We start from the raw sequence: 72,089 nt of genomic DNA, 5'->3' as shown, positions 1-72,089 counted from the left end.
TTCCCCTTTTATCTCTTACTCTTTCTCATCTCTTTTCCCCTTTTTCTCCAGAAGCAGAGTTTGATATTTTATGTATAAGTTTATAACTATAATAGGTGGTCAACTGGTCTTAAATGACTTGAAGCTGGGGAGTGGGGGTGATGCAGCAGGGTGCAGTTTCATTTTGATGTAGGGTCTTCCTTAAACTTCCATTCTGGCTATTTTATACATCTTCGCTGGCACTTAACTTCATTTGCTTTTAATAATCTACTGTTCCATGGTTCTGACTTTCCATTGCCTCCTACACATCTGTTTGGATTGATATTCTGCTGTTCGTCATGCAAGCATGATTTCACTTTGAAAATGATTTCCTCTTGATGAATGCTCTGGTTGCTCAGGCAAGCATGGTCTTGCGTTCCTAACGTTTGCTCTTAGCTGGTCTCAGCACTCCAACAGTCATCCCTCAGGGTCTCAGGCATTCACTCATGCTAGCTACAGACTTCTTTGTAATTAAATGCCAAAAACGTTGTATTCCTTGGATTAATCTATAGCAGAGCTTGGCAAACTATAGCTGGTGGGCCAAATCTAGTCTTAGCTTGTTTTTGTATGGCTTGTGAGCTTAGACTAGATTTTACATTTTTTAAGTATTATAAATGCAAACAAAAAAGCAAAGAAGAATATGTGATAGAGACTGTATATAGCCCCTCAGAGCTTAAATATTTACTATTTGGCTCTTTATTGAAAAAGCTTATTAACACAATTCAGTTTCTATGGGACACCCACCCCATCATGCAAAACAGCAAGTCACATGTGTTCCCAAGGATCTTTTTGGTTTGTTTTAAGTAAAAGCTATGTAGACTATATAAAATATACTTTATAGAGATCCCAGGGAAGGTATGAGGAGATAGGTAGTGATCTCCCAAGGCAGCTAAAACTGAGATTCAATAAGAGGTTGTTTATGATTGAGACATACCAGGCAAACAATGATTGCAAATATGAGCCCTAAATTGAAAATAACAAGGACCGATGCTCCAAATTACATGAAGACTCAGCTGCTTCTCTATAGAAAGCGGCATGATGAGGAGCAGCACCAAGGATTTATTTATCTGATGACGAGCAATAATTTGTCCAAGAAAACTTAGGGAGAGGTTAGCCAGTATTAAATAATCCTTTCACTCACTCATATCATTCATTATTCATACTGCTCAGTATACAGCAGTAAGAAACAAGCCATGGTTACCTACCTTATACATTATGACATTTGCAATCAACTTGAACACAATGCTATTTTTATGATGAAAAACTTTGACCATATTGTCTCTCTAATCTGTCCCCATTCCGCCTGTTTTCTCACTCTCCCCGCTTCACAGACCCCCTTCCCTGATGCCACATACTCCCTTCTGTGACTTTGCCCAGCTAGGTCTCCACCAGGAATACCCCTTCCCTAATTGTGTCTGTTGAAAATCTGTTTATCCTCCGAGCTCTGACATAAATAGCACTAGAGACCGTCCCAGATCCTCTCAGTGGGAATTCCTTCCTCTGGGTCCTAGAGTGTCAATAGCCCTGGGACAATTTTAAGGCTTGTTTCTTGGCCTGGGGCTTCCCTACAATGCAGGTTGTATAAGTTCAAGTTGTCCACCCAAGTGTCACAGAATTTGGGTTTTGATTTCTAGTGACTGTTTTCCAACCCAACGCCCCAGAAGAGCAGCAACCTTCTTCAATTTTTGTCCAAACTGGTGGGGGAGTTTTTCTCCCTCTTTTCCCTAGAACAGGCAGTGCTTCACAGCTCTGACCTTCGTTCCCAGGGCCCAGTTAGGCTCCCAGCCTCACGGCTGAACTGCTTGTCCTTGGGTTAGCCTAGGGCTTCCATCCCTTCCAGTCCCTTTAGGCTCCTGCTACAGCACACTGCTTGGGCTTTGGCTTCTTGGTATCTGCTTCCTACATTTTTACCTTTCTTTTGTGCTAGGCTTGAATTGTGATGTTGTCCTGTTTTATTCAGTATGTCTATGTTTTGAGAGCTATGCATAGGAATGATGATGCAGCAAGGGAGCCTGCTCATACCAGCCCATTCATTGCCTGATGTCGACAGAATAGTATAAAGCTCTGTTTAATTATGAAAGTCACAGGGCACCTGGGTGCTTCAGTTGGTTAGGCGTCCGACTTCGGCTTGGGTCATGATCTCACAGTTTGTGGGTTCGAGCCCCGTGTTAGGCTCTGTGCTGACAGCTCAGAGCCTGGAGCCTGCTTCAGAATCTGTGTCTCCCCCTCTCTCTCTGCCCCTCCCCTGCTCATGCTCTCTCTCTGTCTCAAAAATAAATAAAACATTAAAAAATTTTTTTTAAATTATGAAAATCACAATCATTTATTCCATATAATTTGAGAGAGATCCTGAATATGCTTCTTATTTATATCACTACTTCTCTAACATCTAGATATCTAGGGGTCCCACACAATATTGTTTCTGAATTTTTTCCAACTAAAGAAATAGATACTTGTAAGGAAAGGTTTAGTGGCTAGAGATGACTGGGAGGAAAGGAGCAAACTAAGGGAAATTTTGGACTAATGGAAAATACAGTCAATTTTCAATTAACTGGGCAGATGGCACTTTGCCACAATGCACGTAACCAGGAACTCACTTAGTGGCACAACCTTATACCAAATAATGTTTAAATTATAATTTAGCCTTCTGAGCGCCACACTTTGAGCATTTTTCATATAACTGAAATGGCTGTTACAACCAAACAAAGGATAATTTATATTGACGATTGCTTGCATTTTAAAGGCTGAATATTATTTTACAAACCAATGGACTAACTTCACATAGTTTCAATCAAGTCCACAACAGAGAATAACATGGGACTAATGGTTAGAAGCCATACAGGGCATTATTTTCTTTCTAAGTTTGGATCTACAGAAAATTAAGGCAACTTGATCAATTACTCGATAATGCTTCCTTTTTAGTTTTCATATATATATTTATTTATTTTATTTTTTAATGTTTATTTATTTTTCAGAGACAGAGAGAGAGAGAGAGCAGGAGAGGGAAAGAAAGAGAAGGGGACACAGAATCCAAAGCAGGCTCCAGGCTCTGAGCTGTCAGCACAGAGCCCGACGTGGGGCTTGAACCCACAAACTGTGAGATCATGACCTGAGCCGGTCAGCCGCTTAACTGACTGAGCCACCCAGGCGCCCCTCATATATATATTTTAAAGTTTGAAATAACAAGTATCCTCTCCAGAGTTATAGCTCCCAGACTGAATCCTTGAATTTATTTCCATACTACGCATGACTTGGAAAACCCTGATAAATCTTTTTGACAGACAGGTTGTGTTTACTGCCAAGTCTCCATGAGAACAGATACTTAGTTCTACACCATGTCAGCAAGGAATATAAAAGTGGAGCAAAAAACCAGAATGGTGAAGGGATCCCATATTTTCCTGTTCATGGAGCCATAGGTTTTTACGGTCAGAAGAGTACTCAGATTGTGAGGAACATCTTCATCTTGTTTACACGCACGAAACCAGGCTCAGGAAAGGTAAAATGACTTGCTCAGGGTCACATGGCTAGGAGCAGGGCTGCAGCTGGGCCCCAGGCTTCTTCCTACTCAGCTTCTCAGAGGCACGTTCACTATTGGGATAATTTGAGGAGCTTTGTGTAACCGCACTTGAAGAGAATGGCTCTTTTGGAATAAACGTCTACATTTGGCATAATAAGCACTGCTTGTGTATGTGCAGCTTTGTTGCAGAAGGAAGTAGGCACATAATTGGTATATTTTTTTTTTCCTTCTAGCTCTTGATTCTAAACCATCTGAATGTTTCTAAACATTGTGTAATATAAGGAATTGGAACTTGTTTCTCATATTTGGTGCAGGGTGTGTGTGGTACTATGTGGTATTTATGTGGACAAGTTGGGAATTGAGATGGGAAGCTAACGATGAATACACAGTGAAAAAAGAAAGAGATTTAATTTGCTTAGGTGAACTCTAATAAAATGGCAAAAATCACAGTGTGCGTTTTAAGGAACAGCTGGGATCCTGGCCCCCTGATGCATACAGCAATGTACTTTTTTCCAGATTGGTGGCTCCACAGGCTCCGCATTTGACATTGTTGTTGTTTAGCTGCTCACGTAGTCCTTTGCTTGGGAAGCATTCACAGGACACTTGTTAGTTAGATGACTAATTCTTAACATCATAAAACTGACCAGTCATGAGGAGTTGGTCAAATCTTTATTCCACAGTTGAGCAAATAAACAAGAGTGAGGGTATAGTTTGAGACGCACAAATTGCTTAGCATATCTAAGATACTTTTCTGCAGTTCTAATATTGATCTAGGAGTGTTTTTAAAAATTACTATGGCAACAATCCCTATTCAGTGGGGGAAAGCAATGCATTATCTATGCAAAGAAAAGTGAGAAGAGTATTTCAGATGCTGCCTTTTTACACCCTGCAGATGTGCCCTGACCTCTCAGCATTATTTTTGCTGAGGACAGTGTCTGGAAAAAAGAAATCCATGAGAGTTACTCACCGACTCTGGAAGATATTAGCAATTCAAGCACTATGTCATAGAAAACAGCATCTCATGGATTTAAGATGTTCCACAAAATGAATATTTCCATTATACTTGAAGTCTATCAGGTTATCATTTGAGAACACATGAAAAAAAGATAATGTTTTCAGCCAGTAGCTGAAAATTGCTGCATAGATGCATTACAAAGATATAGATGTAGGTGATCATGTGGCATTCACTGAACAAATATTTATTGAGCATAGTCTATCGAGCATTTCTATGAGAAAGAAGAATGCTAAGTGTCAACCCCATCAGCAAGAGTCATAAGAGTCTACTGATGCTTTTTGAACATTTAAAACCAAATTCTACTTTCATTATTGAACGAGTCAAACCTCTGCCAAGAATGATCTAACTCAAGAACATTTCATTTCTTTCTTTTCCACAGAATTTAGGAATAATAGGTAACCCACTGTTTATTACCTTTGTTTCAAAAATAAGAAAACTAAGAAACTAGGTTGTCTAGATAGCATAAATTGCAGTGTAAATTGGGCAGTTTCCAAAATTTGCTTGATGCTGATGGCCAAACCTGACAGAACACTTAAAATATATGTGTATACGTAGGTATGCGCGCGCACACACACACACACACACACACACACACACACACATGCAAGCACATCCATTATCTGGATTAACTAGGTAAGTAAATTACTCAAATGTTTATGATTTGTTACTCAAGAATGGTCCTGGGGCCCCTGGGTGGCTCAGTCAGTTACGTGTCTGAATTCGGCTCAGGTTATCATCTCCAGGCTCATGAGTTGGAGCCTTGCCTTGTGTTCTGTGCTGACAGCTCAGAGCCTGGAGCCTCCCTCTCTCTCTGCCTATCTCTCTCCCTCTCTCTCTGTGTGCGCTCTCTCTCTCTCTCTCAAAAATAAATAACATTAAAAACAAACAAAGACATAAAGAATGGGCTTTAGACCAGCAGCATCACCTGGGAACTTGTTAGAAAGGAAGACTCTCAGGACCCTCCCTAAATCTACCAAATCAAAGTACCATTTAACAAGATCCCCAGGTGATTCATATGAAATTAAACTTTGAGAAGCATTGCTTTAACATATTTCAAGGAACAAAGTGAGATGAGAGTTGAGACAGTTATCTAAGGGGGAAAAAGTCTGTTTCAATTATCTATAATTTTTAAAAAGTGATTTTGGTGGTGGTGAGGGTAGATGAGGGGATGGTCAGGATGTCAAATTATCTGGATTAATACCACAATTTTTATATATTTTTGGCCAGTGTATGTACTGTCATGATGACTGTTCAAAGGTGATCATTCGAGTACCTTTAATCCCTAATGGATTGAGAGAGGGCTGTGCTATATAGCACTGCTCATCATTTAAAGAAAAATTATTTATTATACAAGCCATGATAAAAATTTAAAAATTAAAAATAAAACCTAATGTTATGTGGCCTTTTAAAGATTTGTTGGTATTTTCATTTTCACATATGATGTTTACATAGTTGTACACTGATTTGTTTATTCCAAGCTAAGGAGTGAGTGTGGACAAACTTGTGGAGGTTCAATGAAAAGAATCTAATTTTTAAAGCTTTTGTATTCATACTTTTTCATATACTGCTATGTTGAGCTAATTGTAATCATGATTATTAACAATTCCAACTATAATCAAACTTCCTAATCATGATTTGTAATGGCTCTGTCACATTCCACTGAGTTGATGCACAAAGATTATTTAATCACTCTCCTATTATATGGATATTCAGGTAGTTTCCATGTTTTATTATAAATAATGTGGTAACAAACATCTTCGTACAATAGTTTAAGTCATTAAATATATTTTCATAGCATAAATTGCCAATAATAGAATTATTGGATTCAAGCACATATAATATTATAGGGTTTTGAAGACATGTGGATTTTAGAAAAGGTCTGTAACAGTTTATTTTGAAACCTGCATTATCAGAGCATTCCAGCTTCACCACATCTGGCCAGTAAGAGAAATAATTATTTCCAAATTTGCTAACCAATTAGTATACATCTCATAAATTTTCAAAATAATTAAAACTACCACTAAAATTCACTTTTTCTCTCTTATTTTCTTAGAACAAAATTTCCCTACAAATGTTCTGCAGCCTAAGCCATAAATGCACTGCAGGTGTGTTGACATATTGTGTTCAGTGATCTTCTGAGTAAGGCAGGAGGTAGCTAAAGCCTCCTGGATAATCACCCCCTCCCAAACAGGTTGAGAAGTTTGGTAAGTGCAGCCTTATGCTCTTTCTTTCCCCTACTTTGGCTCTCTTTCTCACTCTTTTTTTTTTTTTAATAAAAAATTAATATACTTATTTTTTGAGCAATTTTAGGTTCACAGAAAAATTGAGTAAAAAGTATAGGAAGTTCCCATATGGTATAAGGGAAACTCCACCCTTCCCCTCAACTCCCTACCTCCCCTTTCCCTTATGAGTACTGCCTGCATTAGTGTGACACATTAGTTACACTGATGAGCCAATATTGATACACTGTATTGATTAAAAGTCCATAGTTTACATTAGGGTTTACTGTGTTGTACATTCTGTGAGTTTTGACAAATAATGACACATATCCACCATTACAGTAGCATACAGAATAGTTTCCCTGCCCTAAAAATCACCTATTCTCCTTTTTATCTCTCCCTTCCCCTCAGCCTCTGGCATGATTAATCTTTTTATTGTCTCCATAGTTTTGCTTTTACAGAATGTAATATAGTTGGAATTATACAGTATGTAGCATTTTCAAATTGACTTTCATTTAGCCTTATGCATTTAAGTTTCCTCCATGCTTTTTGGTGGCTTCGTAGCTCATTTCTTTTAATTGCTGAATAATGCATCGAATGGATGTACCACAATTTGTTTATCCATTCACCTCTTGGTTGCTTCTAAGTTTTAGCAATTATGAATAAAGCTGCCATAAATATTTGTGAAGGTATTTGTGTGGATGTAGGTTTTCAACTCATTCTGAGTAAATACCAATGAGCTCAATTATTGTATAATACAGTAAGAGTATGTTTAGTTTTGTAAATACTGCCAAACTGTCTTCCAAAGTGACCATACCATTTTGCTTGTCCACCAGCCATGAATAAGAATTTCTACTGCTCCACATCCTTGCCAGTATTTGGTGTTTCAGTGTTTTGGATTTTAGGTATGTAGTGATATATTATCTCTGTTTTAATTCACAATTCCCTAATGACATATAGTGTTGAGCATCTTTTCACATATATTTACCAACTGTATGTCTTCTATGATGAGATGTCTATTCAGATACTTTTAAATCAAATGGCTTGTTTTACTGTTGAGTTTTTAAGAGTTCTTTGTATAATGTGGATTATGAGTCCTTTACCAGCTTGTGCTTTGGAAATATTTTCTCTCAGTCTGTGGCTTGTCTTTCCATTCTTTCAACAGTGTCTTTCACAGAGCAGAGTATTAAAAATTTTAATGAAGATCAACTAATCAATTTTATCTTTTTGGTGTTGTATCTAAGAAATTATTTCCAAATCCAAGGTTCCCTAGATTTTCTCTTCTAGTGGTTTTATATTTTGCATTTTACATTAAAGGCTAAGATCCATTTTGACTTAATTTTTTTGCATGTGGATAACCAGTTGTTCTAGCACCATTTGTTAAAAAGGTGATCATTTCTCTATTGGCCTGCCTTTGCTCATTTGTCAGTTTGTCTGGGTCTATTTCTGGGCTCTCTGCTGTTCCACTGAACTATTTATCCATTTTTGCTCCCAGTATCACATTGTCTTGATTACTATACCTTGACATTAACTCTTAAAGACAGGTAGTGTCCCCATCCTCTTTGTTCTCTTTTAAATATTGTGCTGGTTATTCTGGTTCTTTTACATTTCCATGTAAACTTTAGACTTAATTTGTTGATATCTACAACCTGAGATTTTGATTGGGGTTACACTGAATTTACAGATCAATTTGGAAAGAACTGACAACTTGAGAATATTGAGCCTTCCCTTCTGTATATATTGAATATCATTCCATATATTTAAATCTTCCTTGATTTATTTCATCACAGTTTTACAGTTTATCTCGTAGAGATACTGTATATATCATGTGAGGTTTGTACTTCAGTATTTTTTTTTTTGGTGCTAATATAAATGATATTGTGTTTTTATTTCAAATTCCAATTTTTAATTGCCAGTATGTAAGAAAGCAATTGACTTTTATATATTAATCTTGTATCCTGCAACCATGCTACAATTGCTTCTTAGTTCCAGAAGATGTTTTTTTATATAGACAATTATGTCATCTATAAACAAAGATTTTTATTTTTTCTTTCCCATTCTGTATACCTTTTATTTCCTTTTCTTGTCTTACTGCATTAGCTAGGACTTCCAATACAATCTTAAATAGAAGTGGTGACAGTAGACATCCTTGCCTTCCTCCTATTTTATGGAGAACTCATCTAGTTTCTCACCATTAAGTATGATGTTAGCTGTAGCATTTTTGTAAATGTTATATTTCAAGTTGGTGAAGTTTCCCTTCTATTCCTAGTTTTCTCAGTTTTTATCATGAAAGGGTGTTGGATTTTGGCAAATGCTTTTCCTATAGCTATTGATATAATCATTTGAATTATCTTTTTTTTAGCCTGTTGATATGATGGATTACATTAATTGATTCTTAAATGTTGAAATAGCCTTAAAAATCCCACTTGGTCATGGTGTATAATTCTTTTTATACATTGTTCTATTCAACTTACTAATATTTTGTTGAAAACATTTGCATCTATGTTTATAAGTTATATTGGCCTGTAGTTTCCCTTTTCTAGTAATGTCTTTGGTTTCAGTATTAGGGGTACTGTTGGTCTTATAGAATGAGTTAGAAAGTATTCATTCTGTTTCTATTTTCTGGAAAAGCTTGTAAAGAATTGGCAGAATTTTTTCTTTAAATGCTTGGCAAAATTCACTAATTACTCAATCTAGACCTGATACTTTCTGTTTTGGTAGGTTATTATTAATTGAATTTCTTTAATAGACATAGGCTTATTTAGATTGTCTATTTCTCCTTATATTAGTTCTGATAGATTGTGTATTTTAAGGAATCGGTCCATTTCACCTAGGTTGTCAAATTTGTGGGCATAAAGTTGTTCAGAATATTCCTTTATTACCCTTTTAATATCCATGGGATCAATAGTGATGGTTCCTCTTTCTTTTCTGATATTAGTAATTTGTGTCTTCTCTCTTTTTTCCTTAGCCTAGCTAGAGGTTTATTAATTTTACCAGTCTTCACAAAGCACCAGCTTTTGGTTTTGTTGATTTTCTCTACTATCTTCCTATTTTCAATTTCATTGATTTCTGTTCTAGTTTTTACTATGTATTCTCTTCTGCTTACTTTGGGTTTAATTTTTTTTCTTTTTTTACTGTCTTAAGATAGAATCTTAGATTATTGATTTTTGGATTTTTTTCTCTTCCAATACATGCATTCAATGCCATAAACTCCCCCTAAGCACTGTTTTTGCTGTATCCCACAAATCTTGATAAGTTGTACTTTCATCTTCATTTAGTTCAAGATGCTTCTTTTTCAAACCCTTGAGATTTATTGACTCATGTAATTTGGAAGTGTGTTGTTTAATAACCAAATATTTGGAATGATTTTCTAGCTATGTTTTATTGATTTTAACTTAATTTGATTATTGTCTAAAAATATCCTTTGTATAATTTCATTTTAAAATATCTGTTAAGGCATGTCTTGTGCTTCAGAATTGTATATCTTGGTGAATGTTTCAGGTGAGCTTGAGAAGAATATGCATTCTGTTGTTGTTAGGTGGAGTATTTTATAAATGTCAATTAGATACAGTTGATTTATCATGCTATTCAGGTCAACTATATCTTTACTTATCTTCTGCTTGCTTAGTGTCTTAATTACGTAAAAGATAGGTGTTAAAGTCTCCAAATATAATAGGAGATTTGTCTATTTGTCCTTTTAGCTCCAACATTTTTTTTCTTCACATATTTTGATACACTGTTGCTAGGTATACATACATTTAGGATGGTTATGACTTGTTGGACATAAATATATTCTATCTAGCAAGTAAAGAGTAATTGTGTAAGATTAATCCAAGATTCAAAAAATCAAATATAAGAAGATCTTTCAGCTGCAACCTCTGAACAGTATTCACAATTCCATCAACTGTATCCTGTAGATTTAAAAAGGAAGAAGAGGAGAGGGAGCAGGAAGATGACAGCAGAGTAGGAGGACCCTAGGCCTGCCTTGTTCCACAAGGGACACAAAATTTTTTTCAATGAAAACTTGGCAAGCAAGAAGGAAGTGGCATGATACATTTAAAGTTCTGAATGGGAAAAATCTGCAGCCAAGAATACTCTATCTAGCAAGGCTATCATTCAGAATAGAAGGAGAGATAAAGAGTTTCCTGGGAAAACAAACTAAAGGATTTTGTGACCACTAAACCAGCCCAGTGCAAAATTTTAAAGGGGACTCTTTGAGTGAAAAGGAGAGACCAAAAGTGATAGTATAAAGGCAGAAAACACAAAGCAATACAAATGAATATTTCTGTAAAAATCAGTCAAGGAACTCTCTCTCTCTCTCTCTCTCTCTCTCTCTCTCTCTCTCTCTCACACACACACACACACACACACACAAGGATATGACATGTAATAACACATACCTAAAATGTGGGGAGGAGAGGAGAAATGAATAGGTTCAAACTCGAATGACCATCAACTTAATATAGACTGCTATTTGCAGAAGAGGTTATATACAAACCTAATGATAACCATATATCAAAAGCCATTAATAAACATGCAAAGAATAAAGAAAAATAAATCCAAATATATCACTAAAGAAAATCAGCAAAACATGAAAGAGAGAAAGACAAGAAAGGATCAGAGAAAATCTCCAGAAACAACCACAAAGACAGGTAATAAAATGGCAGTAAATACATATCTATCAATAATCACTTTGACTGTAAATGGACTAAATACTCCAATCAAAAGACATAGGGTGTCAGAATGGATAAAAAAAAAATAAGACTCATCTATATGCCTAAAAGAGACTCATTTTAGAACTAAAGATACCTGTAGATTGAAAGTGAGGGGATGGAGCAACATTTATCATGCAAATGGTGTCAAAAGAAAGCTGGAGTAGCAATACTTAAATCTGAAAAACTAGACTTTAAAACAAAGACTATAACAAGAAACAAAGAAGGGCACTATATAATAATAAAGGGACAATCCAACAAGAAGATATAACAATTATAAATATTTAGGTCCCCAACATGAAAGAACCCAAATATATAAAACAATAACAAAAGTAAAGGAACTAATTGATAATAACACAGTAATAGTAGGAAATTTTAACACTCCACTTACATCAATGAACAGATCATCTAAACAGAAAATAAACAAGGAAACAGTGGCTTTGAATGACACACTGGACCAGATGTACTTAACAGATATATTCAGAACATTCTATCTTGAAAGAGTAGAATACACATTGTTTTCAAGTGCATATGGAACATTCTCCAGAATAGATTACATATTTAGTCACAAAACAGGCCTCAAAAAAATATAAAAACACAAAGTCATACCATGTGCCTTTTCTGACTAAAATGCTATGAAACTAGAAGTCAGCCAGAAGAAAAAATCTGGAAAGACCACAAATACATGGAAATTAAGCAATATGCTACTAAACAATGAATGTGTCAATCAGGAAATCAAAGACAAAATAAAAAAATACATGGAAACAAATGAAAATGAAAACACAATAGTCCAGAACCTTTAGGATATAGTAAAAACAGTCCTAAGAGGGAAGTATATAGTAATACAGGTCTACTTCAAGAGGCAAGAAAAATCTCAAAAAAGGTACCTAACCTTACATGTAAAGGAGCTAGAAAAAGAACAACAAATGAAGTCTAAAGTCAGCAGAAGGAGGGAAATAATAAAGATTAGAGCAGAAACAAATGATATAGAAACTAAAAGAATAGAATAGATCAATGAAAAGCTGGTTCTTTCAAAAAGTTAATGAAATTGATAAATCTCTAGATAGACTTATAAAAAAGAAAAGAGAAAGGACTCAAATAAATAAAATCATAAGTGAAAAAGGAGAAATAACAACCAACACCACAGAAAAGCAAAAATTATGAGAATACTATGAAAAACTATATACCAACAAATTGGACATGTAAGAAATGGATGAATTCCTGAAAACATATAAATTACCAATGTTGAAGCAGGAAGAAATAAAAAACTTGAACAGACCAATAACCAGCAGATAAATTGAATCAGTAATCAAAAAACTCCCAACAAACAAAAGTCCAGGACCAGATGACTTCACAGGTGAATTCTACCAAACATATAAAGAAGAGTTAATACCTATTCTTCTCAAAGTATTCCAAAACATAGGAATGGAAGGGAAACTTCCAAACTCATTCTACAAGGCGAGCATTATCCTGATTCCAAAATCAGACAATTATTCCACTTAAAAAAAAAAAAGAACCATAGACCAATATCCCTGATGAACATGGATGTAAAAATTCTCAATAAAATACTAGCAAACCAAATCCTATAATACATTAAAAAATCATCATGATCAAGTGGGATTTATTCCTGGGTTGCAAGGGTGGTTCAATATTCTCAATCAATGTGATAAATCCATTAATGAAAGGATAAGAATCATTTGATCATTTCAATAGATGCGGAAAAAGCATTTGACAAAATACAGCATCCATCCATGACACAAACTGTGAGATCATGACCTGAGTCAAAATCTAGAGTCAGAGGATTAACCAACTGAGCCACCCAGATGCCTTCGATTAATCTATTTTAAACGTTCTTAGAATTGATTAACACATAGTACTTGCATAAAAGCTGATTAACTCAGATCTATAGGGAAAAAAGCCATCTCAAACTTGGGGAAATTAACTAATGTCTAAAAATGATGTCTAGCAATGATGTCTATTGGCCAGTACCCCCTAAATACTTGGCTCCTATAAGGAAACTACTCTACCAACTAGTCTATTAATGATGAAAATTCAGAGAACCTCTAGTCACAATCAAAAGTGGTACCTGAGGTATAGAAAGTGTGGAGCTGGGGAAATTATAAAACTTGTCCTTCAAGAGAAAATCCCAGAGCCTTATCTGTGAGACCTATCTCATCATTGCACTGTAATGTGGACTAACACTGTAATTGGACTAACTCCTTATTCATAAAATTCAACTGGAGCTTTCTAAAGGTCTGCATTTCCCAGACTGTCATTTAAAGAATAGGAGCAGAGAAAAAAATCCACTACATACAATATTATTGAAACTCCTGCTGACTTTGGCTTATGCAAAAGATGGAATAAGAGGGATCAGTATTACTATGCCACCTCTAGCAACTCTCCACACCCCAGTCCTCCTCCAAAATCAGGAAAAAATATATGAGAAAACAGTTTTCAAGACACTGGCCATCAGGCAATGAAGTAAAGTCATCCCTGAAAAATGGGAAATAGGTGAATCTACAGTTGCTTCGGTATTATCTTGAGAAAATTTCCAGTCTGTGGCACAGGGAGGGTGAAGCCAATCAGAGCCTGGTCGACTCCCTGAATTGAGAAGAGGGAGTTGACATTATACAATCATCAACAGGTCAATCTACCACAAAGACATTGCAATTCTAAATGTGTATGCACCAAACAATAGTGGCAAATGTGTAAAGCAAACTGACAGAAATGAAAGGAGAAAGAGATGACCCAAAATTATAGTCAGAGACTCCAACACCACTTTCCTAGCAATACATATAACAAGTGGACAGAACAACCAGCAATGATACAGAAGAACTCAACAGCAACATCAACCAACAAAATATCATTGACATTTATAGAACATTCTACCCTAAACTGAATATAGATTCTTTCCAATTGCCAGTGGAACATATACCAAAACAGTCCATATCCTGGGCCATAAAACAAACCTCAACAAATTTAAAAGAACTGAAACCATACAGAAGGAGTGTTCTGAATATAATGGAATAAAAGGGACTCAATAGCAGAGAGGTAATAGGAAAATCTCCAAACACAAGGAAACTAAAGAATACACTGACAAATAATCCATGGGTCAAAGAGGAATTCTCAAAGGAAATAAAAAATACTTTGAACTAAATGAAAATACAATATATTAAAATTTCTGGGACATACCTAAAGCAGTGCTGAGATGGATATTTAAAGCACTAAATGCTGACATTGGAAAAGAGGGAAAGTCTCAAATCAATACTGTAAGATTTTACCTTAAGAACCTAGAAAAAGATAAACCCAAATAAATGCAGAAGAAAAGAAATAAACATATGAGTAAAACTGAACAAAATTAAAAACAGAAAATGAAATTAATAAAACAAAAAGCTTATTCTTAGAAAAGATCAATAAACCTGACAAACCTCTAGCAAGTCTGACAAAGAAAGAAAAAGAGAAGACACAAATTATCAATATCAGAAATAAAACAAGGGATATCATTACTAACCCTGCAGACATCAAAAAGATAATGGGGGAATATTACAAAGAACTCTACGCCCATACATTTGGCAGCTTAGAGAAAATGGACCAATTCCTCAAAAAGCACAAACTACAAAAACTCACCCAACATAGAATAGATAATTTGAGTAGCCCTACAACTATTAAGAAAATTGATGAGAAGGAATGAAATCTGGCCATTTGTAGCAATGTGGATGGAACTGGAGAGTATCATGCTAAATGAAATAAGTCAGGCAGGGAAAGACAGATACCATATGTTTTCATTCATATGTGGATCCTGAGAAACTTAACAGAAGACCATGAGGGAGGGGAAGGGCGAAAAAAGTTACAGAGAGGGAGGGAAACAAATCATAAGAGACTCTTTAATACTGAGAACAAACTGAGGGTTGATGGGGGGTGGGAGGGAGGGGAAAGTGGGTGATGGACATTGAGGAGGGCACCTGTTGGGATGAGCACTGGGTGTTGTATGGAAACCAATTTGACAATAAATTATACTAAAAAAAAAGAAAAAGAAAATTGATTTTGAAATTTAAAAATTCCCCCCAAAGAAATATCAAGGCCCAAATGGTTTCACTGAAGAATTCTACCAAGTGTTTAAAGAATTAATACCAGTTCTATACAATCTCTTCCAGAAAAGAAATACTTCTCCATTCATTCTATGAGGTCAGCTTTACCCAGATATCCCCAAAAGACAAAGACAGTACAGCAAAAGAAAACAGACCAATATTCCTCAAGGATTTAGATTTTTTAAATCCTTAAAATATTAGCAAATAAAATTCAGCAATATATAAAAAAGGAATGATATATTATGATGAAGTGAGGTTTATTCCAAGAATGCAAAGCTAATTCAGTTATTGAAAATTGATCAATGTAATCAATCATATTAACAGGCTAAAAAGAAGAAAATTCACACCATAATATCAATTGATGCAGAAAAAGCATCTGAAAAATTCAATACTCATTCATGATAAAAATTCCCAGAGAAACAGGATAAGGAGAACTTCCTCAACTTCTTAAAGAACAAATACAAAACCTACAGCTAACATTGTATTTAATGGTAGAAGACTGAAGGCTCTCCTCCCAAAGTTGGGAACAAGGTAAAGAAGTCTGTTCTCATCACTTTTATTTAACCTAGTACTGGAACTTCTAACCAGTGTAGAAAGGCAAGAAAGTAAAATAAAAATGATACAAACTGGAAAGTAAGAAAGGGCATCATATGCCCTACTTGCATATGATGTGATTGTGAAACAGGCTCCAGGCTTTGAGCTGTCAGCATAGAGCCCGACGTGGGGCTCGAACCCACAAACCGTGAGATCATGACCTGAGCCGAAGTCGGACGCTTAACTGACCGAGCCACCCAGGCGCCCCGTCAAATTCATATACAGATTTAACACAATTCCGGTCAAAATTATTTGTAGACATTGACAGATTATTCTAGAATTTATATAAAAAGGCAAAAAACTAAAATAGCTAAAAATAAATTTTGAAAAAGAAAAATAAAGTGGGAGAAAACAATCTATCCTATTTCGAGATTTATTATGTAGTTATAGTAATCAAGACTGTAGTGCTGGTAGAAAGATAGACACATGGATCACTGGAACAAAACAGAGAACCCAGAAATAGACTCACATAAATATAGCCAACTGATCTTTGACAAAGATGCAAACACAGTTCAATGGAGGAAGAACAGCCTTTTCAACAGACTGTACTGGAGTAACTGGATATCCACAGGCAAAACAACAACAAACTCTAAGTCTCAAAACTTATACAAGTATAAAGACTTGTACAGAACACAGACTTAAGTATAAAACATAAAGCTGTAAAACTTTAGAAAAAAACATACAAGAACACTTCAGGATCTAGAACTAGACAGAGTTCTTAGACTTGACACCAACTACATGATTCATCAAAAGGAAACTAATAAACTGAACTTGATTAACATTAAAAACTTTTGCCCTGTGAAAGACCCTTTGAAGAGGTTGAAAAGACAAGCTACAGACTAGGAGAAAATAGTTGCAGGCCATATATCTGATAAAGGACTAGTATCTAGACTATAATACACCAAAATATATAAAATATATTGTTTTAGGTGACAATGCCAAAGTTGGTGAGGTTGCAGAGAAACTAGAACACTCATACATTGCTGGTGAGGAGATAAAATGGTACAGCCACTCTGGAAAATGGTTTGGCAGTTTCTTTTAAAACTAAACATGTACTTAGCATACAGCAGTAATTGTGCTCCTGGCATTTATTCCAGAAAAGTGAAAACTTAAGTTCACACAAGTATCTACACACAAATGTTTATAGCAACTTACTTTTTAATAACCAAAAAATAGAAATAATCTAGATGTCCTTCAATAAGTGAATGTTAAACTGTGTTACATTCATACCAGAGAATACTACTCGACAACAAAAAGAAACATACTCTTGATATACACAGTACATGGAGTAAAAAAAAAAAAAGTTACACACTGTATGATTCCATTTATAGAACATTCTTGAACTTACAAAATTATAGAAATGAACAATAGATTAGTAACTGCCAAGGGTTAAGGAGGGGGTTGAATAGCAGAGAAGTGGGTGTGGTATAAAAGGACAACATGAAGGGTCTCTGAGGTGAAGAAAATGTTCTGTATCTTAACTGTATAAATATTAAATTCTGATTGATCTTTTACTATAGTTTCACAAGATGTTATCATTGGGGAAAACTGGGTAAAGGGCACATGAGGCTCCTCTATATTACTTCTTTTTTTAAAACTTTATTTATTTGAAAGAGACAAAGACAGCATGAGGGGAGGAGGGGCAGAGAGAGGGGGGAAGAGAGAGAGAATCCCAAGCAGGATATGTGCTGCTGCCAGTGCAGAGCCCGACACGGGGCTCAAACCCACAAAATTGTGAGATCACGACCTGAGCTGAAACAAAGAGTCAGATGCTTAACTGACTGAGCCACCCAGGCTCCCTTTCTCTACATTACCTCTTACAACTAACTACATGTGAATCTACAATTGTCTCAAAATAAAAAGTTTAATTTGGCAAATAGTAACTACATGTTGCCTACCAAAAACACAACTTAAATATAAAACCACAATTAGGTTAAAAATAAAAGGACAGAAAAAGATATGCCATGCTAATGTTAGATAAAAGAAAGTTGACTTAACTATTTTAGCATAAGAAAAAACAGATTTCAGAAAAAGGATATTTCCAGAGGTTAAGAAGGTTATTTTGGAAAATAAATGGGTTGTGAATTATGAAAACATAAAAATCTTAAATATGTGTACCCCTAATAATGGAGCTTCAAAATACAAAAATTGACAGAGCTCCAAGGAACAACAGGCAAAAATCCACAATCATAGTTAGAAGGGTCAGTGCCCCACTCTCAATACTTGATAAAACAAGTAAACATAAAATCAACAAAAATATAGTTGATTTGACAAACACTATCAACCGATTTGACCTAGCCAACATTTATAGAACACACTGCCCATCAAGAGTAGAATACACATTCTTTTCAAGTGCACATGGAACATTTACCAACATAGACCATATCTAAAACCATAAAACTAATCTCAATAAATTTAACAGGATTTAAATTTAAATTTAACAGGATTCAAGTAATATAAAATATGTTCTCTGACCATTATATAATTAAATTAGAAACCAATAATAGAAAAAATATCTGGAAAATTCTCACATATTTGAAAACTAAATGCCATACTTGTAAACAACCCATGGGTCAAAGAAGAAATCAAAATGAAAACTAGAAAATATTTTGAACTGAATGAAAATAAAACAACAGCATATCAAAAACAATGAGCTAATGCTAAAGCAGTACTTAGGAGGAAATTTATAGCACTGAATGCCTATCTTAAAAAATAAGAAAGGTCTCAACTGGATGACCTCATCTTTCATCTTAAGGAACTAAGAATAAAAGAAGAAATTAAATCCAAATTAGGCATAAGAAAGGAAATAGAGATCAAAGCAGAAACCAATGAAATAGAAAGTATGAAAGTAATAAAGTCAATGTAATCAAAAGCCAATTTTTTGAGAGTATATTAATAAAATTGATAAACTTTCAGCCAGACTGAGAGAAAAGGCATAAATTACTCAAATCTGAAATGAGAGAAGTGACATCACTATTCTACAGATATTAAATGGATAATAACAAAATATTATGAACACCATCATGTCTGTGAACCTGGCAACTAAGATGAAATGGATTCCTTGGAATTCACAAACTGCCAAAACTCACTCAAGAAGAAACAGATAACCTGAAGAGACCTCTACCTATTGAAGAGATGGAATTTGTAGTTAAAAATATTCCCATGAAGAAACATACAGGATAATAATTCACAGGTGAATTGAACCAAATATTAAAAAATTTTTTTTTAATTTTTTTAATGTTTATTTTATTTTTGAGAGAGACAGAGACAGAATAAAAGTGGGTTAGGGGCCGAGAGAGAGAGGGAGACACAAAATCTGAAGCAGGCTCCAGGCTCTGAGCTGTCAGCACAGAGCCCAATGTGGGGCTTGAACTCACGAACTATAAGATCATGACCTGAGCTAAAGTCAGACACTTAACTGACTGAGCCACCCAGGTGCCCCTGAACCAAACATTTTAAAAGGCAATAATGAAAATTTTACCAAACTTTTCCAGAACATCAAAGGAAAGAATATTCCCCAACTCATTCTATGATGCCAGCATTGCAGTAATACCAAAACTAGACAAAGATATTACAACAAAAGAAGACTACAGACTGATATCCTTTATGAACATACACATAAATATTCTAAACAAAATTATTAGCTAATTGAATGCAACAATACATAAAAAGTATAATACATTATGACCAAGTAGATTGCACCCCAGGAATGCAGGGTTGGGTTAACATTAGATAATCAACCAATATAACTCATCATAATAACAAACAAAAAAAAATCATCTCAATAGACACAGAAAAAAACATTTGGCAAAATCCAACATACATTCCTGATTAAAAAAAAAAAAATCAGCAAACTAAGAATAGAATCTGATAAAGAGCAACTGTAAAATACCTACAGCTAACATCATACTTTATGGTAAAATACTGAATTCTTTCCCTCTAAGATCAGAAAGAAGACAAGGAGGTCTACTTTCACACTTTTACTTAACTTTAGACTGGGGATTGTGGCCATTTCAATTAAGCAAGAAAAATAAATAAAATATATCTGGATTGGAATGGAAAAGTAAACATGTCTATTCACAGATGGCATGATTATCTATGTAGAAAATCCAAAGGCATGTACAAAAAAATCTATTAGAACTAGTAAGTAAGTTTAGGAAGATTTCAGGATACAAGATAAATATACAAAATTTGATTTTATTTTTATTTACTAGCAATGAACAATCAGAAATTGAAATAAAATAGTACTATTAACAAAACCATTATATATGAAATACTTAGGGATAATTCTGAGAAAAGATATAAAAGGTCTATATGCTAAAACTACAAATCATTGCTGAGAAATATAAAAGAAGATCTAAACAGATTTACTTTGGGGGCACCTGGGTGACTCAGTCAGTTAAGCCTCTGACTCTTGATTTTGGCTTGGGTCATGATCTCACGGTTCCTGAGGATGAGCCCTACATTGGGCTCCATGATAACAGTGCAGAGCCTGCTTGGGATTCTCTCTTTCCCCCTCTCTCTGCCCCTTCCCCCAGCTCATGTGTGTGCTCTCTCTCTCTCTCAAAATAAATAAACATTAAAAAAATGTTCATGATTCTGAAGACTCACTAATGGTAAGAGGTATATTATCCCTAAATTAATGAATTCAATGCAAGCCTAATCAAAATCTTAGTATTTTTGTTGGAACTGACATGTTGACTTTAAAATTCATATGGAGGGGCGCCTGGGTGGCGCAGTCGGTTAAGCGTCCGACTTCAGCCAGGTCATGATCTCGCGGTCCGTGAGTTCGAGCCCCGCGTCGGGCTCTGGGCTGATGGCTCGGAGCCTGGAGCCTGTTTCCGATTCTGTGTCTCCCTCTCTCTCTGCCCCTCCCCCGTTCATGCTCTGTCTCTCTCTGTCCCAAAAATAAATAAAAAACGTTGAAAAAAAATTAAAAAAAAAATAAAATTCATATGGAAATGCAAAGACCTAGAATAGTAAAAAAAAAAAAAAAATTTAGAACAGTAGAACAAAGTTGGAGGACTAAAACTACCTGATTTCAAGATTTATGATAAAGCTACAGTAATCACAATGTGTGATATAGGAGTAAAAATAGACATTATCAATGCAACAGAAGAGTACTGAAATAGATTCACACATATGTGGATAACTGGTTTGTGACAATAGTGCAAAGGCAATTCAGTGAAGTTTTTTTTCAACAAATGGTGCTGGGACAATTGAATATCCATTTGTTAAAAAATTAAATTCAATCCATACCTCTGCTCATAAACAAAAATTAGCTCATGATTCCCATGCAAATATTCCTTAGATAGGATACCCAACAAGATCCATAAAAGGACAAATAGATACAATGGACTAAATAGGAATTTAAAATTTCTGCTCCTGAAAAGACACACTTAAAAGAATAAAAAGCCAAACTATAGACCAGGAGAAAATTTGGCAAAAACACATATCTGGCAAAAGATTTATCCAAAATATGTAGAGAACTCTCAAAAGTCAATATTAAGAAAACAAATTTTTAAAAATTGGGCAAGAGACTTGAACAGACACTTCACAGTAGATCTACAAAAGGCACATGAAAAGATGTCCAACATCCTTAGGCATTAGAGCAATACATGTAAATTAAAACCACATTAAGATATTTCTTTATACCTATTAGAATGGAAAAGCCTGACCATACGAAATTTTGGCATGGATGCAGAGGAATTAGAACTCTCCTACACTGCCAGGGGTAATGTAAAATTGTACAACTACTTTGGAAACCAGTTTGGCAGTTGCTTACAAAGTTAAACATACATTTACCATATGATTCAGCCATTCTATTCTTAGTTATTTACCCAAGAGAACAAAGCATATGTCCACACAGATATATGTACCAGAATGTTCATAGTAACTTTCTTATAATAGCTCCAAATTAGAAACATCTCCCCAATGTCCACCAACAGGTGAACAGATAACTGTGTTATGTCCATACAATGGAACACTACCCGGCAACATTAAGGAATAAACTTACTAACATATATGACAACACAGATGAATCTCAGAATACTTTGGTTGAGTAAAGGAAGTCAGATGCAAAAGAATACACACTCTAAGATTTCATTTATATATAATTCTAGGGTTGTCTGGACGGCTCAGTTGGATGAGCGTCCAACTCTTGATTTCAGCTCAGATCATGATCTCAGAGATCCTGAGATTGAGCCCTGTGTTAGGCTATGCACGGACAGTGCAGAACCTGCTAGGGATTCTCCCTCCCTCTCTCTCTCTCTGCCACACCCCTACTTGTACTCTCTTTTTATCTCAAAATAAATATATATTTTTTAAATAAAAATTCTAAAATAATACAAACTGTAGTGACAGAAAGCAGATCAGTGTCTACCTCGGGACAAGGATGTGGATATAGGGAAGAGTAGGTGATTACAGAGGGGATAAGGAACTTTTTGGAGTAGTGAATATGTTCACTGTCTTGATTGTGGTGAGAATTCACAGGTATATATATATATATATATATATATATATATATATATATATATACCAAAATCTCTCAAAGTGTACATGTTAGATCTGTGCAGTTTATTGTATGACATAACACAATAATTCTATTTTTCAAAAAGTCTCATTTGGGGACAGATTCTTTAGTAGCATCTCAAAGTCCTCAGTGTATTTTTAAGGTGAGTATAGGTGAAGTGCACAACTTAACTTTGGTAAGTGTAAAACTTATTTTTACCTGCCTCTGAAACTCTCTTCCTGAGAATACCCATCCTCTGCCATTACCCATTTGAAAGTAAAATGGAAATCCCAAGATAATATTTTAGGTGCTTAAGGTATTTAGTGATCCCATGCAAAACTTCCTACTAATCACAGTAAAGATATCCAGTTCTATGTTTCCTCTCAACTTACATGCAGAAAAGGTATAATAGTTCTGGTATGACTGGGCCTGAGTATATCAAAAAATAGTATATGTATTGTTAACATATATCCTGAAACTATGGCAGTTATAACGCCCTGTGGGGTTGGTCCTGTTGTGGTGGTAGGGAGTAGAGTTATAGGTAGAACTATTAAGAAATGAGATTGGGTAGGAGGGAAACTTTGAGTTCATAAATTACAAGTTTACACTTGTCACCTAGAAGTCTATGTTCAAAATGCAGGGTGAAGGGCATATCTTTTTTGAAGGAATTAGATGAACAAAACAGGAAAGAAGTTGAGTTGGGTCTGGAGCATGGGTAGAACAGTACTTAAATGGGATTGTGGGATAGACTTTGTTCCTGAGTAACCAAGGGAAATGAGAGTACTGGTTCCCACTATGGACTCAAAATTAAAAGAAAGAAGCACACTATAGATCACAAAAATTGCAGGGGAAATCCAAATCAGGGATAACTCTAAAATGGTTTTATGTATTAATTTGGGGCACATATAGCTGAGTGAAGCTGTGTACCTATAACCTGAATAACTACAGACAGGGTACCTTATTCAATCATAGAAGATGTAGCTTAGAAAGCCCTACAAATAGAGGAATTTGAGAGTACTATATATCTTCTATCAAGACTTATTCACAATGTAACACTTATTCCTTTCACAAAATGTGACCACATTTCCCTAGAACATGATTTAACTTTCAATGGCCTTTTCAACCCTTGTTATTAAAATAGAGAAAGAACATCTTTTGGGCACTACTCTTTCCCTGATACATTGTAAATTCTTATTGCCTTAAGAAGGACTTTAAAAAGAAAGGCCTTTATGGGCAGCTGCATTAGATGAGAAAATAAAGGGGTGGGGGAGGCTGAGGCTGGAATAAAAGCATAAAGTTCCCAATGAACATGTGATAGTTTGAGAGGATGTGACTGTTTTAAACTACCATTCCTATATACAAAAATTCACAGGGCTTCTGACAGTTTCGACCACAAAAATCTCCCCCATGTGTAGCAATAAAGTTTTAACTAATAGGCAGAGGATGAGGGGTAAGGGTGCTGAACAAAAAGCTCTGCTCTTAAAAACTTGTCTCAAGAAGAAAAAATTCTTTTCTCTTAGAGATTGTAAATAGGATAAAGTGGTTTGAGGGCCTTCTCTCTGGGAGATTATTATGGGGAATGCTTTTTACTAATTCAAGCATATTAAGGCCAAAATCAATTTATCTCCCAGACACCTATTTTCATAAATACTACAGTAGTTTTAGTAACTTTGTAATGTTACAGAAATACTTAGAATATCATATTAACTGGATGTACATATGTATTTTTCATGCCAATCTTTTCACTGGCAGTGGTTTTTTACCTTCTGGCCGTGTGTGTGTGTGTGTGTGTGTGTGTGTGTGTGTGTGTGTGTGTATTTGGTCATCTTAAGCTGCCAATGTACATTTCCACTTGATTTCTTTTGATACCTCCAACTTAACTTTAACCTTAAGCTTTTGATCCCCAAATTAACCTGCCTAAACAAAACATCTACTGATTTTCCTAATTCCCTTTATTTTCTTAAATTTATTTATTTATTTTGAGAGAGAGTGCTAGCAGAGGAGGGGCAGAGACAGAGGGAAACAGAGAATCGGAAGCAGGTTCTGTGCTGTCAGCACAGAGCCCCATGCAGGGCTTGAACTCATGGAAACTGTGAGAACATGACTTGAACTGAAATCTAGAGTCCGGCGCTTACCTTAACCGACTGAGCCACCCAGGCACCGCGCCCCCCCCCCCCCCCCATTCCCTTTATTTGGCTCCTCTCCTCTCTCTTAGGCAGCCAAGTCATTCCATTTTGTTAATCTTTCCTTTGTAATTTCTTTCATTCATTTCTTTTTTCATTTTTATGGTGATCCTTTATTTAGGCCTTTGTTATCTTGTGTTTCCATCACAAATCTTCAAATTGGTGTTCCTTTCCAGCCCTTGAGGTCCTCTAGGGTAAAGAGTGGAGATTAGATAAAGGAATTTCACTGCCTCTAGGCGTGCCAAGTATTCTCACACAAAGAAGTTCAAGAAAGGTACACACAGACCTGGAGAGGTGAGATAAGTTTGGGTGGGGTAGGAAAGAGGAGTCACAGAAGACTGGCATAACCCCTGCACCTTGGAAACTGAAGCTAGAGGTAGAGATGCTTAAAGCCAGACAGGATGAGGGGAGCTGAGTGAACTGAAATGAAGTTGGTCAGAAGATTGAGGATGTAATTCCTGGTACTTGGTATCTGAAGGTTAGAGTAGGGTCAATCCCTCTTGATAGTGTGTCCTCAACATTTACCTTTCACTTATTTGTGGCTTCAACTGGAGATAGTTTAAGTCTGTTGAGGATAGATATTACACATTTTCTCATAACTCAGGTGAATAACACAATATTTTATAAGTGATTTGTATTGTTGCTATCACAGATATTACTTTAACATTCTTTATTTCATAGTCAAGTCTTTCAGCTCCTCTTTGAGACCTTTAATTTCCAGTTAGATTCTCTTTGAAGCTGTTTATTTGGTCATTAATTTTTCCTTGAGTTAAATTATATATCTTGAGAGTTATGGGACTTGCTTTGCCCAAAAAGAATACTATTTTCAGGAAAATATGTGTCCTAAATTGACTTTTGAAGCATTTAACAATGTTGCCTATGAAATACCATACATCTCCTTTTTAAAGTTTATATTTGAAAACATTATTTTTCTTAGCACTTAAAGGAAAAATTTTGACTTATTAATTTGACCATGAAACTAAGGCCTTTGTATCTCAAGACCATTCCTAAATTTCCCATTTTAATTTCCCTCATAATTTGTCAGGCACTATAATATTTTTTATGGTATTTTAGTTAATATAAAATATTGTCAGATACCAATTCAATTGGTACCAATTCAATACCAGTTGGTATTGTCAGATACCAATACCAATTCAAACTTTAATGCTGATCATTTTAGAAGTCCTTGTCTTTTACTTATTTCAAAAGTAGAAGATTTTGTGAGAAAAATTCAAATGAAAATTTCTGCTTTTGTTTCAACTAATCTACTTTTGTTAAAAATAAGTGGCTCTAAAGACCGTCCTAACACTTTTCTCAGTTATGTGCCTATCTGTTGGTCTGTGATGGCTGGATGTACATATGTTCCAAAAGCCAGAGTTTATGCCTTAAATTCACTTTGCAGTAGGTTATTCTTCAGCCCACGTGCCATAGGAATTGGTGTTAAACCTCAAAGTATGGGATAAGGTCATGTAGAAACAGTTAAACAAACTGTTTCAAATTTCACATTTAAATCCATTGAACTGTCTATTCATCAATATTCTCTTACTACCACATTGTAACTATTAGGTCTAATCAAACTTGGAATAACAAGATAAAAAAATTTCAACCCTAATTTGTTTTCATTGAACATTGCTTGAACTCTTGACTCTCTATTACCTCACTGAATGCTTTTTCATTGTTAACTTTAAATTATATGAATCACTAAGCACCCAATGAGCATTCAGGAGATATGGTTGTGAGAGCCTGCTTTACAAATAATTTGCGGGATGATCTTATGTGAGGCATTTACTAGAAGGCCAGTTCTTAATCTCCTCACTGAAAAATGAAGGGATTGGAGTATTACATGATTTCTAAACTCTTGATTACAAAGTCTATGTTTCTGTTCTTAAAGAAGCCTAAATTAATTAAAGCAGACTTGTTGAAATTAGCACTGTTGCATCCACACGACTCCTGAAATAGAATGCTACGGGCACCAGTGACAGTCACAACAAAGTTTATTGCAATGAGAGACAAGCCGACTGATCGGGACCGACACACTTGACCAGAGTGTGGCCTCGAACATCCTAGGTAGAGTTTTATAGCCAACCACATCATCTTATCATCACCTGGGAACAAAGAAATAGTTCCCAGATGGGGGTGGAAACAGTTCAGACCTTCTGCGGTTAAGCCGCAACCAGCTGACCTCCTTGACCCTGCCTCTGGCCCACTTTTTCAAAGTTCTCAACATGCCCTTGCCCAGATCCAATCAAACACCAATCCAGTTGATTTCTCTTGAACTTTTGTTCCCTTGATTGATAGGACAAGGCTGTTATCTCTTAACCTACAGTGTCAAAACAAAGCTGTTATTTCCCAAGGCCACAGGTTAGCCCTACACTACAATTTAACCCTTACAACACCATCATGGAAGGAATTTAATGGGATTTCATTTATTTCTATGATATAATTGGGCATATTGACACTGAATACCATTAAGAGGGCAGTGGGGAGTTATACTTATATCTAAGGTTTTTTGATTCAAGTGGCAATGCCATAGTATTCTTGCTTCCAGTCTGATTCAACCTTAGAAAAAGGCGGGATTTCTTTTTTGGTAAAAGAATTGATTCTTGGGTTAAATCAATGTGTGGATTAATGGATTATTTTCAGAGAATGGCCTCTTAGTGCTTTATTCTTAGCTTGTTGCCCTTTTTAACATTTTTGTTACTGATCTGAAAGAGACATATTTTCCAAATCAAACTTGGGAGTCAAACTTGGGAGAACTATCTAATATGTTAGACAACAGATTCAGAGTTGAAAAAAAATCTCAATGAGGCTTAAAACACAGGCCCAAAGCAAGAAGACAGAAATTAACAGGAACAAAGGTTACGTTCTAGATTTGGTTACAAAAACCTCATCTATCTAAATATTGAACGTGGTAGAAGAAGCTTGGCAACAGACGCACCCTCCCCTTTTCCTTTCTCTCTCCCTACCGCCTAATCTAGCGTAAAGAAGCCCTACGTGGAATTGGGGAATTGATGGCACAGCACAAAATCCTAAAAACTAGACAACACTCGATGTATTGTTAACAAAAGATTTCAGAGCCAAGAAAGTGGGTTCCTATATCCTCTGCAAATCAAGCCTCACCTGCAGATATGGATCTAGTTTGCGGCACCATACTTAATGAGGTTTTGACAAATCCTTCTTGATACATGCCGAGTAGGATATCCTGTACAAGGAATCTGGATCCAAGTCACATGAAGAGTGCTTCGTGGGTCTAGGGATATGGTTTGGAGAAGAGTAAGCGTAGGAAGGACGAACCTGTTTCAGAAGAGACAAGGGTGAGCAAGCAAGACCAGAGGGAAAAGCTGGCGGGTTGCTTAGTAACTGAGGAAATGAGCGCAGCTCCTGCCACCGCATGCGCACCTGCAACTCCGGAAAGCGAGCCGCGCGGCCTAAGCCCAGTCGGAAGTGCCGGGCCAGGCGCTACAAGCGGCCCCGCGCGCGCTCCAGGGCGCTAGGAGCCCGGGAGGCGTTCCGCTTGCCGGTGACGAGCCGTGACGCCTCAATGGTTACCTGGCGCGGCGCAGCGCGGAGCTTCAGAGTCTGGCGGCTCCTCTCTTCGACGCACCTCTTGTCGGGAGCGGGCGGCTGCGACTGCGTCTTGGTCGGCCATCGGGGCCGAGAACCATGAGCCCCGGGGGCGCGGGCTGCTCCAACGGGCTGCTGCTGACCGTGGGCTGGCTTCTCCTGGCGGGCCTCCGGTCCGCGTGTGGGACGAACGTCACTGCCGTCCAGGATCCCAGCTTGGCCCCCGAGGACGAGGGCGAGAATGAGGGCGAGGAGGAGGCCGAGAACGAGGCCGAGGCTGAGAGCGAGGCCCAAACTCTGCCAGAGGAGGATGGTGAGGTCGGGAGGCTCCTTAACGTGGACCAGCCGAAGGCAAAGCCTTTTCTGTCTGAGGACAATGAGAATTATTAGCCCTGTTAGCATCTGTAGAGCTCAATTGCAAACAGCCTGAATTTATACTTTTTTTCATATGCCTATTGGCCTTGAAGAGACTGTGCTAAGAAAAACAAATAAGCACATTATAGAAATTGTTATATGTGCTTTTTGTTGTTGTTGTTGTTATGGAGTAGGAGTCGGAAGTAGCCTCTCACCAACAGGCATTATTTTGACTCCTTGTAGTTCTATTTCTTTCCCATTTTATTTTTTAAAAATTTTTTGAAGTTCCAAATTACTTTGAGGTTGTACTGCTTTCCACATTTGATCTTAGGTTGGAACTCATTGCAATTAAGAATCCCCCTCACTGTGACACATCTTAGACCAAAATGCTGACAAAACTGCCCAGAAGCCCCTTGCCAGCTTCATGCAGCTCCACCTTTGAGCACCTCTGTAGCCTGGTGATAAGATATTTGTACGTTCCACTTCTATCCACAATGGAATGGTAGTAGTAGGAAACACCTATTAAGGATCCAACTAGTGGTTTTGTTGGATAATACCTGTTAGCCAAGGGGGAATGAGTCTGTGCTTGTTTCATAAATTTGCCTTATTCTGCTGGGTCATTAAGCAATAAAACTTGACAAGCCATTAAATATGTTTTATTGGTTAGTAACACATTCTGGTTGGTAGAAAACCAGTTGCAGATTTGCAGCTCAAGGAGACTGATTCCCTTACCCCATAAATGACCTGGCTGAGATTCTTTTAATTTCCTTGGCAGTCTCACATCTCCTAGACATACAGAATAGGTGCTGTATTTATTAGCCTTTCTTTTATTTCCTGATGACATAGTGACCCTCAGCGACAGAAAGAAATGGACTATCTGAGGTTAATGGTGAGATGTAGGTTTGTATTGCCTTGATAACATTACAGGGAGTTTGTCAAGGTCCTTGACTTTGGAAGTGTGAAAGAGACTAGGCGAGAAAACATGTTTTAAGGCAGAATAGCTGTTGCTTCACTCTAGTTTTAAAAATAATTAACAATTTTAGTATTAAACTGTTCAAGGGATAGTTCTACCTGTAATGTGCTAAATAGAGTTTAGGCTAAGTCCAGACAATGAAGTTATAATGTCTTAGATACAAATTCAAATGTAGGCAAGGTATTTATTCTCTCACTGTCTCAGTTTTGTCATCTGTGAACTTTAGGGGGTCTACCTTTTGGAATTTTATATGTACAGTTTCATGTGTAGTTGTTTTTTCCTGGGAAGAGTGAGAATCCAGAACCATAACTAATTGGAAGTGTCTAAGATTGGAAATTTTCTAGAGCCATTATTAAAATTTGACAAAGCCCCTCAACCCTCCATGGACCAGTAAAAGCAGTCATTACTATTTGCTATCCAGTTCACTTTTTTTTAGATTTTAAAGCATTTTACAAGTAATTTACAAGAGTAAGAATAAAGGGTTAATGAAGCAACTTAAATGAAATTTCAATAAGAATGTAAATATGGAAAACTACAAATTTTTATTCCATATTTCCTCGTTTTGAAGATGTATATACCCTAGATGGGCAAGGCACTTTGAATGCAACTAAATGCTCATTAACTGTTATATATGAATCTGGAATGTATCCATCTTATAAATACTGATTCCAGATTTCAAGTACATCTCTAATAGATTCTAGTTTATTCCTTTGGTTCTTTTTGCACTTGCATTGTCAAAACAGTACTTTTGAAAACTATGAAGCCACATATTTTGTTGATGAGAAGACTGCCATGTTCTTTGCTCCCTAATTGCAAAATGTTTTCATTTTAGATTTATAAATACCAATTAGATGATTGACCCAATGAATTTTATTCATTTCTACATCATCTATTTTCTCTTAGTTACCTTTGTATACATACCTGCCATCATGATCTGTCCATTTACAAACCTTATCAAGTAAATTTTGGGGTATAAGGAGCTTTGAAAAGAAAAGAATATTGTCTATATCCTTTTAGCAAAATAGTATGGTCCAGTTTATTTTCACAAAACATTTCAGGATCAAGTCTTTCCTGTTGAAAGACTAACTGAATGAAAATACTATATATCCTTTTCATCTTTAGAAATGTAATACTCATTAATCCATTGACTCTTGAGTTATAGAAAATTCATCTAGGATATTTAAGTTATCATCTTTCCTTTTGCTTATGCAATCAATTTCACCATCATCCTTAGCATTTAAGGTGCTGCTCTCTATCTCTATGTTCATCTTCTGATTCATCCAACAATTGTGAAATGTTTCTCTCTGTCAATTTTCTTCTCCTTTTATGGACCAAAAACCAAAAACCGAAATTCAAAAACCTCAACTATGTTCAATGAAAGATGAAAATGGACTAGAAGAAAGGTGCATCTAGAGTTCTTTTATATCTTTCTGAAAGATGATGCAATTTTTTGGACAAAGAAATAAAACAAAGGATGATATAATGGTTATGATTTATTTTACAGTCACATCATCTTTCTAGGCAATTCCAACCACTCTTCCATTTTGTTGTCTTAGTCTTTAAAAAAAAAAAAACACACAGCTAGGAATGATCAATAAGTAATAATGAAATCAATCATTACAGATGATGAAATAACAAAATGTTTAAAAAATATAGGAAAAATTACTAAGATATTATGTTAGATTTATACTCATGCCCCTTATACCCCCCATACCTTTTATACCTTTTATAAACATAATGGTATACCTATACCTAAACCCTTAGATTTATAGTTATCCTATACCTATAAGCTTACATTTATAAAAGAACCAAGAACAGACCTACATATTAATTGCAAAATAAAAAAAATAATAATTGCAAAATAGAATGAGTTTCATTCTATAAAATAAGTTTTGTCCTGTATAAATATAACTGTATTTTCTCTTTTTCTTTGGAACACCTCTAAGAAAGAATAAAAGTTATGAAATATCAACCTTACATATAAGCTCTTAAAAAAGAAACTCAAAAGTTAAAATTGGATTCTGATGGTATATACCAACAGTTAAAGTGTGATGAGAATTGAAGAAAACATTCCAGGATTTGCCAGAACAAAAAAGATGAGGATCATTATCTACATCATGGTGGATGCCAGGCTTTTATTAGTAAAGTCTAAAACCCAGTAGATTTTTAAGAAAGACTCATCACATTCTTGACTCCTATTGAAGTTACTATTGAAATTTCTACTCATTTTCACCTGTTCTTCTATCAAGTTAAGGCAGCCTATTAGTATTTTGGGGACAGTTAGCTTTTGGCTCTATATGTAAGACTTTTATTTCTCTTAAGGTTTCATTTTGTTAGACTTGCCTGGTATTCCAACCTGTCATTTTTAGAGCCAGATTTATTTTCAAACATATTTGCTATCCTTTCTAGTTTTTCAGAATCTCTGGATTCAGTCAGCAGGATACCAATATTTTCCAAGTCAGTAATAAAAATATTAAACAGGACAGAGTCCTGTGACACATCATTCCTTACAAATTGGCACCAAGCAATTACTTAGCATCAGTGGATATTACTGTTTAGCAAGTTACACATAAAAAGTTTACTGACATTCAGACTGTATTTTTCCTTTTTACTCATAGATATATGACAGGAAATTTTGACAAATATCACACTGAAGTCCAGGTACATGTAATTTCTGTGACTCACCAGTATAGGATTCCCATCAAAAATGAAAGTTGGGGGCACCTGGGTGGCTCAGTTGGTTAAGCGTCCAACTTTGGCTCAGGTAATGATCTCGCAGTTTGTGAGTTCGAGCCCCACATTGGGCTCTGTGCTGACAGCTCAGAACCTGGAACCTACTTTGGATTCTGTATCTCCCTCTCTCTCTGCCCCTCCCCTGCTCATGCTTGCTCGTTCTCTCTTTCTCTCTCTCTCAAAAATGAATAAACTTTTAAAAAATTAAAAAAAAAAACCTCTGATATTGAGGTGTGCCTGGGTGGCTCAGTCAGTTGAGCATCTGACTCTTGATTTCAGCTCAGGTCATGATCCCAGGGTCATGGGGTTGGGCTCCATGCTGAGTGTGGAGTCTGATTAAGGTTCTCTCTCTCTCTCTCTCTCTCTCTCTCTCTCTCTCTCTCTCCCCTCCTCTCTCTCCCTCCCTCTGTCCCCTCTGCCCCACCCACACTCATTCTCTCTTTCTCAAAAAATAAAATAAAAAGAAAGTCATTGAATGACCTAATGGGCAATCAAAGCCAAAAGGGACTTTAGAGATCATCTGATTAAATCCAGTCTTTTTCTGGAGTTAGGAGAGCTTAAGTAACTTTCCGAAAGTTGCATAGGTAGTGAATAGTGGGGCTGATTAATGGTTTTTTAAAAGAAGTTGTATTTAAAAGCTAATACTCATCCTCATCCTCGTAACTATGTTTTCTATGTTCAAGATTTGTCTTTTAATTTATATCTCATAATGTGCCAGCAGAAAGTATCCAAGCATTTCAAGCAAAAATGTCATTTCAAAATTGATCATGATAGGCCAAATAATTTAACAAAGTCAATATTAATTTACTTAACATGTATACACCAACAGCATACTATTATTCAGTATATTTGGTGCTTGTAAATATAGAATAACAGTGTTGATGAATGTATTGTCTTACAGTAATCAAAATAGGAAAAACTGTGATGTGCACTGACTGTGAATGAAGTTATGCTATCTTAAGCATGTTTGCAGCAGTAAATAAGTTACAGAATGTTTTCACATATGTTATCTCATTTAATTCTTACAATAATCAAATAAGATAGATTTTCCTTTTCAGATTTTTGCAGAAGAGTTAAGTAGGCCTGACAGAGTTTTAAGTAATTTGATCAAACTCAGATGATTAGTGGTAGAAGAAGCAATGTGGACCCCAATTCCAAGGCACTTTCCCATGTAATATTGTTAATTTAGGATGCAATGCTTTAAAAAAAATTCTAACCCCTCATGTAATATTTTTTATATTGAGATATTAGTCCTAATCTGCTGTGAAGAATTGGCTGGTGGAAATCATGCCAGATTAGAAACAGAGAAATGTGATTTGAAAGCAATAATATTTAACTACTCAAACACATGTATATTCATAAATTATACTGATAAATAAAGTATTGGGATAAATTCTTGGGAATAATCTATCATCTTAACTTAAGAATGTATAGAACCAACCTATAACAGAGATTTTAATGAACATTTGGGATAAAGACTTATTTTTGGATGGAAATGATGCACTCACAATATTTTTTTGGAAAATAGAGAATAGAAAAAATCGGGCCTTACAGTTGGCAGGCTTTTGTTTTGTTTTGTTTTTCTGACCTATAGAACTTTAACTCACCATGTATTAAGTTGATGAAAAAAAAATTATTTTTAATTTATATAAGAGTTTAAATATAGACCTTCTTTGCAAAGTATTTCCTAATTTAATTCATTACTTTCACGATTTAGGCTTCTTTTGATTTAAGCAATAATAGAAGATGTACTAGGAATGACATTACTTTTCTGATTTAAAAAGTTAAAAAACTTTTTTTTGATTAAAGTTAAAAACTATCTGCTTCCCATGAATGCTTGTATCCTTCACCCTCAAGTAGTTTTTCACTTAAAAAAGTTTTTACATGATTAAATAATGTATCTTTGCACTTTATATTTAGTTTCAAATAATACAGCAGTCAAAGAAGTAGAATTTGGGATGTGCACCGTTACATGTGGTAAGTAGCATAGAGCAGATAAATCAACAATATTGTAATTTGGTGGGAAGGAAAGGTAAAAGCTGTTGAAAATTTTTATTTGTAATTTGTGTGCTCTTATTTATCTCTTAAACTGTAATTTTCACACAAAGCTCAAAAGGTAAGATATTGTCAGTTCATAACCCCTAAGTCTTATTTTAAGCCGGCTCCCTATATTTTTTTGGCACTTAAACTGCCTTCACTAAGTAAAAGTTTATCTCACAGATGTTCAGAAGATGAAGATCTTCCGATGCATCTCACAGATGTCTTCCCACGCACTGCGTGGCAAATCTATCAAGAAATTTGTGTATTTGTAATACTCTATTATAAATTCTACATTTCTCCAATTCATATGTTATGTCTTGGGGAAAAGAGGTATTAGCTTTGGGGGAAAGATAATATTCACAAACTATGACTTTTTTCCATCATTCCATGAGTAGAAATTGGACATAATATCTCTCACATGGGGGTGGGATTAAGGTTACATGTGCTATAATAGACCAGTGTTTCTCAAACTTAAGTGTCCACCCTAAGTGCCTGCAGAGCTTGTTAAAACCCAGGCTGCTGGGCCTATCCTGAGTTCCTAACTCACTTGGTCTTTGGAGGAGCCTAAGAATTTGTATTTCTAAACAAGTTTACAAATAAAGCTGATGCTGCTGGTTAAAAGACCATCTTTTAACAACCACTTTGAGAACCACTATAGACAGACTAGCATGCTGATAAGAAAATAGATAACTCACAATGAAATTCCGTTTATTCTAAATTAGAACCTGTCTTGCAAAAAGGATAGTGATGGGAGGGAAAGACAAAAACCAGAGGGTAAGAAGACAGCAATCCATGCAGATGTAGAGCAGAATTGCTTTTTAAACTACACCTGAATTATTTATATTTAAGATAATATATTTTCATTGTGGCAAAATAAACCTAACATAAAATTTACTATTTTTATCACTTTTAAATGTACGACTTGGTAATCTTAAACATGTTCATATTGTTGTACAATGATTACCACCATCCATCTCCAGAACTTTTTCATCATACCCAAATGAAAACTCCATACCCATTAAACACGAACTCCCTGCTCTCTCCCCTTCCCCCAGCTCCTGACAACCACTGTTCTACCTTCTGCCTCTTAAGATAATTTTAAAACTATTTTTTTACCTTAACTTCTTACTGGGTCAGAGTCAGAAATGAGAGGAATACATGTAATAAACCTGTGAATATTCATTTGTAATTTATATCTTTCTTTTGCTGCTTGCTTGAGAAATTTTCACAGGTAGAGAATTATTTTTAAGACAATTCTAGTAATTTATAGTGTATTACTCTATTATTTAAAGATGTGTTTCAAAAATTATATATTTTCTCATTCATCAAATCATTTTTTGAATTTTGCCTACTATGTCCCAGGCATTGTTACAGGTGCTGGAGTAAAGCAGAGGAAACTCCTTGCCTTCAAGGAGTATATATTTTAGTAGGGGCAAAGAGAAAAATAATATTCAAACATGTAACGTGTCAGATGGTGATAAATTCTAAGGAGAAAGATAAACCATAAAAGGTAATATTTCACATCTAAAATATTTTAAAATATTTTCAAACTTTTTTGGTTTATAACAGAACTATTTAGAGGGGAAAAAAGTGCTTTGGTGACAATTCTCTTGAACTCCCAAAACAATATTTTAGCAGTCAAAAAATTTTCTTTTTCTGGAATACCCAGGCAGATTTTTAGGTTTACTTGGACTTACAGAAAATCTCACACCTACACATATCATCGCAATGAACTATATTTGGCTAAATAAATTCCTAATTAAATTTGCTTGGAAAATATTTATGCAGTTCAGAATAAGGCTGTGCATCTAGTGAGGTACCTTTCATAAATTCAAGCAGAGCTATACTGCAACCATTCTCAGGCATCTCTTTTAATCAAAAGAAATCTTTCCTCAAAGAGTATACTTATCATGATGAGCACTGAGTAATGCATAGAATTGTTGAATCACTATATTGTATACCCAAAACTAACATAACACTATATGTTAACTACACTGGAATTAAAATAAAAACATAATTAAAAAAAAGATCTTTTCTCTCCCAATCTTCATCTCCTTATCTCATGTAGAGTCCTCTCCCTTGCTACTCAAAGTTTGGTCCATAGACCAGCTGCATCAGCATCTCCTGGGAGCTTGTTAGAAACGCAGAATCTCAGAACCTACTCCAGACCTACTGAATCAGAATTTGCGTGTTAATAAGATTTCCAGGTGATTGCATGCACTCTAAAGTTTGAGAAGCACTGTTGTAAGTCATCTGTCACTGTTGTAAGTTGACTTCAACTTGCCCTTGAATGGGTTTTATGATTAACATCTTTAGAGGCTGAAAGAGGGAATCTGGTAGACAAGGAAATCAAGATGTACTGTTCCTTAGCCTGTGACTACACCGTCTTATCACAGGTCACTTATCCATACGACATGTTTATCATGTCACTGATTGAGCATTTATCATGTTCCTCAATTCTGGCAATGAAAGGCAAACCCAGTGGAGATCTGAGATCTGTTAGTAAAGACTTGATTTCTTGTTGTAAAAAAGTGTGGTAATTCTAAAGAGAGTATCTTACTAGAAATTGAGATTTAATAGTTTCTCCTCCTATATTTAATATAGATTTTACTAAATATTTAGATTTTACTAAATCTAATTTAGATTTTACTAATCTAAATATTAAAAATCATCATTTGTGTTTTAAAATGTGATTCTGGCAGGGCACCTGGGTGGTCCATTTCATTAAGTGTCTGACTCTTGATTTCAGCTCAGCTCATGATCTCACAGTTCTTGAGTTCGAGCTCTCTGGTTCTACACTGACAATGTGGAGCCTGCTTGGAATTCTCTCCGCCCCCCCCCCCCATGGCCTCTCTGCCCCTTCCCCCCTCTCAAAACAAATAAATAAACATTCAAAAAATATATATAATGTGATTTTGGGAATGTTCTCTAGAGTTCCAAAATCTCTTCTAAAAGTTCCATGCCAGATGAATTTGGGAGATCCTGTGTACTACTGTATTTCATCAAATCTAAGACTTTATCAGCTATAAGAAGCATATTTTATGTACCTCTAAAATGGAAAAATGCGGCCAATTTGTCACATGTTGTCAATTCAAAGGTAAATTCTGATTTCAAAAATGTTAAAATGTAAAAATTTTACATCTTCAATCAGTGAAAGCTTATACACTATAGCACATTAATTTCCTTAGCATATTCAAAGTTCTCCCCAAATTCTGTAAATAAAGAGGACCCTTTAATTTTATTTCATGTATCATTTTCAAATGTCTAATTGTGGAATCCCTTTTCTTATGCTAACAACTAGAGGAACTAGTGTTTCATGTAACTCACTTTGGGAAATGCTGTTTTATGAAATAATTCAAAATGAGGGGCATAAAATAATTCTAAGCATTACCTCCCTGACGTTAGGAATTTAACTTCTGAAATTAGAAGTCTCAAAAAAAAAAAAAAAGCCTAGGTGGAAGAAGAAAAGAAACTGGAATGAATTTTTCTTAACACTTGCTGGTTTCTTTTACCAAAGGTGTTGGTATTAGAGAAGTTATCCTAACAAATGGATGCCCTGGAGGTGAATCCAAGTGTATTGTACGGGTGGAAGAATGCCGTGGACCAGTAGATTGTGGCTGTGAGTTGGACTCTGTGTTGGGGGGGGGAGACAGAAGGGAAAAGTTTACTGTGGGGAAATAGCTTTCACCTCAGGCTGCCATGAGTGGAAGGAGCTGATCAATACTGAAAGGAAACTTAATAAAACTTAAAATTCCAGTTCTCTAGACAGTAATAGCTCTGAGTACCTTTCCATTTTTGCTTTACAGTTTTTCAGTTATGTCTAAAATTTAACGTATATTCTTTGTAATACACTAGAACCTTATTATACTCAGGGCCTGTGATCAAGGCTGTGCTATAGTGAAATACTTTTGACACTTTGATCTTGACAAGTGATTGGCATGATTATCAATAGATTGGCAGACTTTAAACTGAGAACTTTGAGGTCTGTTCTATGTCAAATTACACTACTTTGAGAGTTCATTACTTCTAGTGGTAATCCTAATCAATAAATGGAATCCCTAACCAATAAATGGAAAGCCACTAGCGGATCTCAAAGTTTAATCTAATAGATCACTAAATTGGTTGCTTTTGCTATATATTCTGCAGAAGGAACAGACAGCTATGGTGTCTCCCACCTGCTTCTTTTAATGACTTTACTTTGCATCCATTATTCCTCTCTGCTCTTCTACACTCAAACTCTCAATAATAATTTTGATAACGTCCAGCATATAATTGATTTAAAAAAATTGATTTTTATAATTTATATAGTGGCTTTTAAAAGTAGCCTTTGTATAAAGCAATTTATAATGCCCAATGGTATATATGTATTTAATTTTCCTTGTTTTTAGGGGGTAGACCAATTTCAGAAAGTCTTGACAGTGTTAGAATGGCATGTACTCATATATCTCCTGTAAATCGTTTCAAATATATTTGGAAACTTCTAAGGCCAGAGCAAGTAAGTCATGAATGTATGTAATGTGGTGCTTTCTAGTGAGTGATAAAATTTGTGTCCCAGTGCTTGATGGCTATCAGAAAACTCTCTCTTTAGAAACAGTTTGCAAAAATGAAGTTAAAAATCTTACAACTTTGTTATTACTGAAATTTAAAATTTTTCATTATTAAGTGGGGCTAAGTCTTTATATATGTCTTGGGGTCAGCTATTATCAGAACTTAAAAACATCCATTTTATATAAAGTTTTCTATTTTGGAAGCAAATTTTTCATTTGTTTGCCTAGGAGTTGTATCAGGATAATAGTAGCTAACATTAATTGAGGGCTTATTAAGTGTCAGACATACACCAAGTGCTACAATTTCTTTTAACCCACATAACAATCTATGAGGTAATCCTTATCATTACACCCATTTTACAGATAAATAACTGAGAAGCAATGGGAAACTTGTCCTGGGTCACATAGGCAGGAAATGGTAAGGTTGGTACTTGATTGTCTGGATTGCCTGACTCTAAAATCCATGTGTATAATTAATTACTGTCCTACACTGAAAGACAATGACTACTCTTTTGTTATGAGGAATAAATTGTTTCCTGATCTTAAGTCCACATAAAGAATATTAGGACTTTTTTTTTTCCTTTTTAAATAGCAACCCGTTATCCTTGCAAATGATTCAGCAATCCTGGAAGTACGCAGGGAAGTTCGCCCCTTGGTTTTCGAGTGTGCCACCTTGGATAATAATGAAATAGTAGCATCTATTAAATTCACAGTCTATACAACAAGTGGTAAGTGCCCAGTAATGTTTTTGTTTGCTTATATCAAACTTTAAAAAGCATCAAAATCATCTGGAGGACACCTTGCAACACAGATTGATAACCCTACCCCCATGGCTTCTGATTCAGTAGATCTTGGGTAGGGCTGGCAGAATAGTTTGCATTTCTAACAAGTTCCCAGGTGCTGCTGGTCCAGAGACAACATTTTGTAAATCACTGGTTTTTATCATTTAGACTTTCTACAAGGTGATGCTTAATTTCTTTAAAAAGAATTTTTTTTTTACTATTTATTTATTTTTGAGAGAGAGATAGTCAGAGCACGAGCAGGGGAAGGGCAGAGAGAGACAAACACACAGAATCCGAAGAAGGCTCCAGGCTGAGTTGTCAGTACAGAGCCTGACTCGGGGGTTGAACCCACGAACTGCAAGATCATGACCTGAGCTGAAGTTGGTGCTTAACCGACTGAGCCACCCAGGGACCCCAGTGGTGCTTAATTTCTTTTTCACAAAGTAGAGTCAGATGTGTTTCACTTTGAGAAACTGGTGCATTCCTGAAGTGTTTCCAAAGAACGGTCCTCTAACTTGAATTATATTATTTTACTTCTATCACAAAAGTGAAAGTGCATATATAGAATTCTCACGGATACACAACAATTTTGGCACAGTAAAATAAATAAAATTAAGAAACGTTATGTCAAAACATGGCTTTTTAAAAATTATTCATTTGAAGAAAATATTTTTTTGATGAAACAATAATGTAGTCCTCAATTTTTGTCACAAAAGGCAAATCTTGTCCTGAACATAACTTTAAATGTTAGAAACTGTACTTGTCTTGCAAAATTAATCCATGGGCGTATCCTTCCAGTTTAGACTACAATGTCTAATATCTCTAATTATTTTCTTTTGTTCAGTTGTTCTTAACTAGTTTTACCATTGTTGTCATTGTTATTGACGGTATGAGGGGGCTTGGTCACAAGGTCTTTTGAGAATCCATTCAAGATGCAAGAGGCTTTTCCCAGAAAAATGCCCACATAAACAAACATGCCAAGAGCTACCTGTTATTTTAAGAGAGTTCATGGATTTCTTGAAGCTATTTCTCAATCCCATGTAAAGAATTTTTGCTGTAGTTTAGAGATACCATACACTGTAGAGATAGCATAACACTGTTTATCAAAATGGAAAAAAGCTAAAATATTTTGGACGTGACTTTTAAAAATAAACTATAACTTTTTTTGATGTGTTTAGTGTCTTTAAAAAAACATTTATGGTGAAAGCTAATAATCTTGCTCTTCAGTTGAGATATCAAGTGTTATTAAAAGGATAATTTCAATAAGGTACTAAAAAAAGGCAAGAAAGGGCCAAACCTCATCAAACTAAAACATATCTCAGTAAGTACTAACTAGTTCAGGGTATTTATGGTTTGGGGACCATTCTTTCTTTTTGTCCCTACAGCCTAATCCTTGTTAAGACCATACCTCTTCCTATGATTAGAAGTCAATATGCATTTGATATTGTGTAAGCTAAGGGCTAGAACACAGACCCCAAAATGTTAGCCCTTAAATGAGACAAAGTTGACTTCTCTCTTGTAGCAAGTAGTCCAAGGCTGATGGGTTAGCTCTGCCATCTCAGGACATGCACTGGTTAAATGACAAAATGTTTTCAGAACACTTTGGTATCCGTTTCTTTTGACAATTGGGAACACCACTGTGATAGACCCTTTTGGCTATTTGGACACTGAACAAATATTTTGTCTATAAATGTATAAATGTCACCACAATATGGCACTGGCTTGAAACAAGTAGACAATTGCAATATTGTTAGGGTAAATATGATTTAGTTAATGAAAATTTCCCATCCATTCCCTTTACATCAGATTTTTCACTTCCACAACAGTTGTCTTTATAATCAGACATTGTTATGGATTGAATTGTGTTTCCTTTCTTAAGTCCTAACTCCCAGAACCGCAGAATGTGACTGTATTTGGAAATAGGATCATTGCAGATGTAATTTGTTCAGTTAACATAAGGTCATACATACTAGAATGGAGTGGGCCTTTAATTCACTATGACTGGTATCCTTATAAGAAGAGGGAAATTTGGACACAAACACAGAATGAGAAGGATGAGAATGTCATGTGAAGACACAAAGACACACAGGGAGAAGACAGCCATGTGAAAGCAGAGGCAGAGATTAGGGTTATGTTGCCACAAGTCAGGGAACATCTGGGGCCACCAGAAGCAGGAAGAAGAAAGGAAGGATCTGCCCCCAGAGACTTTGGAGGGAGCAAGGCCTTACAAACACCTTGCATTCAGACGTTTAGCCTCTAGAACTTTGAGGCAATAAATTTCTGTTTTTAAGTCACCCAGTTTGTGGTACCCTAGAAAACGAATGCAGGCATAAGCTTAGTTTTTCTAAGAAGTTAGAACATCGAAATTCACCTATTTTCATTAAAAAATCTCAATAGGAAACACAGCCCACTTTTTTTTTAGGTATAAAAGTAATCAAGATATAAAAATAATCCATGCAAGAAGACTACTGTTGAAATGAAGTATCTAGATACTACCATCAGCATTTTACTATTGATCTATCCATCCTTCTATAAATCCATTGATCCATATTATTTTTTCAATGCATTTCAACATAATTTGCTAATATCTGCATACTTCCCATAGAAATTTCACTCTCCATCCTCTCTAGGCTAGTATTGCAGGGTAGTGAATAAATGGCAAGGAATTTTGCCATTTCTTCTTCTCAGGGTTTAATACTAAAAGGTGTCTTTCATTCGAGCTTAAAAAAATCTCACTGCCATCTCTAAATCTAAAATTATCAAAAACAAAAAGATTTTTAAAAATCTAACAATGTTGGAATATTAATATGATGTGATTTCTCTGTCATACTTGAAACTATTTAGTGAGATCACTAATTGAGTTTATACCTCTGGCATTAGAAAGAAGAAAATAATTGAGTTTATACCTCTGGCATTAGAAGAAAAGTGAAAAATTGTAGTCCTTCATGTGTAAAGAGTAGGAAGAAAATCCAGACAAATAAGCAGTTGAAATTGCCCATACAGGAAACTATTACTGATAGGGTGGTACTTACCAAAATTAAACTATTACAAGATATAAACAGCTTGCACAAATCATTAAACCTCCCTAAACATTGGTTTACTTATCTGTGTAGTTCAGTAGTTGCATTTGGTAATCTCTCTGGTCCTTCTTCACACGAATTCTTTATGGTTCTATGATTTATGAACTGGGAAGAACCGAAAGAAAACTATATAATTGGTAAGGTAAGTAAAATTTGATATAAATTGGCTTTTCACCAATTTACAACGTAACAATGTTATAATACATATGGTAGACTGGCTTTGTCTATTTAATAGACTTATTTGCAAGAAGAGCAGAAAGATATGGGAGAGAATGTCTAATTTAAAAGTACTCTGTGGATATTTGTATAAAAGCATAAACCTCTAGCCCTATCTTACAACATTTCTAAAAATTAGAGATATATCATAGTCCTAAATGTAAACACTAAAGCCATAAAGCTTAAAAAAGGAAACATAAGAAAATATCTGCATGATTCAGGAGTAGGCAAGGGTTTCTTAGATATGACTCAGAAAACAATCACCATAAAAGGGAAGATTGATAAATTAGGCTTCAAATTAGGCATCAAAATTAAAAACTTTAGCTCATTAAAAGAAATCAATCAGTTTGGGTACAATCAGTTTGAGCAAAGATCTTACAGTTTCTTGGAAAAATAAAGTGTACCTCTACCTTATGACCCAGCACTTCCACTCTTAGGTATTTATCCAAGAGAAATGTACATTTGCAGATGACTTGAATAAAAATGTTTGCAGCAGTTTATTTGTAATAGCCTAAAGCTGTAACAGCCTGAATGTCCATCAGTAGGAAAATGAATAGACAAACTGGACTACTACTCATCAATAAAAAAGAAAAAAAAAAAACTATTGATACATGCAGCAGTGTAGGTGAATCTCTAAAATGGGCTGAGTAAAAAAAGCCTTACACTAAGGAATATATAGTGTATGTTTCCATTCCTATAAAGTTCTAGAACAGGCAGAACTAATCTGTAGAAGAAAAGAAAATCAGGACAGTAGTTGCCTCTGGAGGATGGGGCAGGGATTAACTGGGAGGGGCTAAAGGGAGTCTCTGGGGTATAGCAATAGCCTGAGTCATCATAGGGTTTGAATTATATATGTGTGTTTGCATTTGCCAAAATAAATGTACATTTAAAATCTTTGTGCAATTCGTGGTAAATTTTACCTCAAAAGAAAAAGTATAAACAAGTATTGAACTCTAGTTAATGATATGCATGTTGAAGACTTTTGTGGGGAATTGGCAGACATTAGCAAATTATGTTGAAATACATTTAAAAAGTAAGATGGATCAATGGATTTATAGAAGGATGGACAGATGGATAGTAAAATGTTGATGGTATCTAGGTGGTGGGAATACAGGATGTTCACTGTTAAATGCTTTCAACTTTTCTGCATGTTTGAAAAGGACATTTCGTGTCCATCAACCGATCAATGGATAAAGAAGATGTGGTTTATATATACAATGGAATACTACTTGGCAATGAAAAAGAATGAAATCCTGCCATTTGCAGCAATATAGCTGGAACTGGAGGGTATTATGCTAAGTGAAATAAGTCAGTCAGAGAAAGATAGATATCCTATATTTTCATTTATATATAAGTGGAACTTGAGAAACTTAACAGAAGACCATAGGGGAAGGGAGGGAGGAAATAGTTACAATCAGAGAGGGAGGGAGGCAAGGCATAAGAGACTCTTAAATACAGAAAACAAACTGAGGCTGGATAGGGGGTGGTGTAGAGGGGAAAATGGGTGATGGGCGTTGAGGAGGGCACTTGTTGGGTTGAGCACTGGGTGTTGTATGTAAGCAATGAATCACAGGAATCTACCCCCAAAACCAAGAGCACACTGTACACACATATGTTAGCCAATTTGACAGTAAGTTATAATAAAAAAAAAAAGAAAGAAAGAAAAGGACATTTCAAAGGTGATGAGCAAGCTTACTAATAACTTTCTTTCCACTAATTCTTCCTGTATTTTTCTAAAGTTGTTTTTTAGATGTGAAGTTTCCATTTAGATATGTATCTCCTTTTTTATACAGTGGTAATAACCATCAGGTGTGTGTGTTTTCTCTAGAATTGCAAATGAAAAGATCAAGCCGACCAGACACTGATGCAGTCCTAGTTTTTGTGCTGACCATAGGAGTTATTATCTGTATATTTGTGATCTTTGTACTGATATTCATAATTATAAACTGGTAGGTAAAGGGCTCAGCTGAGTCATCACCCTTGCTTGATGTCCTCCTTGTCTGTCCCCACTTCTTGTTTGATGAATCCAAAGCTCTGTCCATAATGCCTCCCATATGTATCTTGAAACAGTCCAACACCCTCTATACCTCCTGCAACTATTCCATGTCAGGCTAATCTCATGACTTGCTTCCCAGCCACAAAAGAGCTTGAAATGCAATTTTTAGAATTTTATATAGTAATTGCTAAAAAAAGTGTTTTGAATGTATATGTGTGTTGTCCAGTTGCAGTTCCCACAACTCTCAAACTTGGTTAGTATAAGCTACTAATTCATTTTTTAAAATATTTCTAATACTTACCTGACTTTACACTCTGGTACAGTCTAAGGACTCATCTACTATCACCATGTAATTGATACAACACAAACTAAAAATAAATCATGACTAAGGAGGCACTTCTATATAGAGCAAATTATATAGATCTATTTCGTTTTGGTTTTCATTTCACAAGGGATTTTTGTTTTTGTTTTTTTCTCTAGGGGGGCAGTCAAGTCTTTCTGGGGGGAGAAATCCTCATCAACTGAGATACCGTCTGAGCTGAGCTTAGTGAGATACAAAGATTCAACTTCTCTTGACCAATCACCAACAGAAATACCTGGAACTGAAGATGATGCTTTAAGTGAATGGAATGAATGATATATGGAAGATATATAAGAAACAAAAGGAGATTAGAGCATATCAGATTCATTACTATAAAAATAAAATATATGGTTAAATACTTTAATAATTTTGCAAGTGATTTCCCACAGTCTGAGGGTAATGCAATATGAGAAGGGGCTATTGTAACCAGTGTCTTCATGGTAAAGTTATCAAAAATTATTTTAATTTGGGGGCGCCTGGGTGGCTCAATTGGTTAGGCGGCCGACTTCAGCTCAGGTCATGATCTCACAGTTTATGAGTTCAAGCCCTGCGTCGGGCTCTGTGCTGACAGCTCAGAGCCTGGAGCCTGTTTCGGATTCTGTGTCTCCCTGTCTCTGACCCTCCCCCGTTCATGCTCTGTCTCTCTCTGTCTCAAAAATAAATAAACATTAAAAAAATTTTTTTTTAATTATTTTAATTTGTTCTCAACGCTTGCCATTTCAGGTAATCACTTGGTAACATTTACCTAAAGAGGTGCGCGCGCGCGCACACACACACACACACACACACACACACACACACACACACACAGAATTCTAAACACATTTTTGATCAATTTGGTCACTTCTAAGGTGATATGCCTATTTTGTCCCAAACAAGAAAAATGTCATATAGAAGATGCCTTGCATATTAGACTTACTTCCTTCTGGGAGCACTGGATTGAACTTCCTAAAGCAAATCATACTTTAGAATTTCTGCAGGGCATATGAATATACAGCATCACTTGTAAAACATGAGATAATAATAATAATAACATCAACAACCACCACCTCCACTTAGTAACTATTATGTGCCAAGCATCGCTTAAAGCATTTTACATATATTAAGTAATATAACTATGATTGTATATAGGAAATATGTAAGGAGGAAGTGGGGTGGAACTTGGAGATGGCTGAGTAAATGGTACATATTTAACATGCCTTGTATTTCTCACAGAAAAAAAAAGCGCATTAAGAACTTTTGAATGTCCACTGATAAGAACCTTCTTTGTGCTTGGTATACAGATGATAACATCTCAAAACCAAGGTACTTATTTCTGAACATCATTACTGTCTTTTTGTATTGTGTCATTATGTGATACTGTTATGGCCAACTATCATGAAAGACACCAAGGCACTAGACAGTTTGATTTGGTAGACTTAACAGATTTTCAGAGGTTTTGATAGTATCACAAAATATACTGAATTTTTTATAGATGAATTCTGTGCCAACTTCATTGCTCTTATTACAAGATTTTCCTGATGATAGCATTAACTCTGCACATCTGTGAAGAAAACACTGTAAATGGGCATTTATGGTCTACCTCCCTCTAGTAGCCTAGACATTGGCTATGTTGTAGAATTATCCATGCATTCCATTTTATATTTGTATTTGAAAGAAGCAATGAAGAATTGGCTGGAAAGTGATTGTTATTTGTTGTAGGAATTCTACTAGAGACTTTGAATGAAAAGAAACTGTTTTATTAAAATCTCCCAAAATAATTGTGGGGTTTTGTTTTTTGTTTTTGTTTTTGTTTTCATTTTTGTTTACTTTTTTTTTTGGTGACACCCCTTTTCCCTAGATAAGTGTGAAAAAAAAAAGTCAACCTTCCAAGTTGCCATACTTCCTGATTAAGTATGGCATAGGTGTTAAACATTCTTCAATGGTAATTGTCATCCTTATTTTTAGAACTGTGAACAGCGGTGGTTTCTAACCGTAGTTCAGTGACCATTAATGTTCAGTCAGGTGAACAGGTTTAGTTGTATTTCTGGCTGTCTACTCTCCAGGCATGTGGTCAGATGAGGACCATGTGACTAGTTCTGGCCAATGAGTTATGAGACAAAATTCCAAGTTTCACTCTCAGACTAGAACATTTCACTGTGAAGACATCCAGAGCTTATCTCCTCTCTGCCAGAGCGACCAAAAATGCTTAGATGCTGACTGTACTGACACCTTGGATCCCAGAGTGAGGCTCACATGACACAGGATCTCCAGTCAACCAACTATGGATATGCAGCATGAGATAGAAATAGACCTTGTGATTTTAAGCCACTGAAAGTTAGAGGTTGTTTGATACAGCAGGTTTACTAAGACTATCCTTATTGAGACATAAATGTTTTCTAAAAAACGGGTTTCCATGGTCCTATGAGTTGAAGACTTCTTTAGTGCAGAACTTCGCTTCAATATGCTATGCACATTGTGACTCTTCAAAAAGGGGGTATAGGTATAATTTTTTTAATATTTATTTTTGAGAGAGAGTATGCAGGGGGAGGGGCAGAGAGTGTGGGGGACAGAGGATTGGAAGTAGGCTCTCCACTTACAGCAGCGAGCCCGATGTGGGGCTCGAACACACAAACCATGAGATGACGACCTGAGCCAAAGTCAGACGCTAAAACCGACTGAGCTACCCAGACACCCAAGGTAAATTTTTCAAATTTATTGCTGGTCTGTTGAACAAAAGTGAAAGCATGCATGAATATTAATACTATACCAACTCAGAAATACAGTTTTGAGCAGGACTGTCTGATAGGTCTGTTCACAAGGAGTTAGGCAGGGCTCAGTGAACTAGTCTTTCATAGTGTATAACATACCACATACCAACAATGCACCTTGACTATAGTAGATATCTGGGTGTTCAAGACTTACCTTGATGGCCTTTCTTAAAATCATCCTATTCCTGAGTCCTCTCTTGAGGACTGTGACCACACTGCACTAGGTTATAATAATCAGCAAACCTTATACTGAAGTAGATTATAATATGTTCGAAGCCTCCATGGAATCACTCCAGGTCTCACAAAGACCCTCTGTCATTTGCCACTTGGTCATCGTCTGCCTGTTGGGGGATCTGTGTCTGCTCTGGTACATGAGGACTCCACTGTACATCATTAAAGATTTATGGGGCCAGTCACTTCCCTCACCAGGAAGACTCACTCAAGGCATCTTCTAGTCCTATCCACTCCCAAATTCCAGGCATTTGTTACTTTTCTTGGTCACCAAAATGTCCACAGGGAAAGCCTTGAAGTTTGCATCTGGTTTCAGAAGGTAAATGAAGTGAAGCAGTTATGTATCCAAAAGAAGCCTTCCTTTTTTGTACCTCAAGGCATTGGTCTCTGCAGATGCAGCAGCAGGACTTTTTGAAGAGATCAGGCAACAACCTACTCAACAAAAAAAAATCCTACATTTGTCCTTTCATTCAACTTATATTCATTGAGCCATTCCTATGAGCCAGATACTGTACTAGGCATTAGAAATACAGTTTGGAGGGGGGCAGATAAGATCCCTCTTCTTTTGGAGTTTGTCATTTACCTAGGAAACAGACATTACAATTAACCATAACGGAGATTAATATATTGAAGAAAATCTGCAAGCTTCTGTGAAGCTGTAGGAGGGGAAATAACATTAAAAGAGACTTAACCCCTGAATAGGTGTTACTTTGGTTAACAGGGGAGAGCCTAGGCAGAGGGAAGAGCAGGTGTGAGGTCTCTGAGTCAGGAAAGAGCATGACACATTCTGAGAGAAGGCTAGCTGAGCTGGAGTGTGGAAAAAGGAGGAAAAAGTGGTGGGAGATGAGGCTGGGAATGTATGCAGGAGCAGGTGATATATATACATGTAAAATAATATAGCCAAATGGCCTGAGAATACGTATAGGAAGGATTCAGTGTTGAAGTTGGTACTCCTGAATGTTTTGCCAAACCACATTACCACATGCCTTCCTGGACATTCATTATAGGCCTTTTGATAATGACGATTGTTGATCCTTACCTAGATAAGGTCGTCTATATTTTAAGCTGGGTTCCTTTGAGTGAAATGCAACATCTCCTTAATTAACCCTAATTTTCTTCCATAAGAATTCCTAACTCACTCTCATGTTATTCAGCTAAGACCTAGAAACAGGAGTTTGAGAGCTTCCAACAATGACTAGGGTTGGTGGGCACACCTCTAAGCCAGCAACAAGTGAGAAGGTGGTTAATAGACATAGTAGGCTACAGTTTCCTACAATTTTGGACATGACATATAATGAATCAGATAACGTTATTCATCATGTTGAAATACATTCCAATTTCCTTCTGTTAACATATGCATAATATTTCAATTCAAAATGATTTTCTTCCCGGAGTAGTTCTAATACAATCTGTATGTTCTCTGTTTCTGTCTTCTTGATCTCTTAAAAATGGATGTGATTTTTCTATTTTGGTTCCACTTTAACTATATTTTAAATCTACTTCTCCAGTTATTTTTTGTTATATCCTGGAGGGCAATCCTTTTGGAATTCATAACCTATCTCTGTTGTGATCTACCATCTGTCTCAAGGAACAGAGAAGCCATTTACACAGTTATTTAGGCTTTGAGGTTACCGCAATTTTATTATCTGTGATCAAGTCATTTGTATGATGGAAAACAGTTTGTCTTTTACAGTTTTCTGATTCCTGTTGAAAATAAAACTTGGATGTTGCTTATCAAGTGTTTGTTCACCATATAAAGGAAACAAAATGCAAAAAAAGGACACATCTTTCTTTGATATTCAATTTCTACATTTTGTGGAAGTGTCAAGTGTATTTAAATTAATGATAGGTATTTAAGTCTTTTTCTTGAAAAAATAAATTTAGGATTAAGCAGTAATCATTTAAATCATGCTCTTAGAGACATGTATACTAGTTTATTATTTTTCCTTATGCATTTATAAATAGAGATCTTATTTGAAATTAATTCTGTATGCTCTATAGTGAATATTTTCATCGAAAATGAAGTGTATTAGTATCTCTACTACAGCAAAGGTTCAAAGGTGACAAATGAGCAAAGGTTCAAAGGTGACAATTAAAGAGGGTATAGTTCAGTGGTAGAGCATTTGACTGCAAAAGTGGCAATTAAATATTGCTTTATATGATGACAGGATATGTCCTTGAGAAATGCTTCCACAGCGGTAGAGGATTTTATGCTGAGCTACCTGTAATGCCCACTGAATTTCTCTTTCATTCAGATAAACGTTTTGTGTATGTGTGTGTGCATTATTTGTTGAGGAAAATAGAAAAATCACAGCTTCCTTTCTGTACATTAATCTTCTTTTCTTGACAGATATGGTCTTCTTCCAGGCATTACTGAGACAAAACTCAAGGTGCTTTTGGACACACTGGTTGGGTTTAAGCCCTCTCATCGAAGAGGCATTGTGAGATTTGTATTATTTACGCGGTACCCCAAGGTAACACCAATAAGTGCTTTACAAGGAACAGAAATCATCTCACAGTAATGAAATCATGTTCTTCCAGAACAAACAATATAAGGCCCTAGAGGTAATAGGGACAGGAAAGAGTACAGTACAAGCAATACTCTTTTGTATACTCTGGGGGAAAGCAGCATACGGAATACGGTTATTAGAGCTAGCAAACTTCATAAAGGAAGTGGATCTGTTGGGTTTCTTTGCAGCAGGACTAGGAGCTGTATTGTGCACACAAGTTGGGAGGTCTGTGGGGGAGGATGATGTCAGGTATTGGCCTGAAGGTAGGAGCACCTGAGTCTGACGGTTGAAGATGCCAGAGTTGATGACAGGGCCAGAGGAAGGAGTGGGGGTGTGTGTGGACTGGGGGCATGTAGGAAGGATGAGGAAGAATTATAAGCAGGTGGAGTTGGGGGAAAGGCTGGAAGGTGAAAAGAAGCCAAAGCAGAGTGGGAGAAACATAGTCTGAACAGCAGGAAAGGAAAATGGACTTGGCAGTAACATTTGGCAAAGATTGGAGTAGGAACTGATGAGAAAGAGGCCAATGAGAAGGAGTTTGTGTAAATCAAGGCAGGATGTGATGAGTGTCTTGGCAGCAGAGAGAAGTAAAAAAGAACAGATTTTAGAGAAAAAAAAATTTTATATCTGTGAGGATATACAGATGAAAAGAACATGAACCCAGAAGCCAAGTTCATTCTATTTCTGTAGTTGCCTTCTCTCTCACTTACTCTCATGTCAATTTGCCCCTATTTTTATCAAAAATCTTCCTTGGCCTTCAATGACAGTGTTCTTTTTGTTGTTTTTCATCTATTGCTCTGTAATTTTTTTTCCTATGGCTTTAATCTCTCTTTTGGTTACCTCTAATTATGTATCTCCAACTTGAACAGATCCCCAGAGCTTTAATTTTGCATTTCTGCTGTTGGATATTTCCTCATGGATACACTGCTATCATATAAAACTAGTTTCCTTTACATACATATATATATATATATTTTTTTTTTTTAAAGTACCTCTTCTGTGGTATTACCATTCTCCAGTCAGCAGGCTCAAAATCTCACCTCTACATACCCAAATAGTCATCAAGTCGTACAGATGTCTCCCCAGAATCTGTTCTTTCTTTCCATCAGTTCGGACTCCCCTTTCCTTAGCCCTCTGGTAGCTGCTTCTGTTCATTCAGCACCCTTCTATCAAAACATTGGTCTCATTTCTTATGTGAAGAATTTTACTTTATTATGTAGCTTGTATTTAGTTAAGTGCTTCTATAGTTTTGTGCAAACCCAACTTGAACTTTGTCTTTAACCCTTCCTGTATGTACATCTTTACCTTCAACAAAATTGATCTGTCAACTCTCCCTCAAGCATGCCATGTGCTACATCCACATCTTTGCTCTCCTTTTTAAATTCAGAACTCTTATTTTTCTTTCTTCCTCTATCCCCTCATTTTTGCTTCCTTTTTCACCTAAATCCTAGCCACCTTTAAAGGCATTCCATGACTACACTTCCTTTTTACCACAATACAGGTTAAGCTACTATAATAGAGAGTCCACAGTATTTAGTAACTCAAATAAGATAGAGACTTACTTTCCAATACAATAGTCCAGAGGCAGGCAGGCAGTCTGGAATGGCTAGGCCACTCTTGCTTATGAGATAAATGAGAGATTTTCTATATATTTTTTTAAGTTCATTTATTTATTTTTGAGGTGGGGGAGGGACAGAGAGAGAGGGAGAGAGAGAATCCCAAGCAGGCTCTGCACTAACAGAAGCTGGAACCCACAAACTGTGAGATCATGACCTGAACCAAAATCAAGAGTCAGACGCTTAACCTACTGAGCCACCCAGGTGCCCCTCTGTCTTGTTGCTCTACTCATCCATATGGTGAAAGCTTTAGAAAGGGCAAAAGACACAGGTCATGTTTCAGCTTATACTAAAGGCAAAAGAGAAAGTGGTGGGTAGAGTAGGGTTTTTTTGAAAGGTGTGACTTCGAAGTTGTTCACACCATTTACCATTCACATCTCATTAGGCAGTACTTTGTCACATGGCCATACTTGGCTGTAAGGGAGGCTGGGAGAGAGATGTGGTCTCCATCTGGAGTCTGATCCCAGGTAAATTCAGTGCCTTACTAGCAAAATAAAGAAGGGGAAATGCTGGGGGGTGAGAGGTACAGAGTACGTTAGGGGTAGAGGAGGGGGAATTAGCATCTCACACTACAATTACAAATCCCACAAGGATCTCTATTGCCTCTAATCTTCTATATTGATCTGCTTACATTGAATTTATGCTCCTTTATTTTTTTAACATTTTCCTTACCTCTCCACCTAAAATAAGCTCTTTGAGGACTCTAACAGCATGATATAGTCTTTGTGTCTTATGTATCTAGCATGGTACTTAGTACATAGTGGGTGTGTAAAAATGGTTGTTCTCACAAATTATGGTGATAATTATGCTTTTTGGATCTGAAAATTATTGGACTTTATGGCACAAGCTGAGAGAGAATAATCTATTCTGAACAGTACATTAAGACTTTTTGGTGGGCAGGGGGTCACAAGCTCTGAAAGGGCTGAAGAGTGAGTGTGCTGCTGCTCTCTAGAGGTGAATACTCTCATATAAGGAGGCTCAAAATAGAAAATGGTGGGACTTGTATTTTCTATATGTTTCTCAATTTCCTTGTGTTCATTAAGAAGGTTTTCCTATGCACTTAGAAAGTGCAAACATAATGCATGCTTCTGGCTGCCATGTCCAATCCAAGGGTTGTGTTGGGTGGTATTTTTAATGGCTGACCTATAAAATAGAGGTAGTTCATTCTGCCCTTTGTATCCAACCAGTGGCAACACCAAGGGGAAAACTGGGGGTTAGGGGAAGGGTTGGGGGAGTTTTAGGCCCTCATAATTTCACCAGCTTCATCAATTTTTTGATACAGAAAATAGAAGATTCCCCGTGCTGTGCAAATGTAGCTCTCCTTTTCCTTCTATACTAGAATGCTGTCCCTAATTCCTGCTTTTACAAAAACTCTAGAACAATTATGCCCAGATTAGCAAGGTATTAGTGTCTTCTCAGATGCAATGGATGAGAAGATAACAGAAGAAAATGATCTAATTTTGTGGCATACACTTTGTACACATATTAAAGTTTTTACCTAAAAGTGCTTCAACATTATTTAACTAATCTTCCTGATGCTGTGGAAAATGTCCTTGAGTATAAAGATAATCAACAGACCAGAAGAGTTTGTGTCCAGGTTTGTGATCTCATTGAATCCTTGTAACATCTGTGTGAGGTAAGTGTTAACCTACTTTTAAAGATGAGGATACTAAGGCTTAGTAGACGTTGAAGAACTTACCCCATATTATATGAGTGTTAAGCAGTAGATTTTAACTCTTGTTTTCTAACCTCAAGTCCAGCTTCTTTCCCACATACCACTAATTTATGAGTGTGCTACATTTAAGGTGGCAATAAGATAAACAGAAAGTCTGAACATAAATAAGATTGATGTTTTTAAGAAGGAAAGCAGAATTTAATAGGCAAACCCATGGAACCCTATGAGATTATGCAGTTGACTGTACTCTTGGGTTAGAACTTGGGTGAGACCTAACAGAAGCCATGTTGTAACATTTTGATGTAAATGCAGTAAAAACCTCCCATTACTTCAGAAAGCTAAAGGTCATGGTTCTAGGTACTAAATTGCTATAGGCAAATTTCAGACCAATATATTGACTCTGTCAGCTATCTGAAAAGGTAAAATGAACAGTGCAAGATGGCCATGAGAATAGAATGAGAGCTGAAGGATTTCAGAAAAAAGGAAAGAAGGGATTACATGTGAATAGACAGGGGACTGTTGTCTTGTTGGTTAGGGATTAAGTCAGTATGCAAAACCCTATAGAGAAACGCCAGGGTGTGTGTGAAAGGAGTCATAGAAATACAAGGAAATGATCATCTCAACAAGGGAAATGGAATTTAGGAGCATAAGCAAATAACTTACTACAGATGGCCAAAATGTCATTTTCATCATTAATAAATGTGGCCACATTGAATGAAATTGGCAAAACCTAGTACCAAGTTCATCTCATAAGGAACTAGAAGAAATGTGAGGTGCTGAGATAATCAATTAATAATTTAAAGGCTTCTAGAAAAATGGAGGATGCAGATGAGGCTGAGTGACAAAAGAAGTTTTTGAGGTGACAATTTTAAATAAGGGACTGTGGTTTTGAGCGGTGCTAATTTCACTAAGGAGACCCAACTGGATCCCAACTCCTTTGTTGTGTTGGTAGGAACCCACAGACTCTTCCATTGCGTGATTAAGAATGGTTCAAAGTAGGGGCACCTGGATGGCTCAGTTGGTTAAGCGTCCAACTCTTGATGTTAGCTCAGGTCATGATCTCACAGTTCATGAGATTGAGCCCCACGTTGGGCTCTGTGCTGACAGCATGGAGCCTGCGTGGGATTCTTTCTCTCTCTCCCCTACCCCCCTTGCACTCTCTCTCTCTCCCTCTCTCTCTCCCAAAATAAATACACAAACTTAAAAAAAAAAAGAATTGTTCAAAGTATGCTTTCACTAGGAAAAAAAGTAAGTGCCTTTATGTTATTAAATTGTTTATTAGCAAATGAATACAAATGTCAGATTTCTGACATTATTTTGGTCCAAGGGATCCTCTGTGGACATTTGCTTTCTAGAAAGATATTGGGAGAAATACTTCCATCAATATATTTTTTTCTCTTTTTAGAGAATCTGGTAGGATCAACTGCTTTTTGTTTTGTTTTAACAATGGGATTGGTAACATTTATGGTAATATCAATAATATATTGCCTATGCCTCGTTTTACAGGGTGCTGTACCTGAGACTAGACTCTCCATATTCTTTCACAGGTTGGGGATAAGTCTGAAACTTCTATTAGAGGTGGGGATATGAGTTCAACTTTAAGAGAAAAGTTTTTTGTATTGGGAAAACATCTATTTTAGCTTCATGGTTAAGCAAAGATGAAACAAAAACATTTTTGTTTGTTTTAAGTGGTAAAAGTAGGAGGGGTGAGTTTCATCATGCAGGCACAAGTTTGTTCCCTTTGTGAGAGGAGTAATATCTCAGCAGAAGCTTCTCTGAGTCTGGGAGTGAGAGGAAGCCTCTGAGAGGTGGAGGGCTTAGACTGAGTGAGAAAGGATGGTCAGGTTGGCACTGGCACCTGGGAAGAAGGTCATGAGACACCAGGAAAGAGACATCAGTAGTGGACCCTGTAGGTGCACAATCTAGGGACCTTGGGCATATTCTAGTTTTATACCAATTTTTAAACTTTTTATAATTTCTTTAATTACCTTTTATGATTCCTAAACCAGTAGTAGGGTTCAGCTAAACGTGATGGTCTTGGCTGAGCTTTGGAGAAGTGAGGAATAGATCAATGCCCTCATTTGGCAGAAGTAGTGAAAGGAAGGGGGCAGCATGTGAGGGGACATAGGGGCTAGTAAAGGGTCAGGGGTGATAGGGTACAGCCAGACGTGTGTGCAATTTGCAGCACTCCTGGGGGAATCAGTGAAGGAAGCCTTGTAAAGCGCCCAACTCCTGCAGTCAAGTGGACTGGAAGCTTGAGCTATTGCTATCCAGGACTTAGAAAGAACTGCTATCATTGAAATGTGGAGGGATAAGAAACAGCTGGATCCAAACTTTGACAAAAAATGCCAAAAACTGTTCCTCTCTGTGTAAAAATTTTACACATAAATATGTTCTAATTGTCAACTAAATAAATATTAATAGTTCTTTGTTCCTGTTGATTGGTTCATACAATGTCTTGAAATAGCTCTTTTCCCATCAATTTTTCTGTTCTATCAGAACCAAAGGGCCCATCCAGGTATTGCCTGGAGTTGGACTATCATCTCTTTCTCTGCAAGCTGGAGCATCTTCCTCTGGGACTCGTAGGTTTCCCTTTGGTCAAACTAGATACCTGTAAGGCTGAGATCTCTAAAGCCAGGTTCCCCCTTCACCATGATCCCTAAACCAATATAACCCCTCATCTCTCCTCTGCCATTTTTTTCAACACTCCAGAGGGCAATGTGAGACTCAGAGCCCAGGAAAGGTAGTGTGGGAGAGTGTTGTAACTTCAAGGACTCAACCCTCAGTTAGTAGTCATGGCCCCTTTTGGGAACCTGGGATAAACTTTATAAAAGATAAAGCATCCTTGGGGAGCTAATTCCTGGGAAATTTTATTGGCCAGATGGCATCTTTCATGCAATGTTCTAGTTCAAGGACAGTTCAAAAAAGGGAAATGTTCTAAAAGAATTGTTAGCCCAAAATGTCACTATGCTTTGTCTTGGCCTCTCAGCTCACCACCTCATTACCAGCAGGAGATACTACCTAGGTCAGGAGTTTTGTTCTCTGTGATCATCTGTGATTTATGCCACCACAAATGGGTTCCTCATTGTGCTTTGGATAAACTTACTACCTAAATTTAACCCATCAGGAGGACTAGAAATCTGGAGAAAAAGAAAGCCATTCTAAACCAATTAGTTGAGATCAGCTGAAAGAACAAAATGATGATAAGAAAGTCATTATGCCAATATTAGCTAATCCAATAAATTTCAGATAAAAAGCAAAACCTTATATGGGGGAAGGAGGCAATCTCAAGAGTTTTCTTTTTGTTTTTTAACAAAAAGTACTTTCCATGCTATTGTTGCTGCTACTACTGCTGTTTTTAGAATTTCCTGTTCTGTTTTGATAATAGAAAATAATAGGTCTCTGAAATCTTATTAACATTTATCCCTCAAATGATATGGGATTTGAGGTTAGAGAGACATGGAAATGCATTGTGTCTCTGCCTCGAATTTTGTGTGTGACCACCGGGAAGTTATGTACACTCTCCGAATTTATCTTTCATTATCTGTAATTATATCTACCTCCCTGGGTTTTGAGAGAGGTAAAAGAGATGCAAGGACAGAACACCTACAAGGTGTGTGGTACATCTTAGACACAATAAATTGCAGCTGTTATTACTATTACTACTCTAGTTTATGCAACTACTGCAGCACAAAGCCCACATTCAAAAAATTATAACAGCAGATAGATGCATAACATAATGAAATCTTGGAACTGCATTTGCTCATTACAGCAACTTAATAAGTATCAATTTTATTTGCATGATTCAAGCTCCTAAGGAATACCAGAAGTCCCAAAACACAATCCACAGACATTCGTATTCACCATGTAAATTTCTACTGTAGACAGATGAAGAAGAGGACAGCAGGCCCTCACTGCCAGGAGCCGGCCTGGCACTCGTGACGAGGCCCCACTGTTCTGCCAAACGCAAACAATTTCATAGAAAACCATCTTCAGACAAAAACATGAACGTTTTCCATATCACAAAAAGAATCAAATATCCCCCTAGTCTGTCTAATTTGAGTGGTTGTTGATTCTTTACCAATCATAAGTTTAGCCTTGCTAAATTCTTCTCACCTTTTAAAGAAGAATTATTTGGGTACTCAATCACAAAAATACTGCTGCTTCCTGACAGCACTTAATCTAAAGAAAAGCCCCACTTCCTTGAAACCATCTCCAGTTCTTGTATGTACATAATTTCTTTTAGAAGTTTGTAGACACTGATCTGTGATTTACAGCATTAATTGTTACTGAAGTCTCTGGGATCAGCTTGGTTATTTGTGCCTCCTTAGAAACTTATTTTTCTACATGTGGGTAGACTCAAAATTCACGTTTTGTTCTTGAAGATCGTAAACTTATCATGATATAGCTTGGTATTGATTACTCTGTATCATTTTTTCCGTGTCAAGGTTTTTCTTCCAACCTGTAGATTCAGTTCTATCAATTAATTATTCCAGAAGAGTTTTCTTCTATTGTATTGTTGGATACTTTTCTCTGTTTCCGTATGTTCTGTTTTATTCTTCAGAAATTCCATTCATGTGCATGTTGGATCTTCTCAGTTTGGCACTTTGGTTCTTATGTTTATCACCTCTCTCAAATCATATTACCTGCTTTTACTGTAGCCACTCCCCCTTGTCAGATATATGGCCAAATCTTGCTCTTCTAATTACAACATCCTTGCATAGTCTTTTTGGATGGTGACACTTATTTTAGCTTCTCAGTATTTTGCCAGAGGTCTGAGGAAGTACATGTTGTCTCTCAATATCCTTATTTATTTTGATTCCAGTGTTATAATATTTGGCAGATATTTTATGCTGTGCGATTTGAGGTTGTCCTGTGCCTTGTTGTATCTTCTTTTTTTATTTTGGGTAAGTTTTAAAAGAGAGAAATTTCATTTTTAGCTAAAAGTATCAGAGTTGGTTTTAATAGCTGTTCTGTAGTTCTGGTACAAAAATGGTGTGGTTAGAAATGATCATTTTCTCCTTGATGCCCATTTCATGCCTTAACTTTGTATAGAAGTCCTGTGATTGAGGGCATGACCTCAGTTTCAGAGTGTGGCATGCTCCTGATTGGGTGTGTGACAAATGTGAGATGAAGTTTGCAAAACTTTAAGAAATATTTTTTCCATCTTAAGTGAGAATGCAACAAAGGGCAATGTTTTTGTTTCCCTGTTATCCTGCATGGTTGTGAGGCCCAAAAGAGATGCAGCCACCTTGATTTCATCTTAAAGATGAATCTAACATAATATATTCAGAGACATAGATACCAAAGGGTGAAAAAAAAAATTAGATCCACTAAATTAGCTAACCTTCAAGCTATCCAACCTTTAGACTTTTGTATTCTAGCCAATGCCAAGATATTTTCTTATTGTTAAACATGTTGAGTTTTCTGGTACTTCCATATTAAAACCATCCTGAAGTGCCTGGGTGGCTCAGTTGGCTGAGCATCTGTCTCTTAATTTCAGCTCAGGTCATGATCCCAGGTAGTGGGATCCAGACTCAGGTCAGGCTCCATGCTAAACGTGGCACCTGCTTAAGATTCTCTCTCTCTCCCTCTGCCCCTCTCCCCCACTTGGGTGCTCTCTCTATCAAAAAAAAAAACCAAACAAACAAACAAAAAAACAAACAAACAAAAAAAACAAAAGCAACAAACCTAACCAAAAAATACAGCATTATCATTCTTGTTTTACCTCACCTGGGCATGCTTTGTGTGACTGGTGTTTCACCTCACTATGAAGTTCATCTAGAAATATGCCAAGGCAGGTCAAGTAACTACACTGGCAACAAATGCAAGCTTACCTTGGATGTGCTGACCATGGTATGTGCACTGAAATGTCTTGGTGAAATTTTTCTATTTCTTTTCATTGTAAAAATTACAAGTAATCATAGATCAAAGACCTCATTGGCTCTAACTGTGATTTTTAGTAATAGCTATGACTTATTGCCTAGAAAAAGTAATACTTCCAGAGCCAAAGCCATCATACTGAAGTACAATACAACCTGAATATACTTCTTGCTCTCCTTCTGGAAATATTCAATGGTAGTGATAAACAATATAGATATTTGGGAACTATAGAATGATTCAAGGTGGTAGAATGGGCCACATATGGGTAGAGGAGGGTCTTTATACCCATCTACTTCTTTCCATTACATTTAACTGTATACTAGAGGTAATTTTGTTTAAGATAAAATAATTTAATTTAAAATAAAGTTGACTTTTTTATGTTAAAAAGAAAAATGCTATCGTATTTCCACTTCTGAATTTTTGAATCAACTAGCTATATTTTTATATTTAATTATTAATTCTTGTGTTCAATACCCATCTATTGAGAACTATTTGCTTGTCACGGTGCTAGACACTAGGGCATCAAGGGGAAGTAGGGACAAGAGAACATAGGGATGACTAAGGAGATTCTCAGTCTTTGAGGAGTTCCCAATCTCTGAAGACACAGACACAAGGAAACAACCCTTTAGAAGGAGTAAGACCAATAACATGATTAATAACCCAAAGGTGATGAAGATAGGGGAAGGGAAGGAAAAATAAGATAAAAACAGAGAAGGAGGCAAACCATAAGAGACTCTTAGATACAGAGAACAAACTGAGAGCTGCTGGGGGGTGGGGGTTGGTGGTGGTATGAGTTAAATGGGTAACAGGCATTAAAGAGGGCATTTTTCAGGATGAGCACTGGGTGTCAAATGTAAGAGATGAATCACTGGGCTCTACTCCTGAAGCCAAGACTACACCAGATGTTAACTAACTGGAATTTAAATAAATAAATAAATAAATAGCCTAAAGGTAAAAATGGGGTAACTAATGTAATGCCAACTAATTTACGCTAATGTGTTCATGCTTTACTGTGTTTATTCTCCTAAGGATATCTTTTTTTGTGAGAAGAACTTCTTGGATACATGTTTTAGTTCCTAGCAATGGTGGACAGTGAAGAAGAATTTTGAAGAAAACAATCCTCAAGTAATATTATGCAGAGAGCCACTTCCTCTGTCCAGGTATACTAAAGACCCGGCAAAGACATTTGCATTTATTTTTAGCAAATGGAAATAACAGTGAGTTTGAGTTACTATTTATAATGACAGACATTTTGAACTAAACCAAGATTTCCTGTTGGAAAACTTTCCTCAACCCTTAGATAAATCTAGAGGTTACATTTTTTTCTTCAGGTTATGCAAAAGCTGGTCATTAAATTAAGGCTGCAATGTTGTATTCAAACACCAGGGATCCAAAGTGTTAAATCTGCTTCAAAAGGTCCCTCTTATATTCAGGAAATAACTCAGAATACCTAGTTCATATTTATGCTTATGATTTGGAACTCTCATTGACAGGTTAGAATAGATCTTCAAACTCTATTATCATGAACACAAGTACTGTTAGAATGGAATTTACAGGGCAAGGATTATTATATGTCTAGCTTTTGGATTATTTTTATCTTAGAAACTAGCACAGCTTTTCCTCCCACGATTAGCAATGGACATAAAGCAATAGTGTTCTGGAGGGGAATTAGCATATCTCTTGGTAACATCTTGTAATGGTAACTGGCATTCAGGGCAATTGATTCATCAATAAGTAATTTGTGGGAATTTTACCCTGGAGAAATAGTTAGAACTGTCACTCACAAGTTACAATACCAAGCCTTTTTATGATGATGATCCTATGTTGTTATAGAACTTTCAATCCTAGCCCCAGATTTTTCTATTGAAAATGGAAACTCACAAAAAGAGTGTAGAATTAAAGCTCAAGATAGCCCAAGAATGTTTTCATGGAGTGCTGAATTGACCTTCTTTGTGGCTGAGCTCACAGGCTTGCATCATTCCCCACATTTGTGAAATTAGGTGCAAGGTGAGAGGAGGCTCTAGTTTGGGGGCTTACTGCCCCTATCTGCTGCCATATTTTCCATTCTCTTCTACTAGCTGTGATTTTTCAAATATTTCACTTCTGGGCATATCCAGAACCAACTCCAATCACAAAACCACACAAGAGATCTGTTAAATATAGGCCCTTTCCCACCTAAGATGATTTGACAGAAAGCCATCTTCTTTTTAGAAAGTCTCAAGAGGTCATTAATAGAGGTGGTCTTCTGACTAGGCTCCATATGGAACACATTTGTCTGACTTTCAGACTAAGTGCTCCCCAGTTCCTAGCCCTGGCCCAAAAACTCTTAAGAGGCATTGAAAATTTTATTTTCTCTTTAACATCTCATGTCAGACTGTCTCTGGGGACCTCTGTGTTCTGCTGATGAGTGACTCCCTTTGACTACCTGTGGCCACAAGTAACCTAATTTTACTAACAGATGCCCTTTTCCCCATTACTCATCAGCTTTTTGATACATAAACCAAAGAAAACCTGAAGTTAGTCTGAAAGACTATAGTATACAAACAATAGATCCCTTCCATCCCAATAGCTAGACTGAGCCTGTGTGTAGAAAGACATCCAAATCTCCTGCTTTACATGAAAAGGACTATAGGTCTGATTTTCAGTTTGAAAAAAGGCTCAGAAGTAATAGAGGAATTCTCTATTGAGCTAGGAGAGCCACAAATACCACTGACTCATGGTTCATGCAAATTTGTAGAATATCCACCAAAGACAAGGGACCCAGGATGTGCATCTTGGTCCTATACTGCCTATCTTCTTATGTTTCTTATGTCTTGATCCAACACGACTGGGTTTTTGATGCTTCACTGGACATGCAGCTAACTTCTAGAGCTTTATGAACTCCATGTGTTTCCTTCTGGAAAATCCCTGTTCTCTTCTTCTATCTGCTAAAATTACACTCAGCGCTAACATTGCATTCTCCTTGGTGAAGGCTCCACCGCTCCACCCCTCTGGCAAACTCAACCACTCTTTCACCTGTGTCCCCTGTAGAACTTTTGCCAAAGCTTACTACATAGGTGTTTTTAGGAAAACCTCTTATTGTCTGTAAAGCTTTGCCTGAGAACAGTATCCACTGAACCACTCTCTGCCTCCTAGACAATGCCTGTGAAAATAATTTCTCTGAGTTAGAAAGGAGGATAAATTTTATCTCTTATAAAGAATTAGTATGCTTACTCCTTCCAAGTATTGTATTTTCCTCTTTGCCTTTACTACCAGGAAACTCAAAAATAAGTTTAAGAGACCTATTGAGGAAACTCAAAAATAGGGGGCGGGGAGAGAGAAAACAGACTTTTAACTATAGAAAACAAACTGATGGCTACCAGAAGGAGGTGGGAGAGGAATGGATGAAGTAGGTGAAGGGGATTAAGAGTTCACTTACATGATAAGCATTGAGTAATGTATAGAATTGTTGAATCACTATATTTAGCTATTGTACAGCTGAAACTAATATAACATATGTTAACTATACTAGAATTAAAACTTTTTTTTTGAAAAACTAGGTTTTCTAATCCTTCTCAGTAATGGTAGGGGCTTTAATACCTACTTTGGTCCTGATAATCTATTCATTTTCTATTTTTATTTCTATCTGGCTAATTTTTTTGTATTTATCATTTTTGTGAACAAACTCAAGTTGTTTTTATAAATAGATAGGGCATAAACAAAGACAAGATCAAAGTGATACATTATGGTGATTCTTAGAGAAGGTATTTATGTGAATAGCTACAGGAATTAGGTGCAGTGGACAGCCTCCCTAGGACTGAACTTAGCCAGATATAAAGGTCTTTGAGTGCCTAGGGAAGAGAGAGACTTTCTCAAATTATTTTCCTTACAAAGCCAATGTCTTAATCAATTTTTGGATAAAAGTGAAATATCAGATGATTTAAACGAAGGTATTGGGAACATAAGCAAGTTTAGTGAAAGAGAATGTGGATCTATGACCTCGGGCCAAAGAGAGGGAGAAGAGACCTAATTTGGGAAACTATCCCTGAGTCAAGTGATTTGATGGAGTGCTGCCACACTAAAGCTTTTGTGGATGAACCTTGACTCCGTGGGAGAAAGGCTTAAGCTGCGAAGTTCTTCTTGCTTTAAATTCAGTGCAAACTCAAGGGAGAGTTGCAGAGATAAAGGGAAGAGGAAGAGTTCAGTGGGTTCCACTCTGGAGAGTGGGGAAAAATAAAAGCAAGAGAAGCAAGATTGGGGTTGGACATGTAGACTCCACGCTGGCGTTTTCCTTGCCAAGTTTCCTAGTGACTGATGCCTACTTACCATCCAATCTAGTCACACTCAGTCTATCCCTGCATCACCGTGTTTTAGCAGGAGTTGAGTCCAAGGAAACTAACAGCAGGTGGATGCCGGTAACCAAGTATTTCCTACTATCCTCATAAAGTCTCAGGTGGATTAGCCACAGCCCTACCACTACCCCATTCTGGCCACTACCACCTCATCCCTACCAGCCACCTCCAAATCCCCGGTCAGGAGAAACTGGGGAGGGAGCATAGATATGTAGGGGACTTTTATCTCTCAGGGCTGCATTGTCAAATGTAGATGGGAAAATAGAAGGCAAGGAAAGGAGGCACAAGTATGATTCCTGTTAATACTTTAAGATTAGCCATGAACTCTTCAAACAACAACAATCTTCTAAGAATGCCAAATACTTCTCAGAAAAGTAGACAAAACTGATTTGTTTTTCTTAAGAACTTTTCTGGCCAAGACAATGTCAAAAGAAGCAGCCTTAAGGCAGAAGACTCCCCAGCCAGGAATGTCACTTTCTCTATGAGGAACTTACGTTCCCCTGCCACCACCAATGACAGGAGCTTTCAGCTTCCTCACCCCTCAACTTCTGTTTCAACTTCTTATCTCCAAAGGGGACTCTAACACTCACCATTTCTGCACATTTCTAATCCTAGAGAGGAGCTCCCACTGGAGATCCTGACAGAGAAGGTAATTATTTCAGTCCCAACTTCAGATGGAATTGGTGATGATGGTTCCCTGAAGGATTCCATGTTTGACTTGTCTACCTTTCCTCTGCCTGTGTGCCAGTCTATCTCTATCACCAGCTGTATCCTCTTTGTGTCTCTGGAAGCGACCCTTTCCCTGACAGCTGCCGGATTTCTCATCAAAGGACAAGCAAGCCATCTTCATCTGCCACAGAGGGTACCTAGAAATCTGTTCTTTTTAAAAAATGTTTATTTACTTTTGAGAGAGACAGAGTGCAAATAGGGGAGGGCAGAGAGAGAGAGGGAGACACAGAATCCAAAGCAGGCTCCAGGCTCTGAGCTGTCAACACAGAGCCCAACACGGGGCTCAAACCCACAAACCTCAAGATCATGACCTGAGCCGAAGTCAGATGCTTAACTGACTGAGCCACCCAGGCGCCCTTCTTCTGTTCTTTTCCCACCCTTTCCTCTCCTCAATAACCGTTAATATTTAAGTGAATTATTTCCAAAATAATCCCAGATATGAAAACCCTATTAAGCATTTATTATCTCAACAGTGATGCATAGTTTATGGGTCAACTTTTATCCTGAACCTCAGCACAGCTTGTTTTTTAAAAAAAGTTTCTCGCAACATACGAAATTAGAAATGCTTCCAAATTAACAATTTACATAAGTGTTTATTTCCGTAAATTTAGCTTTCGTGTTTACTTTGGATAAAAGAAAACAGTATCTTGAAAATGTAACATCTACTTAATTAGGCACCCAGAAAGCAGCCCTCTCTCCTCTTCTGTGTTGAACTCAGCCAAAGCAAGGAAGTTACAATGAGAGGCTTTATAAGAGAAGTAACAAGTCCTAATAGAAAAGATATATTGGAGGTCACCTTCAAATTGGATATTTATTGCCAACTCTTTGTTCTCTACTCTGGTGTGCGTGTGCTTTTCTCTACTCTGGTGTGTGTGTGTGTGTGTGTGTGTGTGTGTGTGTGTTTGGACTGCATTTTTGCCCAATATCAATGCAAATAGTAGCAATGAGGCGTTGCTGTGTAGACAGTAATGCTCAAAAATGTCACTGTGGTCGGATCTGAAAAGGAAAATACAGATACCAAAGGGAAAAAAAAACCAAAATGTAAAGTATATTTATTCTTTGAATTATGGTGCATTTCAGTGGAGGCTTTTGGATAAGTCTCAGGGTCTTCTGTTAGTCTATTTGTTTTTCCTGAGAATATCTAGGAAGTATTATAATAGATTTCAGTGATGAAAAGCTACTCTGGCTTAACATATTGATGTCAGTGGACCTCACTTTAGATATTAAATAAAACTGAAGTGTATGTAAAAAGACCTCAGTGGAAGGAAAGAAATAGACATCTAATCCTTAAGTATATATTTGCAGTGTGTCTCTGACAATATAATGGATGATTAGAAAAGCTCGATTTCTTTTCTAATATTGAAAAACATTTCCCCCCAACCACTAGTATACTTTCATTTATTCTCATACAAAGTTTTCCACAGTTACAGCATCTAAAACTATAAGTAAGGGTGCCTGGGTGGCTCAGTCAGTTAAGTGTCTGACTCTTGATTTTGGCTCAGGTCATGATCTCACATTCGTGGATTGAGCCCTGTGCCAGGTTTGCGCTGACAGCACGGAGCCTGCTTGTGATTCTCTCTCTCCCTCTCTCTCTGCCCCTCCCCTGATTTCTCTCTCTCTCTCTCTCTTGAAATAAATAAATAAACTTAAAAAAAATAAAACACTGATTAAATACACAGAACAACATTTGGATGGACTCAAAATCTGCTGTCCTTAAGTTGTTGCACTAATCGTGACAAGTCATTTTTGCCAACACTCTGGTTTCAGAAACATTAGAGTCATTTGCTTCATATTCAGTTTTGATTGAGATCCTTCTAGTTCTAAAGCACTGACAATGCTTGTGTCATTGGCAGGATGCATTCATACTATAGTGTGGCAGATAGAATGAATATCAAGAGTTTGGAAAATATGGACTATAGATCTGTTTTCACCTATTATTTAAGGTAAGTTTGAAACACTTTAATTTGTTAAAGAAATAACCTCTCACTTGTTTTCTTTTTTATAATTGTCTGGGGTTGGTAATTGGACTGGCAGTCATCTGGGGTTGTTCAATCCTATGGAAAACTTGGCATAGTCTGGTCATGTGCATATTTGACATTGGGTATGGAATGAGAACAAAGAATTGGATGGGTAGGAAGGGAGAAGAAAACTTACTACAGTGGGGATGTTCACATTCACTATTACAAGTTCTATACATTACTCCTACTAATGTCTTGTTAGTGAAGAACATGCAAAACATATAACAGAATTGGCTTGATAGAAGGACAGAGTGAACATATTATGCAGAGAATACAAATAGCCAGTAAAAAAAAAAATCCATCTTTCTTTAATTCTGTTTGTCAATTCATTTTCTTAGAAAAAATGTGAAGAATATTGCATTAAATGAATACATGGATTACAAGATAAGTCTTTATTTCAGAAATGTTAAAATGTGAAAACATGGTTTTTTAGAATCCAAAAATTATATTATCAGTTCAATGTCTGGCATTGTGCTAAATAATATGGGAATATAAGAAACATAAAATCTATTTGAGCAGACACGACATAAATAATGAAGGCAAATTCCATCTTTTTTTCATCAATTTGGAAAGCTTCATCTGGCTGTTATACCAAAAAAAAAAAAATGGTTACATAGATTATATCATTGAAACTCTGTGATTAATGAAGAAAATGAAAAGAATTTGGGACTGAATGGAGAAACAAGAGATAAGAGAAAATATATTTGAAAGGTAAGTCAAGAAAAGCCAATCTACTGAAGTATCTTGAATTTATCTGTGTATATATTCCCTGACTTTGAAGTTTAGAGACTTTTTGACATAAATTTAGAGAAAAAATTCCCCTAATCTCCTATTTATATCAGGATAAAGTCTTAGTTTCTCAAAGTTCATATGGTTGAATCTAATACATAAAATTTCAGTCTCCAGTCAATCATTAAGGCATAGAAAATAAGATTGAAAGGGAATATATTGAATAACAAAAACTCATTCTATCTTTGTGTCTCTCTCTCTCTCTCTCTCTGCAAAAACCAATTTTCAGGGCTTTCGGATGGTTCATAATAAGTATACGTCTACATATCTACATATGTTCCTTTGGGATTAGGCCATCTGGGAAACTCGCATATGTTCTTGGGATACTGTATCTCAGCTGTAGTCTAAAGTATTTCTGTTTCTCTATAACCTACATTTTAAAGTTATAATTGCTAAACTATTCAGCATATTGCCTAATGGTTTTGAAAATACACTTGGCAAGGCAACCGGGTGGCTGGGTGAGGTTGGGAACAATAATGCTGCCAAATTAACTTCATTTAAACTTAAAAAAATAACCAAAGGCAATGAAATCTCAGTGTTGAGTGTTAGAAGACACTTTTGAATTCTAGTTTAGTCCAGTAGTATCAGATGAACTTCTGAGCCCCTGGAGGTAGGGTGTGACCTTTGGTATTAGCAAAGAGCTGCCTAGATGCCTCTAATGTGCAGCCAGGGTAGAGAATAACTGCTTTAGCTCAATATCTTTCCCTGTACAAGAATTCCTCCTATAACATGCATGACAAATGAGCTTTCATTCTTCTGTTGTTGGTGTAGTATTGGGATTTTTTTTTTTTAGCTAGCTTTATTGATAGATAGTTTACATATAATAGAAGTTACTGATTTTAAGTATACCGTTTGATGAGTTTTGACAAACAAATGCAGTTTGTACTCATCACGGAAATCAAGATACAGGAGATTTTTATAATCCCCAGAGGTTTGTCTGTGTCCCTTTGTAGTCAGTCCCCTATAGTCTCCCCAGGTTCCTAGACCACTGGTCTACTTTCCACAGAATTGACTTGTGAAATCACCTGAGCCAGAAGTTTTTTCATAGGAAGGTTTTTAACTATGCATTCAAGTTATAGATACAGAGCTGCTCACGTTCTATAGTTTTTCTTAAATGATCTTTGGTAGTTTGTGTCTTTCAAGGAATTTATCCATTTCATCTAAAATTTGGAATTTGTGAACATAAAAATTTTTTAAAATATAATTTATTGTCAAGTTGGCTAACATACAGCGTATACAGTGTGCTCTTGGTTTTGAGGGTAGATTCCCATGATTCATTGCTTACATACAATGCCCAGTGCTCATACCAACAAGTGCCCTCTTCAATGCCCTTTTTCCATTTTCCCCCTCCCTCACTACCCCCCAAACATAAGACTTTTTTTTATAACATTTCCTTATTATTTTTGAATGTCTATAATCTTTAGTGATGGTCTCTTTTTATTCCTGAAATAGGCAATTCATCTCCCTCTCACACTCTGCTAATACTAATAATAATACTAGAAAGTTGTTGGTTTGCAGCTTTCTTTGGACTTCCCAGGTGAAATCTGAAATTAGCCTCTGTATTCAGAGGGCATGGAGAGACCAAAGAAAGAGAGAAAGAGGTCACTCCAGGTTGGCAGGTGGCAGTTTTAATATGTAAAAGGAACTTACATAGAAGGCTTGTCTTGGGTGGCCGCAAGACAAGTGGATCCCTGCCCCGCCCACCAAATCTTAAAAGTTTATAATTAGATTCAGTCACGTGTACCATGCAGGTGTTCTCAACACCACACCACATCTCAAGGAGCAGTGTCTGGGAGCAGGAAAGGCAGGCAGAACCCACATTCCAAGGACAGCCCAGAGGGTGAGGAGCCTCTGATCCCCCAGGTCCAGGTTTCAGGTCAGCTGGCAGTAGCGTCTTTTCAATGGCCATCCTCTATAAATGTTAGCAATCTTATTTATTTCTTCAAAGACCCATCATTTGGTTTTATTGCTTTTGTATATTACTTTTTAGTTTTTCATTTCATTGATACTTCCTCTTATCTTTATTATTTCCTTTCTTCTATTTACCCTGGGTTTAATTTGTTCTTTTTATTCTAGTTTAGATAGACATTTATTTCATTCATTTTGGTCTTTCTTCTTTTCTAATACAAGCATTTAAAGCCATAAATTTCTTTCTAAGCATTGCACTAGCTACATCTCACGTATTTTGACGTTATGTTTCATTATCATTTAGTTACAGTATTTCTTAATTTCCCTTGTGATTTCTTCTTTGACCTAAGTGTTATTTAGATGTATATTGTGTAGGGGTGCCTGGGTGGCTCAGTCGGTTGAGCATCTGACTTCTGCTCAGGTCATGATCTCACAGTTTGTGAGTTCAAGCCCTGAATGAGGATCTGTGCTGGCAGCTCAGAGCCTGGAGCCTGTTTCAGATTCTGTCTCCCTCTCTCTCTGCCCCTCCCCCACTCATGCTCTGTCTCAAAAATAAATAAAAACATTAAAAAAATTTTTTTAAAAAAGGAGTATGTTGTATAATTTCCAAATATTTAGGGTGTTTTAAAAATATTTTCTGTTACTTACTTCTAGTTTAATTCTATTATGGTCAGAAAACATACCTGCTGATCTACTTTAATTCTATTATGGTCAGAAAATATACCTGCTGATCTACTATGATTTCAATACTTTTATATTTATTGAGACTTTTTTATCCCCCAGAATATGTTCTATCTTGGTACCTGTTCAATATACATTTGGAAAGAATATACAGTTAACCCTTGAAAAATGCAGGGGTTAGGGCCCCTGACCCCTATGCAGTCAAAAATCCATGTATAACTTTTGACTCCCTCAAAACTTAACTACTCCTAGCCTACTGTTGACCGGAAGCCAGACTCATACCACATCAACAGTTGATTAACACATATTTTGTATGTTATATGTATTATATACTATATTCTTACAGTAATGTAAGCTATAGGAAAGAAAATGTTATTAAGAAAATTATAAGAGAAAATACATTTACAGTACTGTATTTACTGGAAAAAAATCCATGTATAAGTGGACTTGCACAGTCCAAACCCATGTTGTTCAAGTGTCAACTGGATATTCTTCTATTTTCAGGGAGAATAGAAATCCTTAAGAAAATATTCACAAATCAATATACATGATTATGTAACACACAATTATATACAAAGGATAATATATCAAAAGAAAGTGGGGATGATCCCAGGAACAGAAAGTTGGTTTAACATTCAAAATCAATTGATAGATAGGTCACATTGGTTGATACTGTTGGTAAAGTCTTCTATATTTTTAGTGATTTTCTACCTATCTGTCTTATCAATTACTGAGAAGTGTTGAAATGTCCAATCTTATTTGTGGATTTTGCTATTTTTTCTTTCTGTTCTGTAAGTTTTTGGCTCATGTATTTTGAAACTGTTATTAAATGCATACATAGTTAGGATTATGTTCTTTTGATGAAGTGACACCTTTGTCATTATGAAATATCTTTATCTCTGTTATATTCCTTTTTTAAAAATCTAATTTGTGTGATATCAATATAGCCAGTCCTACTTTGCTTTGATTAGTGTTTACATGTATGTCTTTTTCTATCCTTTCACATTGATTCAATGTATGTCTTTATGGTTAAAGTTGATTTTTTTTTTTTGTAGACAGTTTATAGTTGGGTCTTACTTTCTATGTAATGTTACCTCTGCTTTTTTTTTAATTGAAATAGACGATTAACATTTAGTGTAATTTTTTTATAGTTAAATTAAATTTACTATCTTGATATTTTTTTAAACCATTTCATTATACTAAAACACACACACACATAACGTTACATTTACCACCTTAAGTGTACAATTCAATGTGTTTAGTATCTTCCCATTGTTGTGCAACAGGTTTCTGTAACTTTTTTATCTTGCACAACTGAAACTGTACCCACTAAACCCTAATTCTCTCTCCCCCTTCCTGTTTCCTCCAGGCCTTGACAACCACCTTTCTACTTTCTGTTTCTATGCTTTTGACTACTTTAGATACTTCATATCAGAGGAATCATATAATATTTGTTTTTACCTATTTT

At 36.3% G+C, this 72,089-nt stretch overlaps 1 protein-coding gene across 1 annotated transcript; it reads left to right on the top strand.

Moving 5' to 3' along the window:
* Nucleotides 1-28,427: 28,427 nt before the first annotated feature.
* SPACA1 (sperm acrosome associated 1) lies at nucleotides 28,428-45,870 on the top strand. Its single transcript, XM_027057272.2, has 7 exons — nucleotides 28,428-28,734; nucleotides 34,402-34,458; nucleotides 38,039-38,140; nucleotides 38,910-39,016; nucleotides 39,661-39,796; nucleotides 44,975-45,095; nucleotides 45,623-45,870. The coding sequence occupies exons 1-7, from the start codon at nucleotides 28,521-28,523 to the stop codon at nucleotides 45,777-45,779; spliced, it is 894 nt and encodes a 297-aa protein (XP_026913073.1). The 5' UTR covers nucleotides 28,428-28,520; the 3' UTR covers nucleotides 45,780-45,870.
* The last annotated feature ends 26,219 nt before the right edge of the window (nucleotides 45,871-72,089 follow it).

The sequence above is a fragment of the Acinonyx jubatus genome, chromosome B2 (assembly GCF_027475565.1).
Source record: "Acinonyx jubatus isolate Ajub_Pintada_27869175 chromosome B2, VMU_Ajub_asm_v1.0, whole genome shotgun sequence".
NCBI lineage: Eukaryota > Metazoa > Chordata > Mammalia > Carnivora > Felidae > Acinonyx > Acinonyx jubatus.
The sequence above is the reverse complement of the archived record's forward strand: the minus strand, read 5'-3'. Positions and strand labels throughout refer to the sequence as shown.

What these genes read in the sequence shown, in the direction of transcription:
- SPACA1 (XM_027057272.2), top strand. Translation starts at nt 28,521, where the DNA reads ATGAGCCCCGGGGGCGCGGGCTGCTCCAACGGGCTGCTGCTGACCGTG. An exon ending in AACTCTGCCAGAGGAGGATG is followed by an intron (nt 28,735 to 34,401) that starts GTGAGGTCGGGA and finishes CTTTATATTTAG; the next exon opens with TTTCAAATAATACAGCAGTC. An exon ending in AACTTCTAAGGCCAGAGCAA is followed by an intron (nt 39,017 to 39,660) that starts GTAAGTCATGAA and finishes CTTTTTAAATAG; the next exon opens with CAACCCGTTATCCTTGCAAA.